Source organism: Arvicanthis niloticus, chromosome 17, assembly GCF_011762505.2.
Source record: "Arvicanthis niloticus isolate mArvNil1 chromosome 17, mArvNil1.pat.X, whole genome shotgun sequence".
NCBI lineage: Eukaryota > Metazoa > Chordata > Mammalia > Rodentia > Muridae > Arvicanthis > Arvicanthis niloticus.
The window spans coordinates 25,601,383-25,673,471 of record NC_047674.1 but is presented as its reverse complement, the minus strand read 5'-3'; positions in this window follow the sequence as shown (position 1 = coordinate 25,673,471).

Below are 72,089 nucleotides of genomic sequence, written 5' to 3'. Positions count from 1 at the left end.
AACCATATTAGAAAATGCAGAGAAAGAAAACGAAGGCAGTGGGGCTGGAGAAAAGGCTTGAGGAGACTAAGAGGGAGGAAATGAGGGAAAAGGAGGCAGGCCACAGAGAAATAGGTGGAGCAGGCATGTGCGATATCTACTGGCTCTGATCACTGTTCTGATTTGTTTTCTGGACCCGTGTTACCGTCTTTCATCTCTATACCAACCATGAGATAAAACACACTCTAGTCATATATGAGAGTAGGGACTCGGGTAAGTCAGAACACTAGAGGAAAGATTAATGAACTTGCAGAAGAATGCACAGTGGGTTTGTGCCCACAGGAACCTGCAGCAGAAATAGAAAAGGATGCTGGCTGGACCCAGAGGACCAGAACAGCCTAGATGCTGCTCAAATCCAGCTGAAATCCTGGGACCCCGTTGCTTGCCCTATAAATGTAGGACTTGGTAACACCTCCAGTCCTTCCTCTCTATGTTAAAGCAGATTTAATCTAAAGGCCTGCAGCATCAAGGCTTGCAACACACAACCGCACTTGTGGCCACCCTCACCTACAGTCATGTGCTCTGCCCTTCACGTCTTCACTATCTCCTGGAGGGCATTCAAGTTTGCATTCTTCCCACAGGCTGAATCCTGCCAGAGCCCACAAGTTAACAGACTGACCTCAAATGACAGGCTGTTTCCAGAGTCTACCGAGAATCCATTGGCAGCTCTCACATCATGAAGAGCTAGCTTGATTGTGAGCAGAACACCTGAAATAACTTAGCACCACACACTCGCCTCCCTGTGCTAATTCCACCAGACACCCATCTCCTTCCAAAAGCATGTTTCTTAACCCAGCTCCTCTGACAGACTTCCAAGAAATTGGGTTATATAAAATTAAGGGTTTAAGAAAAGGTAGTCAGTCATTCAACCTCAAGTGAGAAAACTGGCTTAAAATCTGGCCTGGGCTCTGGGCCCAGGGTTCTGTGGCTGTGGTGGGTAGTGATAATGGGTGGTCAGAATGTTCCATTTGGTCGGACAAGTTTGAATCTGGCATTCATGAGTGAACACAGCTTCCCATGCTGCAGTAGAATCTTCACTCTGTGTAAGCTGAGGAAAATGAATGACTTTTTGGGACACACCTGCTCTCTCTCCTCTCCCTTCCTCATCTTTCCCTTGGAATGAGAAATGAAAAGAACCATTCCCACCCAGAAGGGAGAGAAAGTGGTCTCCAGAGCCTGTGGGCCACCTCTGAAAGGCTGCGCTTGAGATCTCTGGCCATGCCTTCAGTCCCAGCCCACCTCCATACTGCTTTCTGTCACCTGCAGGGACACCTCTGCAGTGGTGGGGCTCCAGGTGAACATGGGGTTGGAAGAAACAGGTGCCAGAGACTTGCACCTATACCCAAAGGGTCTGTGGTGGGTAGTACTTCATTTATGTACTTTGACTAGTCCAAAGCAGAGCCCTATCCAAAAGAACCCCCAAAACTTCAAACTCCTAGAGGTTTATGACTTAAATGTAAGACATAGAAAAATGGTAGGAGGAAAGGCCTTACCAAAATTGTAAGGCTGCAGTGAGTGAACATGTGGGCATACCAGGAGCAGAGGGATAGACAACCAGAGTTCTCACCAGGCAGGGAAAGTGCTGTCACATCTGGAACCCCACCACTACAGGTGACAGAAAGTGGTATGGGGGTGATCTGGGACTGAGAGCATGGCCAGACATCTGGAGGTGGTCCATGGACTTTGAAGAACACACACTCTCTCTCCAGAGTAGGAATGATTTCTTTCGCTTCTCATTCCAAGGAAAAGATGAGGAAGGGAGAAGAGAGAGTGCGGGTGTGTCTCAAGAAGTCACTCATTTTCCTTCACCTCCCTATGATATCAATGAAGGAGAAAACAAAGGTGAGATTTGCTCAGGTGGAGTGCTTGCCCAGCATGTACATGAAGGTTTGCCTGGCCTCTGCCCCTGTGCAGACATAAGAAAAGGAAACAAAGACAGATGAAGTTCTGGGCTCTTCCATTTGGACTTGGCAGTGAGGACAAGAGCTGATGGGTAGGGAGGTTCATACCCATGGAAAAGTGAACGGTGCCAGACATTTGACAGTCTTTAGGCTGTCGGTGGCCCTTTGACCACTGTGTTCTGTCCCTCCTCTGAGTCTTCAGACAGCTCTACCTCTCTCTTCATGTCTCCGCTCACCACTTAGCTCTAGTCTCCTGAGAAAGACACGTAGCAGGCTCTGCAGAGCCCACATAAAGAAACTACAAAGTGGTTTGAATTTTAGGGAACAAGTAACCTTTCAGAAAGAAAAAAAAAAAACACTAAACAGTAACCATATTAGGTTTGCACTACAATTAAAAGATGAGAAATATTTAGTTTAATTTATAAAAAACAGGCCATTAAGCAAATACAGACTACTATCTCTATGGCCATGAGCAAGAGACTCACAGTCTGTGTGGCAAACACCTGTACTCTTGGTCATCCATACAATCTATAGACTTTTTCCATTTTCATCTTTGTATTTAATATAGTGAAAATGAGAACAAGGTAGACTGAGGTATTGAGGTGATACCTGTAGTCTCAGCTACTCAGAAGGCTGAGGCAGGAGGATTGCTTGATCCCAATCACTTAAGACCAGCCTAGGAAATTCAGAGAGTGCCCATTTAAAATAAAAATTAAAAACAGAGAGCACAACGCTAACCATCGGAATTTTGTATGCTATATTGTGAAATCATTTTTTTCATTGATTATGCTGTAGAAATTGGATAAAGGCAATGAAGAATACACCAGAAGTATTGGAGTTTAGTTACATACTTTTTTCTGAAGCAAAAACTCAAAATTGTCCTTTCTCAAGAAAACATACACACAGTAAATAAAATGTAATTTTTTTTTACAAAGAAAAACAAGGCAGAGTAGAAATTGCATATTGGTATTAAATAATACTTTATTTAACCCCTTGGTATCTTATACTATTAAAGCCAATCTATGTTTATAAAACAAATACATTATTGGCATATAAACCTTTAAGGACTTCTAGTGCAGAAAGAATACTCAAACCTCCCAGGTCCTAGAGCTGTGGGAGATTTTCTACCTACAAGAACACTATTTTTAACTGGATTCCTGGCTTTCTATGTCACACTGTTCTTGTCAAACGTTTGAGAATCTTCAACATTCCTGGCTGTTAAATTTCTAGGCCAAGAGAAAAAAAATTACTCAGGGGTACAGATCCAGTTGACTAAAAGAAAAAGCAAAAATGTGATAATTTGATGATATTGTTCCTCAAACTATGTTTCTAAATAGCAAGCACGCATTTATGCATATTAAAAATGGATGGTGACTTGTGTTCTGTCTACAGGGCTGACAAGCAGGGACCCACTCTGCCCTGGAAAGGCACAGCAAGGGCTAGAAATTTCCTCAGGACCCAGGTCCTTTCTGGTCAGGGTTTGATCAGTTTAGGGCCAGAAGGCACTGACCTGCCAGACAGAGGGTGACCTTGGGAAACATTGCCCTTTATTTCCCTAGAAAGATCTGTCTTTGTTGAGCTCCACAGCTCTACCTCCACAGCAGCAAGGCTGAAGGAGGAGCGACCCCTGGGTGATGAAGGTTAGAACAGAAGAATCAGCTGGGCCAATCACAGTGCACCTGCTAATGAGGCCAACGTGTCTGGACGCAGCAGCTCAATTTGCATTTATCACGAGAGGGAGGAATTAGCAGTGTGAGTGTCAGAGAGGGACAGATGTGCCCCAGCAGGACCTGCCACCTCAGATACCCGCTGAGTTACCAACACCAGGGAGGCTGCCAGCCCAAGGGATGCCCCTATGTCTCTGCCAGACGTGGCAAAAGAATAGAAACAGATGTCCTTCCTTGGGACCCTGGGGTCTTGGCTAATGGATGGGGGACAAATTAGCTGGTGTCCCTGGGGCGCTGAGTCCCCAGTCCTTAGAGGCTGTCTGTTCTTCTAGTCATGATGCCCCTCATGTGTCTGACTCCATACCTTCAACCCACCCACATTCCCTGTGTTCCTGACAGATGCAATGATTTTAGCAGACTCTTCACAAAGTCTGTGTGAGCTGCTTCCTGAATGTCTCCAAATTCTCCTTAGTCATCTTCCATTTCTTCCAAACTAATGAAAGGAATAAGAAAAATATGGAAGCTGAGATGAGTACCATTTGGAATAGCTCTAGTATCTCCTGGAAGGTGGGAGTCATATTACAGCTGAACCTCAGCTTCTCTGGGGGACTGTACTTTCACTGTAAAACAAGAACTTGACATGAGACTGAATTAGGATTCTTAATCTGTGATATTTTGTCTCCAGCCTCACAGTTTAAGATGGCACACACTTTCAGCAAAGAGCCAAAGAGCAAAGAGCAAATGACCAGGTTTTGTGTGTCTTCCCACATCCCTTCCATTCTCTTATATTGAGAAAGCAACTGGAACAGTACAGAAAGTGGTTTAACAAGAGTATGTGCTAATAAAACTTTATTTACAAAAAAACGAGTGGTGGGCCAGATTTGTCCCATCATCCACTTTGCTGACTCCTGATCTAGAGAAAGCAGATCTCATTAGGATGTAAGTGCTCAGCTTTTACAACATCCTGGATTGAAGACAGAGATGACAGTACACACCTGCATGCAGAGGCGGGGTTCTGACAGGCAGATGGCTGAGGTATGACCATACCACCTTCTCTCATGCTAAAACACCTCTGCAAATCCATGGCCATCTCTCTGTATCTCAGCTTGTACTGTAAGGACACTCACTGCCTTTTTTGCTTGTTGCCAGGGTTAAGTGAGATGATGGTTTACAAGGCTGGTAATAGGTGACCAGCAGAAAATGCAGCTAATCCTTCCAAATGTACTGTGATCTGTTTCTATGCCCTTAGCCTGCATCCTGAAGCTCTTCATTCTCCATATCATGCTATGGCTCCCTCTTCCTGAAGAATCACTTTCCTCTATGTTTATTCAAGCATCTCCTCTGGGGAAGGTTCTGGTCTTAAAATTCACTTTCTTCTCAGGTGATGATGTCATTAGGGGAGACCTATTTTCCTTTACTTCTTTATGATCAGTCCATGACATCTGGAAAATTAAACTGACAGGAGGTAGCTTAACAAAATAGATTTTTATCCTTGTAGCACATGGGAATTTATTGAAAACTACAACTGGAGGTGACCAGAATCCAGGGCTTGCAAGCCATTGTAATAGAGGGAGATACAGGGGAAGTTGTCCTTCTGGGAAATAAATGGCTTTTAAGAAGAAGAAATGGATCATTAGAACACATGACAGAGATGGCAGTGTGTGGTGATGTCTGCTTAGGTGTGGTACCATTCACATGACCTATGGTAAGAACTGTGAAATCCAAAGGATGGGACTTAGAACAACTGAGTTATTTGGGGATGCTTTACATTTAAGTGGATTGGAAGCTAAAAACAGCAAATGTCTTTATCTCAAAATAACATTTAATAGCATAGAAGTATAGCCTGGAACTCACTGATAGAGATTCACAATTCTGCTTTCAACTATGTCTTCTGAATCAAAGAGGCCCAACAGAACAATTAATCAGTCACCCACATGCTGCCCCAAATATTCAACCAACAGCTAACTCCCAAAGCTTACAGTCACACTAATGACAAATCTCCATTCCTGGTACCACTGCTAGTCATTACTCCTCTAACAATTCCTGTCACTGCTGCTAGCAGCCCCTCCTCTAACGTGTACCTCTCCATTCCCTAGAGATGAATGTTAGTGTTTTCCCTGTTTCTGTGAAAAGTGTCCTAGGGACTTTTTATTGGGACTACATTGATGACCACTTTCAAAATATTAATTCAAGAGGGAATTTTTGGTTTTGTTGGAGACTCAGTTGTATCATGTGATGTTTTTCTGGAAGCTGTCTTATGAGAGAATGTTTTGCTGAAGTAGACACATGAGAGTATGTTTTGCTGAGAATAGACACGTGGTGTTTTTCTGGAAGCTGCCTGGAAAAGGGGCATATGTTGTTTTGCTGGAGCGGATGCTTCAGGGGACATGTGATGTTTGGAAAGAGTATAACTCAACAGATGGTGGGTGATGCTCTGGCATTGGTTCACCTTGCTGGGTTTTATTGGGCTTCACCTTGCTGGTCTTCACGGATAAAGCTCTTGCATTGGTTTGTCTTGTCTTGCTAGTCTGTGTTGAGCTTCACCTCACTGGTCTTTGCATTGGTTCACCTTGCTGTCTTTGCTTGTCATGACTTCATAGAAAGAACCTCACTTTCTTCTTGCTTCTTGCTACGTGGGCAGACTCATGGAGATTGGCAGAGCCTCGGGGTTTCTTATAGATTGATGCATTGCTGCTGATTCCCATTTGGTATTTTGCTAATGAACTGGACTGCAGATAATGAAAATTGGAATCATCCCAAGGAACTACTTCTAAACAGGCCCACGTCTCCCTTGTCCTCTTAGCTATTTTCCTCCCCTACCTTTGGTCAGTGGGCTGTAAGGAAATAAGTGTTTAAGAACCCTTATTAAAGTATGTTTTGAAAAATAAAAGCCTACAACAATTAACTCTATTAATCTATGAATATTGAAGGTATTTCTGTCTTCTAGACTCTTCTTCAATCTACTTTCCCAGAGATTTCAAGTTTTCATGATAAGAACTTCCATCACCTTGGTTAAATTTATTTCTATATTTTAAAATATTTTTGAATGCCAGTGTTTCCATGATATACTTCTCAGTGTGTTTGTATTGATGTATAGACAAGTTACTAATTTTTATAAGGTGATCTCGTTTACTGTCACTGTGTTGAAAGTGCTCATTCCTAGTTTTTAGTAGAATTTTTGGTGTTTCTTCCTCTTTGTATAGTATAATCTGCAAAGTGGGATATAGTCCAACTCCTATTTTCCTATTTGTAGACATTTAACTTCTTCTCTTATCTAATGGCTGTAGCTAAGGCTTCAGGTACTCCATTGAAAAGGAATGTGGGCAGTGGACAGCCTTGTCTGGTACCTGGTTTTAATGAGACTGGTTTGAGCTTTTTGACACTGAGTATGATATTGGCTATAGGTTTGTCATATATAGGCTTTCTTATGTAGAGTTATGTTCTCTCCAGTTCTAATCTTCCTAGAATTTTTATCATAAAGGCATGTTGGATTTTGTCAAAAGCAAAATCTCTAGAGGCCCTGAACTTTGATGCTTCAGAAATCCTAAGGAAGGGGTGGCTGCTTCTGAGTGTGAGCAAACCAGAGACAACTGTGGAGAAGTCCTGTTGCAAATAGTTAGCATTGCACTGGCACCTGACACAGTGGAAGATGTTCCATAGATCCCAGAAAACACATTTACTAGAAAGAAAGTTCTGTGGAAGTGGGGTTTAAGAAGCTTTCAAAGGATAGTGCAGATCTTGCAACTGTCTATATTCTGAACTCTTAAACTTTCACCTGGCAGTATGTCCTATAGTCATGGAATTAGTTAATCTCTTCAGTGTGTAAAAAAGATTTCAAATAACTAGATGGTGGAGCGCCAATCCAAACAAGTATACCACACAGCTCGTGCATCTATGTCTCAGAAACATCATGGCAGAGGGGGTGGAAAGATAGTGAGTTTTAGAACACCAGGAAGTCTAGCATGAAACAGTTGCTCCTAGAAAAGGCTACATAAACAAAATCAAAACAATAGCAATATCAGTGGATACTTTAACATAAAAGATAGAAATCTTCAAAGGGTTCCAATCCTTAACAAAATATTATAGTTGAGTATTGACTGCTAGGAGAAGAGGCATTGACTTCTCTAAAGTACAATCCCCTTATTGGTTGTCCTATGCAGAATGGTCAGTCTTGAAACCATACCAAGACTCATCAAGTTCTATTTATACACATTTGTGCATAAACATACATATATGTGTATGTAAAAAAATATAATCTTAGAGAAAGGAGCTATTCATTTGAGCATGGAGTGGCCATGGAAGAGGTTTGAGAGAGGGTGAAAAGGAGAGGCTGGAGGAAGGAAAGGATGAGGAAAGGGATACAATTGTATTTCAATAAAAATCACTGTTAAAATAAAATAGATTAAATAAAACTGCTGAAATTAAAAGGATAGAAAAAAGTTGAGCCCTGCCCTACAAATGTAAAGGTAGCAGACAATAAGCAGAAGCCTGACCCCTCATGGTCTCTGACATGATTTCTACTGCTGGAACACATTCTTTATGAGTCCTGATGCTAACAAACACAAGAAATACAAATTTAGAAGACATATGTGTGTGAATATACATATATAAAAGGAACATACATCTAAATTGTATGGTAATATATATATGTATATATATATACATATATATATAATTTTATATACAGCCATATTGTATATTTGAAATTCAATGAAAAAACACAAGATCATTGAGTTTTGCTATATAATTGCTAAAAAACTAATACACCAAGCCAAGACAACATTAGAAGAAACATAAATGATAATGGTACAAGTGTGTACATGTGAGTGTGCATGAGTAAGTGTGAGTGTGTGTGTGTGTGTGTGTGTGTGTGTGTGTGTGTAAGAATGAACCTTTATGTGATGGCTTAGGCAGTGCTAGGGATCAAACACAGGGTTTCATGCATACTAGACAAACACTCTACCAATCAAGCAACATTCTCAGCCCCCAAAATGGCACAATAACTTAATGACACTTACTGGCCACCAAATTGGATGAAGCCTAACTAACATAAATACATATACCTGAGTGGAATTCTATATAAACAGTGATCATAAGCAGCTAAGAACATGACAGTTGTTTTCCATGAGGATTCCCTTTCAGAGGTTCAGGTATCAACAATCTGAAATAATCTGAAAATATTAAACAGAAATTTCCAGAAATAGTTTTAGATAAATTTAGCATATTATTGTAACTGTTCTACTTGTTATAAGTTATCATTGATCTCATACTGTGCCTAGTTTATAGATTAAACATATGTCTACATGGGAAAGAACACAGCAACAGGGACTTCAACACTGTCTGCTGCCTTTGACACCTACTAGGGTCTTGGAACTCCTTCCCAAAGGTAAGGGATACAACTATCAAATTCCTAGATACTCTGAGATGACATAGAACCTTTGAATGTCTCTATAGGAACATTTTATAAATGTCAGAAACAGAAAGAAAACACTAAGAAATCTCAACCTAGCCTCCCTTGAAGACCACAAGACAGAGCAGATGTATCTCAGTATGCCTGTCCTGAGACTGACGGAAAAGACTGCCCTAGGTGGAAAGGTAGACTTGGTCTTAAAACTTAATCTGTGAATAGTCAAGAGAAGGAAAATGACAAAATAGCTAACATTAACTCTATAGTGAGATCTTCACCCTGAGACAAATGGCATATAGAATCACTCTATAAACCTTCTGGTATATGTGAAACATGATCACATTTCCAGAATTTCAAGAACACTTTCTTTTGAATATTAAAATATTTACTGAATAATTTTATGGAATATAATTTGTTTAGATCAAATCCATCCCTATTCTTTCCCATCTATTGCTTCTTGTTCCACCACCCCCACCACCAGTTTTCCCTTCTGATTCTTGTATTCTTCTTTTTTAAACCCACTGAGTTCAGTTAGTACTGATAGTATGTTCATGAGTGCAGGGCCAGCCACTGGAGCATGGGCAGGCTAGCAGGGACCACATACTAAGAAACTGACTCCCCTACTCCCAGCAGTCACCAATTGCCAATAGCTTCTCAACCAGGTATAAGACTCTGTGAGCTCCTTCTCCATTCACCTGGTGATTTTGGCCATCCTCTGGATATGACAGTCTTTCTACTCCTCTTTTTCAATGAGGTTTTAAGAGTCCCACTTATGACTGATCATTCCAGAGTATCTTATATTCTTTATGTTGATCCTTGAGAATCCTTATATTAAGCACAATCTACTACAAAGAAAAGATTCTCAGATGTGGGTTGAAGATGAACTAGTCTATGGATATAAAGAGAGTTATTTAGTAAACAGTTTACTAGATGACCATTTATCAGAATAACAGTAGTATGTTTTCCACCAGGGCCTATGACCTACCCAGCCACAGGTTCTTGGTCAGGTAACAGTATCACACAAGAGTTCTATTTTGTGGAGCAGAAAGTGGTTGGTTACTCTCAGAACATCTGTGCCACTATTACATCTATGGGCTGGTTATTGTACCCTGTAGAGTACACAGTATTAATGACTTTTCTCCCAAAGTAGCAAGCATAGAACCCTCTAGCTAGTAGGATCAAAGATTCCAAGTAAGTGCTTGGTTTCTCCATCTTATGACTTAGGAATTTGACATCTTTGCCACTACTGTCTTATTATCAAGTCTGCAGGGTAACTAAAAGCAATGTCAATAAAATGTTTTTTTTTTTTTCCAGGCATCTATTGGGTTCCATTAACTAACAGCTGGAATGGAGGTTGTCCATACCGGGCACTGGGATTTTTCTCTGATAGCCTATGATGTCTGAAGAGGCATTGTCTGTAGACAGAATGAGTCAGCACTGCCAGCTCACAGTGGCCCACATATGCACAACAGTAGCTTCCATGCCTGCTAACCCTAAAGCCTAACTGATACCCAGAGACAAAGGATGACAGAGCACGTGACCAGAACAACCAATCAGCTGGTCCCAACTACATGGAGTGAGCAGTCATGGGCTAATGGGGCTCGGGTGGAGGATATAAAGGTTTGAGGAGTTCCTGCAATAAACAGTTTGCTTTTGCCATTTGAGTAACTCCCAAGGTCTATATCATTGACACGGCACTTTTTTACTTCCTGCCCCCAAGTATCTTGGTCAGGGTTGCAAGCAACAAGTATCCTCTTTTAGAAGGTGTCTATCTAAACTCCTTTTAGATATGTATATGTATGCATTTTGGGAACCACCTACAGTAGGTTCCCATGTGGCCTTTTTATCTATTGTTACTGTTTGTTATCCCTCCCCAAACTCCCTCCTCTACCCTGCCTTCCCATCTACCACCCCACTTAACTCTTCCTGACCCAGAACACATTCTTTTAATAGACTTTCTACTTGTATGGAAAAAAATTACATATGCCGCTTCTTCACAGATACTGTTTTCAATGGACTTGAAAACAAAAGCTTCCTCCAGACAGCATTTGTCCTCTGGTGTTACTTTGGAATGAGGATAGACAAGCAACTGAGAAACAAACATAAATGCCAGCAGAATTAAGTCCAATGTTAAGGACACATGTATGACCCTATATTAATCTATTTCTGTTGTCATATAGGGTCCATGCCCCCCTCTTGGAAGAAAAGGGAGCTTCAGGATGTTTGAGTAATAAGCCAAAGGCTTTCTGTTTGCAGATTCTCAAACTAGCCAGCAAAAGACACTGAGTCCAAATAGTCTTCCCTCTTTCTTCATTTATTTCTGGATGCCTAAGCGAAAATCACTGTACACAGCATCATATCACTTACAAGAAGCTACCATTATTTTCTGTGGGCCTGGGGAGCCCACCAGAGATGCTCTCAACACTAGACTGGATGAGAGTGAAAACATACCCCCTCCCTCAGAAGGCAAGCCTTTGGTTTTGTCCACAGCAAAGAGAAAAGAGAGGTGTGGGCTAATAACCTCAGGTCCTGCAAACTGGACAGTGTCTTCACCTTCAGACCTCTGATACTGCAGAATGCAGGCCTATCCAGCTATCCTTCTTTCAGCCCACAGACACACTCTTTATATTTGATGATCCCTGCATACATTTCCTTACTCCAGAAATCTCAAGCTCGAATCAGGCAGAACTCCATTTCACGGAACTCTTGCAGCTCCCTAGTGAAAGCAGTGCTTCTTCTCACAGCAGTAGCTTTCAGAGTGCCAAGAATTCTGCATAATAATAATTCAGTTTTGGAGCTCCCAGGGAGAGATATACCTGCAAAGACAGAACCCTACAACTCTGCAAATTCAGGCATTGCTGGGGAAACAAAGACTCTCAAACCTGGGAATTCAATCTGATGAGCACAGGGACTCACATGTGAGTAAGGCAGGGTAGGTGCTACAGGGGAAGATTTACTCATAAAGAGGTGGGTACTGGCATGTTGCACGTCCCCCCACACACACACACACACTCTGCCTCAAGCCTATCATATCAGACGCTTCCTGGTGTGCACATGTATATATTGTGCACACTGTGTCTGTGTGTATGTTGAGCACACTTAAACTCTTTGGGTATTTTAATGTTTTCCATTTAAGACAATGCGAGAGTTTGGTACCCGGGTTCCTCTGAGGATTTGTAAAGCTATGACTCCAGCTGAAGTCATAGGTAGCAGTGGTCCTAGGTAACCCTTTCAGCAATGCCCATAGATGGGCACGTGGCATCTCTTTACCAGCCATACCCATGAGAACAATGTGATGCCCTAGTTTAAGTTGACAGTGGGTTTTGAAGGGAGTTTTCTCTATGATAACTCTTGGACACAGGTGGCTCATGGAGAAACACATGTGACCTGAGGCATCCCACACAGAGGATGACAAGTTAATTTACCTTTACTTTTATTTTATCTTATGAGTATGAGTGTTTTTTCTACATGTATGTTTGTCTACCACTTTCATGGCTGGTTCTATAGGAGGCCAGAAGAGGGCTCAGATCCCCTGGAATTGGAGTCACAGATGGTTGGTAAGCCGTGTGGGTCCTGGGAATTGAAGCTAAGTCATCTAGAAGAACATCAAGTGCTCTTAAAAAATGAGCTATCCCTCCAGCCCTGAGGATACGAAATTAATCCCTTTCTGGATTTATCTAGCACTCAAGCAACACTGGAATCAGATCTGACCAATACCCTTTAATGTGAGTGCCATTTGGTCTTGTTAATGTTCTAATTTCCAAGGGACGAACCATGTTAAATGGACACAGAACATTAGGTGGAATTCTTGGGTGATGTTTAGATGAGTTAATCATAAATGGGTGAGGGGCTCATGATCACTCAACCCTATGAATCACCTCACACCATGAAAAAAAAAATGAGATTGTATGGGTAACACAGCATTTCCAATAATGCTGTTACTGAGCACTGACTTGTAAAGTGTTTTAAACACATAGAGGGAATATTGAAATACAATCTGTGTTTATTTCTGTGGCTTTTTGTGGTTTTGTTCCTTTTGTTATTGGTGGTGATGGTGGCTTTGTTTTATTTGTTTGATTGATTGATTGATTGACTGATTGATATTGATTGATTTTAAAGAGAGTCTTCAGAAGCCAGAAGAGTGTATCACATTCCCAAAGGCTGGAATTATAATTGTAAGCCACTCAAACCAAAACTCTGGTCCTTTGGAAAAGCAGTTTGAAACTCTTAACCACTGTGCAGTCTCCTCAGTCCCCTGTGTACCTTTGTTTGTTTAAAAAGATAAAGAGAACCCAAGCATAATCTCCAATAACAGTGTAAAGGAAATTTTCTGTTTAGTAGTCATTATATTTTGTGTCTCTTTCGTGTTCGCTGATTCATGACTAATAAATCAAAGAAGTAAAAATGATGACATATTTGGACTCACTTGACAATTGAGTTAAAGCACTCACCCTCAACAGTCAAAGCAGACCTAGGCTGAAGCCAAGCCGAGTCTTCCTCTGGTTCTACAGAAGCTCCTGTGGATGGTTGGGAAGGCTGGAAATACAGAACCCCAAAATCTTACTGAAGGTTTTAGTCAGTCAGTCAGATTTACAGAGAGCTATTTCAAAATATTCAATCCCAAAGTATAAGTTGGGTTGGGGAGTTTTCTGAGGTTTTAGATAGATATCTACCTGTCACTATTTTCAAGATCAGATAGAGGAGTCTCAATAACCCTTCATGCTCACCCTGCTGGGTGGGAAGCAGGAGCTTTAAGCCCTCTCAGAAATGGTAGCACAGCAGGAAAAATGAGGAATTCCCAGCCAGGACGCTGTCCCCTCAGTCAAGCCCAACTATGGGCAAGGCTGGGAACTTTCCTTTTACTTCTTTTGCAACAAATCAAGGGTACCAGATGATAAATATGGAAGGTATCATTCAGTAGACTAGAAGATGCTAGACACCTACTGTATTCGCTAAAATGTTAAATGTTGCTGGGACAACTTTATTTATCGTGCTGTGAAAAACTGTGTGCCCTGTCTCTGGCTGCCAAGTTGCCACAGCTTGAACTTCACATTTCTTCCGAGCCTGGGGCACTGAGCTGACCAGAGCTGTCATCAGCTAAGATTCCAACCAAATTCAGTTTTTGAAGTACTCAAAGTTGTGCCACCTTCTATGCCATACTTTATAATTTAAGTATACAGTATAATTTGAGGCTTACATGATTTCACTAATCATACACCTTAACTTCTTCAGTTTACAGACCAACTCTTCTTCAGCTCTGGCTTATTCACTAATAAGGTTATATTAGTCCTTAACTCATGGATATCATGGATACTAACACACAATTCCCTATAGGGTACTCTCTAAATGCTCTCCTTGAAATTCTCTTTTCCAGAATCCAATACAAAATATCAAACATTTAATTTTAAGTAGAAAAAAATGATTTCTGTTACAAAAAGAAAGAAAGAAAGAAAGAAAGAAAGAAAGAAAGAAAGAAAGAAAGAGAGGGAGAGAGGGAGAGAGGGAGAGAGAGAGGGAGAGAGATGAAGGAAGGAAGGAAGGAAGGAAGGAAGGAAGGAAGGAAGGAAGGAAGGAAGGAAGGAAGGAATCCTTGTGCCCCTTCATTAGTGAGCTTCACCTCTGTTAAATATCTCAGGACTTAAGAGTTGCTTCTTGGAGACACCAGTGATATGTCCCCTATGGTTTCAATACTTAGTCCCCAGTTGATGGCACTATTTGGGGAAGCTTAGTCAGGTTGGCCTTTCTGGAAGAGGTATGTCACAGGAGCGGGCTTCGCAAGGTGAGACTCAAGTCACTTCCAGTTCATTCTTTCTGCTTCCTGACCACTTTTAGGTGCAAGTTCTCAGCTTCTTGCTTCAACCGTCATGCCTCTGCTCTGCTCTCATCTTAGTCTTCTAGTAGCATGGCACAGATGAGCTCTTTCTTTAGTCCACTCCTGTGGTCATGGTATTTTCTCACCGAAATAGAAACATAGCTAATTTCCCCATCTAATACCTGAAGTCCCCCACAGAAGCTTACATAAGCACCGCGTTACCTCTAAACCTCATGAAAACCAGAAGGACGCCTGTTCTTTTTAGGTATTTAATATTGAAGGTGTGGTTCTTAGGTAAGCTTGTGATTCCAAAGCCCCACCTACATGCCTCCTACCGGTCTCCTTCCTCCAGCCCATGGCTTCACAAGGTGCTTCCCCACCTGATGCCCTGCTCCTTTGCCCAGTGCTTTCTCAGCTTTATCTCACTGATCCTCACAAACACCCCTTCTAAAGAAGTCCAAAGTCAGCCACAGAAGATGAAGAATTATCATAAACAATCAACATTAAAGACCTTCCTGTCAAAATAAGTAGAAAAAAAAAAAAAAAGACTTTTTTTCCTGAGCAGGACTCCTGATTTTGATTGTTTACTCATGTACTCAGTAATTTGCAAAATTCCACAATCCACAATGGGTTCCCCTGTCATTAGCGCTAATTAGTGGGATTCTACTGAACTAATAAATCAACATTACTCTCTCAGTGCCTGGAGACATGGGTGAGGACACATTCCTGCACAAGAATTTCTAAAAATTAGATGGCGGCTCACCACGGCAGCCCTGATTTCCACGCATAGGGTTTGGATACCGAGCCTGTTTGCAGCTGCTTCTAATGATGGACTGTCATTCAGAGAAACCCAGAAGGAGAGAAAGGGCAGAAAAAGGGGTTGGTTGGCACACTGAGACAGGATCCACATGCCACCCCAGCCTTGCCAGAGCCACATGAATCTCTGTATGACACCCCAAAGCTCATTGCATAGCTGAGGTTCATGTGTCACAAATTGGGCTCCTCCATGACAATACTAATAATAACCTTTAAGAGGTGGAGCCCATTAGGAGATTGTTAAGTCTTCGGACATGAAGAGCCCATGGAGAGGATTACCATAGTTCTCAGGGGACTTTAGTCACTCTCTGGCTTCTTCCCTGGTCTGTGATCTCTCCTGTATCTAATAGTCTTATTGAAGTGACCTCAGTTATTGTGTGTGATATAATGTTAAGAGACCAACTACAGCCACTATGCTGTTTGAACTAGCAGCCTCCATAACTGTAAGCAAAATGAACCTCTTGTCTTTATAAAATACCCAGCCTCAGGTATTTTGAGCTAGTAATCAAAAAGTGACTAATATTACTACTCCTGGCAAAAGTATGAAAATAAACAGCTGCAGTGAAGACTTACCTTCAAGTACCCTGAAATAACCATGACATTCTCCAAGTTCCCTAATTGTCTGGACCTACTTTCAGATGCCCTGAAATAACCATGGCATTCTACCAAGTTCCCTAACTGTCTGGACTTTCAACCATACCTTCCCACAGTTTTCCACCTGATAATTTTGCATTATCTGTTCCCTCTGATTCCTTAGTTATGAAGTCTGTGCTTTTTATTTGTGGAACACTGCACTTTTCCCTCCTAAAAATGCTCAGTGCTTTGCGTTAGCCGCCATATTTGATGTGTAGCTCAGTTTTCCAAAGGCATTTACCTGACCCAGGATTCTTTTATCGAACATCATACCTTTCTTTTAACCTTAAATCTTCATTTAATTTACAGTGGGAAAAAGAAAGGATTTCTTAACCAAATACCATGATGGAAGGTTATATGATTACTGACCCACATCTGAGCAACTGTTCTCAGAATTGTGCAAAACCTGGCTTTCTGGCTGGCCAGCAATGGCCCACAGCCAATCAGCACAAAGGCCTTCTGACCTGATAGTCACCTTACCATAAATATCATTTAGCAGTAGCCATGGAAGGCCTATTACTTTTCAACATTTTTACAAGAGGACAGATATCATAGGGAAGTTTCTAGATCAAGACAGAAGCAAGTCATTTGATGTGACAGAGATGATTAAAAGGCCAGTCACAATCTTTCCATGGAAACTCTCTGGAAATGGAGGCCTTTGCTCTGTGAAATGGGAGACAGACAGGACAGGGTGGACCAATGCTGGCTGCTGCTTGGTTCTGTGATGTTTTGATAACCCCACAAAATGACTAAGTCTCTCCAAGATGTATATTTTGTATTTTCTAGATGGTTTGTCAATCACAAGCACTCTGTGTAATACATGGCTCCCTGGTCAACCCTCATTGCTCACCGTGAGAGAAACAGTGCAGATAAATCCACTATAATATATTCCTCTACTTTTCTGCAAGGAATGCTGGGAGTTGAACAGTGCATGCTGGCACAAAGGCTGATATGGTTCAGCAGGTGGAACTGGGCAGTGAGCCCCTGAATTAATTTACACACATGATGAATACGCAGTGTTACTTATGCCCAGTGTATTTCTAAAATCAAGTCTAATTTTAGTATGGATACACCATACAAAGGCTGCTCTGATGCTCACTAGTAGATATGTTGGCATCTTTGCTTCTCTGTAATCTGAGATAGAACTGTCTGAAGTACAGTATGGTTGGGGGGATTTTAAAAGACTTCAAGGTTACAGTTCACAAGTATCAGAAAGTCTGGCTGCTCATTCAAGCCTTTTGAAAATTTATGCTGCACTACTCTGGGATGAGTTGGTTATCATTCCTTCCGACAGACTTTTGCATATCCTGCTTCTCCTATCAAATTACAAGGTAAGCATTGAAGTGGCTAGTTATAGGGAATATTGGGGTACACATTCCCAAAACCATGTGGGATAAACAACGGGATAAAACTGGTCACATTTGATTTTGAATGAAGCACACACAGTACAATGGCTATACTAAATGACACATTTTTAATGGATTTCTTTTTTAAATGCCCTGAAATATCCATGATGTGTATTCATAAAGACAGAAAGGTATTTTTCTCCACCTGTTTAATATGGAAGAGACCAGATTGTCTATGGACGGAAATCTTTGAGGAGATATCTTCTTAGGGGATGCTACTATGTTGTTCCCACCAGCAAATATTACTTTGTGTGCACCTGAGCTTGGGGCCCTGGATCCATTGGGCAGCTAGGCTAGAGGATGGCTCTAGGTGGTTGTGTCTACTCACTATGGTTTTTAACACATTGTTAACCTTTCTTTAATTGAAAATAGATTTTTTTCATATAATAATATATCCTGATCATGGTGGGTTTTCCTTGAAGTTTCTTCCCTCCTCCTCTCTCATTCAGATCCGCTCCCTTTTGGTCTCTCCCTAGAAAACAAATGTGTTTCTAAGGGATAATAATAAAATATAATAAGATAAAACAAAAACTGCCACATGGGAGTTGGACAAGACAGAAGGCAACGAGCCCAAGAGAAGACATGAGAATCAGAGAGTCATTCATTCACATTCTCAGGAGCTCCGTGAAAGCACTAAACTGGAAGCCATAATATATACATAAAGGACCTGTAGGATGTGTGTGTGTGTGTGTGCATGTGTGTGTGTATAATCTATATTATACATACATATATATATATAGAGATATATAGATATAGATATAGATATATCCTATACACATACATACATATATCTTATACACACATATGTATATGTATATGTGTACATAATTACCCTGGGACCATGAGCTATCTAGTCTCTGGTTCTTGGTCACCAAGCAGTGTTATATATGCTCTATCTCTTAGAGTGGGCCTTACATTAAATCAAATATTGGTCGGTTATTCCCGCAAGTTTTATGCCACCATTGCCTTATCATATTTTGCAGGAAGGAGATTATTGCAAATTAAGGATTTGTGACTGGGTTGATGCTTACATTTCTCTTGTGGTAGCGTGCAGAATACCTTTTTATACTGAAAACACTAGAACATAGGTGTGAAGGTCCTAAGTAGGCACCAGCTCAACTTCTCTAACAACATACTGATGTTCTTTATACTGCGTATTTGAGTGAACTGCATATTTAGACAACCATAAGAGATTCCTGTAGTGCAGTTTCGAAACCTTTTGTGTTTGCCTTAAAGATTTAAGTTTGTATTTTGTTCTTATTTACAGAAATAGCAGCCTGTTTGTCAGACTTCTCTAGGTAATGAGAAATCTAACAAATGCAAACTCACAAGCATTCCACCATCCCTGTGCTTCATTTGGCCTCTTCTTATGTCAGAAGCTAACAATCCCAGCACCAAAGAACAGTTCTCAGAAAGAGGATGAGCAGAACTCATTCTGGAGGCTAGGTATTTAGCTCTATGGGCAGAATACTTCTCTAGCATGCAGGAAGCCCTGGGTTTAATCCCTGGCCCTACAAGCTGGCCATGGCAATTTATGGTTGCAATCCTAGCATTCAAATTCAGAAAGTGAAGACAGAATCAGAGGTTCAAGGTCATCCTCAGCAGTATAGAAGTCTGAGATCAGTCTGGGATGTAGAACTTGTCAGAAGAAGAAGAAGGAGGAGGAGGGGGAGGAGGAGGAGGAGGAGGGGGAGGAGGAGGAGGAGGAGGAGGAAGGAGAAAGAAGGAGAAAGAAGGAGGAGGAGAAGGAGAAGGAAAGGAGGAGGAGGAGGAGGAAAAAGAAGAAAGGGAAAGAAGAAAGAAGGAGGAAAAAGAGGAGGAGAAGAAAAGGAAAAGAAAGAAAGAGGGAAGAGAAGGAAGTGAAGAAGGAAGGAAGGGAAAAGAAGGAAGGAAAAAATTAATTCACCTAAGAAATTAGAAACAGTAATTCCCTAGCCTGAACAGTCCCAGGTAACAGGTGTAAATTCAAAAATGAGTGCTAACCTCACCTGTTTTTTAAACAACAAAACAAAGTTAGCTAGTTTTGGGATTCAGGGCCTATTAGTAAGTTGTTTCACAACAGGTCTGTCCTGGGAAAGACCTTGGGGTGCTGAAGTGTTTAACTATAAGATGCCCTGCTCCCATGATTTAAAATTGGGTTCTTTATGGGTTGCTTCACAAAAACCAAATCTATACACCCTAGAGTCAGCCTTCAAATCTTCTCCACAAGGGAGCTAAGAGGAAAGCAGGCAAACCACAAACTGTATGCAAGTGTGAGCAAGAACCATGTTTCTTCTGCAAGGTGCGGATTTTGAATTTTCTAGAGGGTTTGTCAACCACTACAATTCTGTGTAGTATATGGCTCCCTGGGTGCAGTTAAACCCTGATGGCTCACCGTGGGAGACAGTGCAAATAAATCCTCTATGACACATTCCCCTACTTCTCTGCGGGCAGCACTGTTAGTCTTCCAGTTAGGCATCACGTGCCTCCTGAGAACGATGCTGTTGTTCACCGAGTCAAAGCAGGGCAGAAAACCCAGCCAGGTTCAATTCTGCCCTGATAAGATGCTCGGCAATACTTAGAGGCACTTAATTTTGTAAAGGTGGGTGGAGGAGGGGCAGAGATAGGTTGCGTAGCACTCAGCCAGACCTCATTGAACCCCAAGTTAGGGATTCTAAGCTGGGAAAAAACTGAACTACAAGAAGGGGACAGTTTCCAGAGTCTGTTAACACAATTCTTGTGGGCCGGTGACCTAAATAGCTAGTCGCCTGGACATTAAAATCTACCATCCCACATTAGAGGGGTCTCTCAGGTGACTGATGGCTCCTCCAGGAAGGGCGCAGCTGGGTAGAAATTTGCCTGGAGCAAAAATCTCTTTTGTCTCCCCACAATTTATCATCATCATCATTACTTTTTGACTTTGGTTAGCAGATGTTTCCTCAGTGCTCTGGCGTCCTCTTTAATTTGCACATTTATTAATTTGGCTGGCTGAGAGTGGAGATCCATACCTGCATTGTTGTTTCTGTAGATAAGGTTGCTGGGCTTTCCTTATGGAATTCCTTGTGGAATGGTCCTGACCTGTCACCCACCACCACACAGCAAGTTTGACCTGTGCCATCGCCGGTGAGGTGGACACTGATCGGCAGGGCAAAGTTTGGTTTCTCTGCTACCTTCACCTTTCCAATAAATGAAGCCTCGAATCCATTTCCTCCCACACTCTACGGGGGTTGTTTGGATTCTAGCATGTACCCTCATGACACCCTATTTACGGCTGTAACAAAGAAGTAACCAATTAATCAGGCACCCATGGTAACAATACTGACCTGCCAGCATTTAAACGCTTTAATTAAAATCAAAGCACTACACAAGCATGGAGAGGGGCCCAATGGGTCTGAGACAGTTGGGAAACCTCTCCCATCACCAGCCCTGAAGTAAACACACAGCACCAAGCCCCTTCACAGGACCTTTAAAGAGAATAAAAGAGTCTCCAGAGAGAGTGTGTACCAAGCTGCTGCCAATCACCTGCAGACAGAGAACAACCCCACCAGAGATGATTGGTATCCCTTTTGAGAAATTTTATGAGAAAAATTACCCATAGGACCTATCTTGTAAAAAGATTTTCTCTCTCCCATCTTCCCTCTCTCTGTTCTTGTCCCTCTCTCTTTTCCTCTCTCCCCTTTTCTCTCTCTCCCTTTCTCCCCTCCTCTCTCCTCCCACTCCCTCTCTTCCTATCCCCTCTCCCTCTCTTCCCATTCCCCTTTCCCTCCCCCACCCCTCCCTATCTCTGTCTTCACCTCTCCTTTTCTTCTCTCCTCTCCTTTCTTCTCTAGACCTTGAGACAGCATTCAGCCTCTTGATATTTATACCTGCAGCCCACTTGTTTGCCGTTCTTATACACAGGAATACTAATCGCTGGCACTATGACTGTCAGTGAACCTGGACAAGTCCTCTCTCATGAGGAGGGCCACTGGAAAGACCTCTGTATCCTCATATCCTGTGCCTGCTGTCTGGCATCTAGCTTAAGCAGGATTTTCTCCACCCCCCCCCCCCCCACCCCCCACCCCCACCCCCACCCCCCTGCTTCTAGCCACAATTCCAAAACATGTCCTTTAGGCAAAGTCTTTTTTTTTTTTTTTTTACAAACTTAGCCCTACGCCTAAATATTCCACCAGGGCAGCTGTCTGACAGGGTTAGGTTGCTCTTGCAATTGTCACCCATGAGTCTGGCTCATTTTCTGTGCCGTGTGCCCCTTCCCATCCAAATCCTTAATGTCTTTATTCTGTCTCTCCCTCAAGCTTTCCTCAAATCTGTGCTCTTTGTGAATGCACTAGAAAGTGCCTCCTGCTTATCTCGATTTCCACATGCAGCTCTCAAGTACTGAGGCACCCACGGAGGATTGCCTGGTCCTTGCAAGCACTCTTCCCCTGGCTGGGCCTTGCCTCACTGTTTATCCATCTTCCCCAGGGCTTGCATCTGCTGGCTTCCTGCTCTGTTCCTGGCCCTTGGCCCCTCTTTTTCATATCCTGCCCCTTTCAAGTTTGTGTTCCATCTCCTTTGAAGGCTACTGATACTTCCCTTAACAATTTTCATGTTGGAAATATGAAACGTAATATTTTTCTTCATTTCCCTCCTCCTCACTGCTTCCATTCTGTGTTTATTTTAAAAACTTTATCTGTGTATATATTCTCTCTCTCTCTCTCTCTCTCTCTCTCTCTCTCTCTCTCTCTCCACACACACACACACACACACACACACACACACATTCTTGCCACAAACTTAAAATCAGAAAGCAGAGAGACTGACATCTCTTACTTTGTAATTTCTGCTCATTATACTATAGGGAGTGGAAGATCTCAGAGGCAGACAGAACACAGAGACATTGAGCATTGAGCAGTAGCCAAATATAATTTCATTGTTATCATATATATGTATGTATGTATATATTTATATATATATATATATATATATATATATATATATATATATATTTACTCCTTGATACTGAGAAATAACTTCCTAGCCAAACCTCTGATTTTTCTTTTAATTTTCTCCTTGAGTTTCTCTTAATTCATCTTTGGCTTCTCTGCTCTTTAGAATATTACTACATTGTGTAGATAGCTATCAAGATTTACTTTGTGATTCTGTTCCCTCCCATCATAGAGGCTTGGAAAAACCCAGCTCTACAGACACAGCGAAGGGCTTCAGGCCATCTGCTGGCAGGATTCTTTCTTGTTTGAGAGATGACAGTTTTGATCAGTTGACTGTGTAAGGTTCAACACATTGTACAGAGCAATTAACTTCACCCAGAGCCCACTAACTTAAGTGCTAATTTCATCCAAGAGAAGCACTTGTCCATAAATATCCAAACATCTGGGAAGCCTACCTAGCCATGGTGACAGATTAGCCTGTGTTACAGACACTCTCAAGCTGTGTTCTGTGGAGCACTAACCAGACTTATGAATTTTTCTTCAATTTTTGCTCTTATTTCTAAAGGGAAAAGAATAGATGTTAGCAAGAGAGTCCCTGTTTGTTTAATATCCCACGATTCCAGTTACCTGAAATCAACTGTAGCTTTAAAATATTGGATAAGAAGTTCTAGAAATAAGCAAATCCAAAATCTTAAAGTTTAACAGTTGTCCTAATTAACTTGATGATGGCCAAAACATACAAGACTAAATGACCCAAAGGAGGAATCGGGCATATTACCTGGAAAGACACATGAATCTTGTGGCAGTCATAACAGGGCATATAGGAAAATCATTGCAAGCTATGTAGCTAAAGCATTCATTGGAGTTAGCTGTCTATGTAGCTGGAAATAGCTGTATATGAGGGGTTTATATGTGTGTATATGGGATTTAACTGCTGCATCTGTTGAATATTTCACAGCCAATATCTCCTTATAAGACACTGCCATTATCAAAATTACTTAAAAATATGCTACTAGCAGAAAAGGATATATTAATTTAGAAATCAAATTCCTCTCCATCCTTACATTTGTCTGCAAAAATAAAAAGATTCACATACCCCCCAAGTCTCTTCAGTCTTTAGACAAGCCATGTCTGAATTGTATTCTTTCTGTCTGTGACCCTAACCTTCATTCATAACTGGTCTATTTGAGACATAGCAATTCTGAACCATCATTCCAAGACACAGATTATTAAGGCAATTGCTTACTGTTTTATGTAAAATTACAATAGATACGACAAGATACATTAATAAAGTTCTTAGATTTATGAGGGTGTGGAAAATATTGGTTTGATTAACTCACTTCTATAAAGCACCCAGAGTTTAAAATGACTACATTGAGTCCAGGCCAAAATACTTTCCCAAGTAGATTTTGGTTGATAAAAAGGGACTGAAAGATTATGCAGTAGAAAACAAAACCCAGTTCAGCAACTATGAGACTCACATGCCATAAATCATGTCACTTAGAAAACCTAAATCTTACTGCCTCGAGCTCACTAGGAATCTCCCAAGCACCACCAATGTACGTACGACCAGTGCTCTGACACTGCCAAGATGCATAAATACATGTTTTGTCCCCTGAGATTCCCATCTTCATGGAAAGACTGCATCCCCCTGAGGTTGTCCATGTTCATGGACAGGCTACATACTGTGTCCAGACTCTGAAAAACCTATAAGGGGACTCTATACCACGTATCTGTGGCTTTAAAAAAAAAAGCAAAATATTGATTTTGTGGAAAAATATTTCTGTCCACCTACCTTAAGTAGGAATGACCATAACTACCCCTCTGCATTCACAGGTGAGCACTTCTGAGTTACCTCCCTTCATGGAAATCCATTGATGTTTAAGTCCCTTCCATAAAACAGCAAGGCTTTTGCATGTACCTAATCCATAGACTTTAATGTATTTTAAACCTTTGCTAAACGACGTATGATACCTAATACAAATGTAAGTGCTATGTAAGTAATTAAGTAGTTATGCTGCATTACTGAGGGAATAATGGCAAAAGTGAGGCCTGTACCTGCTCAATATAAAAGTATCCACTGTAAATCTAATACAGTGCATCTAGCAGCAGCCTGAATTGTTGATGGTGTTGGGTTTTTTTTTTTTCCACCTAAGTTTAAATACTTACACAATGAAATCTTAACACCCAGGATGACTTTGGAAGGACATTGGGTAATGAGGGTGTGGCTTTGGGGATTAGTGTCCTTAATAAAAAGGTCAGAAGTTGATAACTAGCCTCCTCCACAAGGCAGGGATACTGCAAACACATAATTATCAGTCGTATTTTGCACCATTAGGACAATATGACTGATTAAATGTTAATGAGTCATATTGGAAAGGGATCATTTATTTTAGCTCACATTTGCAAAGGTTTCAGTCTTTGGCTCTGTTTATTCTAGTTCTGTGGCGGGAAGGACATCACGATGTCAAGAGCATATGGAAGAAGCCATTCACCCCATAGCACACAGGAAACAGAGTAATAAAATGCAGGAAGGTACCAGGGCAAGATGGAGTCTCCAAGAAAATAACTGTAGACCTGATTCTTCTGAGTCTTTCCACCTCCTCTTTCCCATCAGTTCCGAGTAAAGCTGTTAAATTATTAATCCATCGGGAGATTCATCCTAGATCAAGTCAAAAACCTCAGAATCTTACACTTCCCTGAAAGCCATAGGCTGGTCCCAAATACATGAATCTGTGGGTATATGTCACATCCAACTGTTGATCAGTTAGAAAGCAAATTCTCTTACCAATGCTCAGCCTGTGTTCTGTGAGAAAGCAACGTCTGTTACTGGAACCATCTAGTGACCAAGGTCATGAGAAAGCCAAGTATATTAGATTCTTTTATTTTCTTACCTGTGAGCAGCATTCCACTGGTATAGCATTTGACTTTGTATCCTTCCTGTTCTTATATATAAAATATAGACAACATTGTCTTCCTGTCTTTGGGGGTTGTGGAAAAAGTCATACATGACAGTATGTCCTGGTTGACCTAAGTGGTAATTTTTCAGAGGTCTGCTTTCATGCCAAAGGTTTCCCAGTGGATACCTCCCAGTGAACCATGAATTTAGAGGTTGGTCCTCTCCTTGGTACTAACTCGTGTCAGAGAGTGAAACTCTGTCAAGAAGCAGAGCCTAATGGTAAGTCTTAGGTCATTGACCTTGAAGTTAATAATAGAAAGCTAGCCTCTGCCTATTGCTCTTTTCCACTCCCAGGATGCCAGGAGGTAAGCAGCTCAATCCACCTCACATTGCCCCACAATGTGTAACCTCAGTACAGGTCCATAAGCAGCAGGACCTGTGAAGCCCAAGCTGTAATCTCTGAAACCGTGAGCCCAAGTTAAAACTTCCTCATTCTTAACTTGCTTGGCTTACACATTCTGTTACATTCATGGAATGTTAACATACCCTACAAGGTTATAGCTCAGCCTAAAGGAGTGAGCTATGTGTCTCAGTTTCCTCTTTCATTAAACTGGGACAAGGATACAGAGTTGTATGGAGACTTAGAGAGTTAACATTAATTTTAACACTGTAAATCTTACTCTGCTATTTAAAACATTTATTAAGTCACATCTAGTAATAACATCTATAATGCGAGAACCAGAGACACTGAGGCAGGAGAATTGCAAATTAAGAGTAACCTGATCTATAGACAGTCTGCCTTAAAGAAAAACAGAACACAAGGCAAGATTTTTAACTAGTCCATGACAGTGGACTTGGGCAAAGCAGTGTAGCGGGAAGACAAGATGTAGAAGGGAGAGAAAGGGGGGAAGATGAAAAGGAGGGAAAGATGAGAAAGAAAAGATGGAGAAAAGAAAGAAGGAGAAAGGATAGAGGGAGAAAGAATTGGGGGAAGAAAGGGAGGGGAAAGAGGTGGAGAAAGAGGAGACCAAGGGGACCCTCCCTGGCCTCTCAGGTCCAGGACTCAGCTATGCCCAAGATTATTGGGTTCTGAATAGATGGCTTGACTGGCTGGAAAATGATTAACTTTCCCTTTAATAATCAACATATTTTACCCAAGGGTGGCTTCAAAACATCTTACCTCCGTGTAAGGCTGATCATTTTTCTAATAACTACCTGTGTGCCTTTTTTCAATCACACCTAGAGAAGACACAAGCTTCTAAGATAATAGGAATGGCTCGATTCTCTTCTCATTAATATAATGATTCTATAACACAGTGACAGATAAAAGAACATTCTCTTATTCCACTCAAGGCTGGTTTTACATAAAAATGGACCATAACTCAGAGTCTGTAATGTCTATGGAAAGGTTAGACTCGTTACCATCCAAATAGGCTGAGCTAATAAAAATTATATTTGTTACAATCCAAATAGATTAACCGGCCTTAAGGGCTTAACAATGTATTACACTTTTCAATTTTCTTATAATTAAATTAACATAAAATCGTCTTCACAAATAAATGACTGTTTCAGAAAGAGTTAAGCTCTGCTTAGCAAAAATAGTCACTCTGTTTACATGCTCGGCTTCTCAGGTAGACCTGCCAAGTGGAAAAAAGCTCTCTTTCTGTAGAGAAGACTCCTAGCCCTAAAAATTAGCATGCTTCTCCTGACCTTCATGCTGGGCTTATGGGCCCTGGCTCCTGACACAGGCATCCCAGCAGTCTGGATGAAAAGCAACCCCATACCCCTCCCTACTCTCCTCTGGCACTCCTGGCCACCATACATCAGAAAGAGCCTCAATTGACAAATCTGTAAAGTAGGAAGCTAATGTAGAAAAGACAGCCTTGGAGCACTGCTTCCTGGATATGTTTCTGCTGTCCCTTCCCCAACTTATGCTTTCCTGTTTCTCTAAACCCTTTGCTCTGGGTATTTGTCTTAGTTAGGGTTTTAGTGATGTGAACAGATACCATGACCAAGGCAACTCTTATAAGGACAACATTTAATTGGGGCTGGCTTGCAGGTTCAGAAGTTCAGTCCATTATCATCAAAGCAGGAACATGGCAGCATCCAGGCAGGCATGGTGCAGGAGGTGCTGAGAGTTCTACATCTTCATCTGAAGGCTGCTAGTGGAAGACTCACTTCCAGGCAGCTAGGATGAGGGTCTTAAAGCCCATGCCCACAGTGACACACCTACTCCAACAAGGCCACACCTTCTAATAGTGCTACTCCTTGGGCCACGCATATGCAAACCATAGTAGTATTAATTTACCTTCTAGCTATAGATCCTAATGGAGTATTGTTTGTTTATTAAAATGTATTAGTCAAAACTTCAATGCCTCTCACTGTCTCTGTCTGGCTGTCTCTGATGAGATCACAATGATGACTTGGGGTTTAGCTGAGGTCTCACACCAAAGAGTGGATGCCCTTGAACTGGTTGAATCCCTTCAGTGTTACCATACTCATGAAGTTAATTAATTTACCATCAGCTTTTTTTCCCCTCCTGGATATGTCTTAAAGAATGGAAAAAAAAAAAAAAAAGAGGAACCAGTGTACATAGCCACTTGATTTTAAAATAATCTGAAGCTTAGGTTTTCTAGTTCTAAAAACCAGGAGAGATAATTCATAAAGCAGGAGCTTACAGGAATGTTCCACTGGCTGATGAAGGGGGGAGGGATGATGATAGATAAACACTTTTTGAAGATTTGTCTTAGTTTTAATTATATGTATGTGGAGGTATGGTGTGTGAATGCAGAGTGGAGGTCAGGGACATCGGATACCCTTTAAGTAAAGTTATAGGCAGTCTTAGTAGCTATTTGATGTGGATTCTGGGAACCAAATTTGGGTCCTCTGAAAGAGCATCAAATGCCCCTAAACACTGCACCACCTTTCTAGTCCCCAAGAAACTTTTTTTTTTTTTTTTTTTTTTTTTTTTTTTTTTTTTTTTTTTTTTTTTTTTTTTGGTTTTTCGAGACAGGGTTTCTCTGTGTAGCCCTGGCTGTCCTGGAACTCACTCTGTAGACCAGGCTGGCCTCGAACTCAGAAATCCACCTGCCTCTGCCTCCCAAGTGCTGGGACTAAAGGCGTGCACCACCGCCTGGCAAACTTTTTTTTTCCCATGAGACTCAGGCAGAGACAAACGGGACGGAGCAGGATTCGAACGGGTGGATAGAGAGAGACAACAGAGGGCCCCACGCCCTCCCACGAAACATTTTTAACCCCTCGCCTTATTCTAGATCACCCTGAGGATCATGGGAAACTACCCAGTTTAATATTACAGAGCTAATGTGTGTTACAGCAAGCTCTGCAGACTCAAAAACCAAGAGAAACACTGAGGAAGGTCAGACCACGTGTGCGTGTTGGGGGAAAATCCTGGGTTGAAACATTATCTATCGAATGCTTCAGCCAAGGAGCCATCCATGAGCACACGGTAGGCAAAAGGTTCATAGTTAGTTTGTATATCAATGTGAATTTCTCCATGTGTCAGGAAACGTCCATCTTGAGTGCCATCTTTGAGCAGGATGTTCTCAACAGCTCCAAGAGTAAAATGTCTCCTAATTTATGCTCATAGTGATAAACTTCAAACACACAGTAGGCAGCATAAACAGCGCCTATACATCATACATCATACATTCAGAGAAATAGTCATACATCACTATGACTATTTCTCTGAATAAATAATCTTAGAGTGTGTCTTGGTCCTGCCGGAGCTCACTGTCATCTGCACTGGCTTGCACAGTCTTGCAAACACTGCCTTTAGCCACCTTTGGAGCAGTTTAGCCCTCAATAGTCTTTCCACAAAAGGATAACTGAGAAAAACAGCCAAGTTCAAATAAGTCCATTTTGCCACATGTCAGTGGCTTCTATTGAAGCTTTGATGGGAGATGTCAAAAGGAATGGTGCAATAAGGACGTTCAGTTACCTATGGGGCTCATTTATGATGGTGCCTTTGCCTATCCTCACCCCTCCCCAGCATCAAGAGGAGCAGGACACAGCCCTACACTTAAGATGAAGGTGCTTTAGTTCAAAGAGTGTACAGGACACAAGCAGATGAAGAACACCACAGTTTGCATCTTAGATTTCTGCCTTTAATATTCTCCCTTCTCTCTCTCCCCTGCTGTAAACCTTCTTTATCCCAAGAAGAACCACTCCTACTGTGTGTGTATGTACTATCTGTCTAGTGTCCCACTGAGTTTAATGTGAACTGCTTGCACAAGCATGGGAGGAGGTATTTATTGGATATTTGGCAACTTTCTGGTGGCTAGGCCACAAAAGATGTTGATGTTGATGATGATGATGATGATAGTAATAAATAAAGTGGATTCCTTCCTCCAGTAACCATTAACTGCCAATAGCGCTTCAGAAGAAGTGGGGCCTCATGGTCATGTGTTTGTGATGCTCTATACTGATTTTTAAAGAGAGCTAGGTATACATTGCTATCAGGAAGAACATTAAGAAATACCAGGAAATATTTAATTATTTCCTCATTGAGCTTATCCATGGACACTGGAATTTTCCCAAAATGCCCAAGGAACTATACATAAAATCAAATGGAATGAAGAGTCAGTCTCTGTAACTGAGAGCTGCAGTGGCAGAAGCTACGTGAGGCAGGTGAAGAGCTGCATGCCTGTCACCCTCACCCCGATATAAGTGTCCAGTTAACCAATCAGGCAGCTGGGAGGACGTGACATTGCAAATGAGAGAGGCAAGAAAGAGCAGCAAGAGTTTTGAGCTATTTCTAATCGAAACCAGCCCCAAAAGCAAACACCTTTAACAAAATGTGTGCCCACTACATAGCAGCCCAAGAAGGGGGTGCAGCCACAGATCATCCTCAGGCTCACAGATTAAGCTGTGCTCCACCGCCAGCTTCATTCTGAGCCCTGAATTCGTCTTCATGTGCTCTGAGATCTGCCACTGCATTGTGGTGAGCTTGACCCTGAGATGAGTCCGCACAGGATATAATGCACATAGGCACATCTCATAGCACACAAACACACACACATAAACTTCACAGGGCACACACACAATACCCACATACCTCATATGGCACATACAACAAAACCGTATATTCCACACATAATACACAACCCCACATATACACCTCAAATCATACACACACACACACTGAGAATACACAAAAGTATACATACCTCTCACACAGCACATGCATAAACTCAGACAAACTGCCCACATGGAACACACACACAACCAAACATCTCACATGACACACACAAACACTTCCCAGGATACACACGCACATGCACACACACCTCACATGATAAATACACACACATACATCACATGATACACAGGCCTGATATAACACACATACAATCTTCCACATCTCATATGACAGATACTCATACCCTACACACATATAACCTTTCCTGTACTTCAAATTACTCACAAAATACAACTTTACACATCTTTCTTACATGACACACACAAACCCAACACACACATTTCACACATGTACACACACAAACCCAACACATACATTTCACACATGTACACACACACACAAACCCAACACACACACACACACACACACCCACACATATACAGCTGTGCTGGGCAATGTATTTCAAAGCAGCTGGCAAAGAAGGTCCCCCAACACAGAGACCGATGTGCCAGTCATTCTGACTTGATCAATACATCGTGTGTTGAAATAATGTATTGTGTGTCATGAATTGTGTCCATTCAAAATCTAAAAAGGTATAAAGATTACTAGGAAATACAACCTTGGGATGGACAAAATTGTAGTCCCCAAGGAAAGCAGAAGCCACCTTCTTCAAACCTGTGCCCTTAGCACATTGGGTCGTGGGGACTGAGCAGACCCATGACACTCCCTCGGTGCTGCTTCACAGAGAACTTACCAATGGTCTCTCCCTCTCCAGGAATTGTTCCAAACTTGTCTTTGTGTGCTTTTCCTGTGTGGTCCTTTCACCGAGACAGGGCTGCCCCATATGTGCCTGACCCGGAGTGTGTCAGTCCAGCCCACTGATCAAAAGCTAAGCGGTTCAGGCTTCGTTGGCGCTTGATTTTTTACTGTTCTCCTTGTTCGGAGCCTATTATAACTTACGCACTAACCCTCAGTTCTTCAGGACACCAAGCTCCTTGAGGAACTGGGCACTAAGGTCTTAGTGTCCGCAGAACTAGTACCAGTATTTCCACCCTGTCCTGTTTCAAAACCACAATGCTCCTCTAGGGACATTCCCAAACCCACTGGAAACCAGCAAATGGGCCACATGCAGAGAAAAAGGCATCTCAGGCGCCATGGGAAGGAATCCTAGACCTACATGTTAAGAAAGGCTTGGAACCTTCTATTTCAGATCCAAAGCAAGATGAAATTCCTCCCCCACGCACCTGTGACATTTGTTCTGTGAAGACTTGGTAAAAATCGATTGTCAGAGTTAAAAAGGACCCTTGAGACGCTCTAGCTGGGGATTATTAAGTGGGGGTGCACATCAAAATCACCTGAGGAGGTTTTTCAACATGGACAAGAGACTCTGATTCACAAATTCAAGTTGAATTATAAAGGCATTAAAAAGCTGCCAGTCGGTGCTGCTTTTTTGCATTTGCTATTTGAGTCGGGCAAGGGGGGGATTTTTTTTTTTTTTTTTTTTACAAATTTTCAAAGTGAAGGAGTATCAATCACTCATGCATGACTGTTGGCCTTTGCACCCTGACCTTGGCACGTGAACTTCTCTGCACCCTCACAATGTTCGATTAAGCCAAGGAGCAAGAAAGTGTCAGATGGTGGGTGATCACAGGAACACAGAGGAGCCATGGGGCTGGCTTCTTTGATCCCCTCCCTCTCTTTTCATTCCGCCCTGGACATTTCCTCACCTGCAGCTTCAAGTGTGCATTCATGTCCTGTTCTGCTTCATCTGCCTTTCTCATCTAGGACATCTCTCCTCTTCTCTACTCTCTTTGGTCCTCCTTCTCTCTTGCCTTCCCATTCCCCTGCTCAAATCTTCCTGCAAAAATAAAAAATAAATAAATAAATAAAAATGACTTTGACAGATGTACAACACTTGGTGTTTAGTGACATGAGACAAGGATCCAATCCAGAAAACACACAAAGGCAGATTCTGTGAGTCTCCATTCCATGCACAAGAATAGCTTGGGGATTCTCAAACTTCTGCCAGAGAGAATGGGGGCAAGGGAGGGGGAGAGGGAGAGTGAGAAGGAGAGAGAATGAATTCAGAGGAGGGGGAGTTGGACTGCTTCTAGAAATGTAGATTTCCAGGCCTCGGATTGACAGGACTGCATTCAGTAAGTACAAGATGGCACCCAGTTACTTACAGACACAGAAGACAAAACAATAAGCACCAGGTGTTCCACAGAATGTTCCAGTGAAGAAGACCAATGTATCCATAAAATCCACATTTGTATCCGTCCTTCCAATCCAGTAGGTCACACTCAGCTGCCAGCTCTACATCTTGTGTTCCTTGTCTTTGGCTAAATGAAGGTCACTATCATGACCACATGATGAAATAGGAACACTGTAGATCATACAAGGAAACCTGTCTGCCACCAGGCAGATACAAAACTATGGATTCCACATGCATTCTGAAAAGCCAAAGCAGGGCTTCTGATGAGCATGGTTTGAAAGAAAGTAAAACTCTGTGGAAATGAGTTTCTGCCTTCCCACCAAAAGTTTCTGTGGAATGCTGCACTAGAGATTTGGGGAACTTTGACAAACAATTCTAATCCAAAACACTACATCACCTGAAATGTGGAGAAATCTGAACATTATTATTGAGAGACCTGATACAACATCACAGGTAGGAACTGTGACATCATTAAAAAAAAAAAGCCACCAAAAGTATTATAGGAATTATCATTATTCTGTATGTATAAATATATTTAAAATTGGCTCATACCTACCAAATATCTCATTATGCATATGCAAATAGTTGAGTATTATCAGAAATGGTGAGAGACAGATTCAAGAAAAGACTCTTAAATGCAAGATGAAAAGCAAAAGGGCACCGGCTCCCAGTGTTCTCCTCTGCCCTCCTCACGTGGATGCATTAGGTATGTGTGCCCCCCCACACACAAGTGTGCATTCACAACACACATGCACAAATGCACTCACACACGAAGCATATTCTGTACTCTCTGGGCAAGAAAGGTGTCCTTATATCCCTGAGCCCCTAGTTCCTCTTCCAAAGAGTAATGGGCACTGGGTCCTCAGTGCTGTGTGAACAAGCCCTACACTTGATTTCCTAGAGAAACACGTGGTTTCTTTTTTTTAAAGAAAGCCATAAAATGTGGATGCAGTACTAGATGCATAAAGTTGGTGTTAGTTGTAAAGCGGCATATTCCTGGACAAATCATGCCAAGCCAGCACAGTTCTCATGGAGAGGTCTTTATTGACAGAGAAGAAGAAGCGAAGAAGAGAGAGCGAGCTATGTGTTGGGTCCAACTCTTTTATCCAGACCATGATATAGGTAATGCAGGTGAAGCAGGCAAGGCATTGGGGGGGAGGGGGGAGGTTGCCATGACAACAGCTGTAGGAGGGTACTGTTGCCTAGGGATGACATCATCGCTGGATTCAGAAGCTGGCCATAAACAGCTTCTGACTGTCCATGGACAATTCTGATGCTGATAGTTGGTTTTAGTCTCATCTCCTCACCAACTACAGCAGTTAGTTACAGGTGAGAACTGGATTCCTCCAGTAGAACTGATAGAGAAGCCTCTAGCCACCATATGCCTCAGGAGCATTATACAGACACCTGAGATTTCTGAAATGTGCAACTTTAATGTTCAGATCGTGGTCTACTAAGTAGTGTGGAGCCTACAGTAGTTATGGGGCTATATATAAAAAGAATAAGTACATACTTAGTTTTTTCATTTTATTACATTCTTTTAAATCACAAGCCTTTGGTAATTAGGGATTATTGCAATTTTCGACTTTTATCAGTTTTTTGTCCATCATCCCTGAATCTATGTTATTTCCATTAGCCATTTATTGAAATCTGAGGCATTGTATTAGTTTCCTAGGGTCAACACAGCAAATTATCACTGTAACTAAAGTAAATCATGGGTGCATTTCGGATTAGAATATGTGTGAGTGTATTTGTGCATGTGTGTTGTGAATGCACACTTGTGTGTGTGGGCACACATACCTAATGCACCCACTCAGGGAGGCCAGAGGGGAACACTGGGAGCCGGTGCCCTTTTGCTTTTCATCTTGCATTTAAGAGTCTTTTCTTGAATCTGTCTCTCACCATTTCTGATAATACTCAACTATTTGCATATGCATGATGAGATATTTGGTAGGTAGAGCAAATTCAGTAGCATCTTACTCTCTGGTGGGTGTAGAGTCTGGAATCAAATCAGTGGCAAGGTCTTACTCCGTCTGGGACCTGAGGCAGAGCCCTGTTTTCTTCAGCTCCTTGTTGTTTCCAACAAAGCTTAGTGTTCCTTAGTCATCAAGTATATCACCCTAGTCTCTGTCCCCATTTTCAAACAGCAGTCTCCTGCTTAGCCATGTCTAAATTTCTCTATTCTTATAAGAATATTAGCCCTGTTGTATCAGGGACTACCCTCATCTTCATTTGATTACATCTGCAATGTCCCTTTCCACTTCCAAAGATTGCATCCATAGATTCTGAATGGCCCCCGTGCAAGTAGTTGCTTGTCCTGAGAACTGAGAATTAAAATTTGCATCTTATTCCGTATCACTGTCCGTTTTCCCTAGACGGAGGATCCATGCCTGTCTCTGGACCAATCTTTCTGCCCCCCCCCCAACCCCACAAAAGCTTCTCATGTCTTGGAGCTGTGACCCTCAAGGAAGAGGAAAAGAGACATGTTCAGATCTCTGCTTTCTGCTCTCTAACAACTGCCTCAAAATTTGAGAGCTAAAAGGTTTCTCAGCTCCTGCTGCTATAGCAAAATACCACAGGCTGCAGAGCTTAAATGTCAAAGATGCATTTTCCTACAGTTCAGAGAGGGTATCCATATGATCCATTTCTGGCCTTTCTGCCTAGCTTACACGTAGCTTCTTCATTGGATGAACCCTCATCAGTCTTTTCTTTCTGTGCCCAGTCACTCTTCTCTGCCTCCTACAGGCACCAGTCCTAGTGTATTCGAGTTCTGCTCTCTCTGCCATATTATTTCCCCTGAGTTTTCTCCCAACAGTCACACATAGAGAATGCTTGAAACATAACAATATGTTGGGGACAGTGCCGACCTTAGCAGAAGGGTACTTGTAAGTTAGTGCATAATGGGACAATTCTGCAAGGTGAGGAGACTTGATAAAGGTCGCTTATCTTGGAAAGGGCTGTGTTCAGCATGCTTCTCTACTCTTCTAGACGCTTGGGTTAACAGTCTTTCACTTTTCACCTCCCCCCGCCCCCGGAACACAGGCAGTAAACAAGCATTTAAAGATCAAATTGGGTGTTTTTACACTTTCATAATTTGTTACACTTACTTAGTTGCTGCTGTTGCTGGTAGTGATGGTGGTGGTGTTTGTAAGTGTAAGTGTGTGTGTGTGTGTGTGTGTGTGTGTGTGTGTGTGTGTGTGTTCCAGCATTGCAATGACCCTGTGTGTGTTCCTGAGATAGAAATACAGAAGAAATGTAGAGTCTATTTTAAATTCTTCTGCAGCCTAAAAATATGCATTATAAAGAATAGACATGCATGAAGCACAATGATATTCATATTTAAAAGAAAGATCTTCTTTAGCCTTTGGTATTTATACTATATTAACTCACTTAATATTTGTAATACTTTAATAGATGGGCCTCTTTATTAGTGTCATTTTAGAGATAAAGTGAAACACAGAGATTTGTATTCATTTACTCAAGGTTAATTAATACAGAAATGAACGGGGAGACGCCGCATCTCCACACTGCTCTGAGCTTCCTGCTGAAGCACTGCCCACCCATACCATGTACTCTTCCATTTGAAGCTGCAAATCTATTAAATACAGACTTTCCTACAGACCTGCCAGGTTGATTGCCTCTCTTCCAGCACATATCAATTACAAATAGCTTCTTGGTTAGGCGTGGGCTTTGTGCCCACTTCCCCTTCTTGGTACCTGGATGTTGTCTGGCTTAAACTTGTGCAGTTCTTGTGCAAGCTGCCAGAGTCCCTGAGTTGATATGTGCATAGCCCCACTGTATCTAGAAGAGAAAACTTCCCATCATGCATTGGTTCTGCCCATCTCCTTTTTCATGAGGATCCCTGGGACTTAGGTGAGGGAGTTGATAAAAGCAGGCATCCTATTTAGGGCTGAGTTCACAAGGGGGAATTCATGTCCGATACTATAAACCTGGAAAAAAAAAAAAAGAAAGAAACCTCATGGCTGGGGATGTTATATACCCAGATGGGACCCACTGATGTTTTGCTAAATGGTCATGCTGTCAAACTGCCTTCTAGCTATTTTGTCTATACCAAAGAAACTGAGGGCAAATCTCTTCTTGATTCTAACTACGAAAATGTTTCCCAACTGACCTAGGGAGTCAGACATTTAACTACAAAACACCTGAACGAGACTCAGTTTCTCACAGTTGTGCAGGGTGGTTTACACAGAACAAAGCCTTGGTTCTTCCCAGGAGAATGAAGTCACCTGCCTGAAACGGAGCCCCTATAGGTGGGAGAAGCAGACTGCCTTGAAAGAAGAAGATTTTATTAAAATTCAAAGAAAATTCAAGCTGGGATGATTTAGAAAGCATTCTGCATGTATTGAACAAATACTGCTAAAGACATTTCAACAAACCTTGCATTTAAAAAGTAATAAATAGCTATTGTGCTTACTTCTCAAACTTGTCAGACTGTCTTCATTTTATTTTCCTGAACAAACTGAATTTCTGTACCGCTCATCCCCAGCCAGTTAATAAATACATCACCCTAAAAAGTGCTGTGGTATTAAATTTATAGCAGATAAAATATGGATGAAGTTGCCGGGCCTCAGGTACGTCAAGTGTGATTTAATATCTCACACACTTCTTATGAAGACTAAAAGATTACCCGGCTGCCTCCACTGCCAGAGAGCGACCTTTGCCCCCGAGTAACAGCCACTCAGCAAATAGCACCAAATGAAGACAGAGAATAACATATAGATTTGCCATAAGAAAAAATTGATCGCAATCCATATATCAAATCTGCTGATCAGAGCCCTGAAGAAACAGTACTTGGTTATTTATATGCAGCCTGGTCAGATCCTTCTTAAAGGTGCTTAGATTGTTTTGCTAATTCTTTACCTTATCACCATTATCGTTATTTGTCCTTTTTATTTTTTTTTTCACTTTCATTGCTGTGGACGGAGCTTAGGCCCTTGCACATGTTATCTGAGAGCTCCCCACCGCCACAGCCACATAGCCACACAGCCAGCTCCCACTGAGTGCCCTTTTTATCATTGTAAGAAATCCCCTCAGAGAAAAGATTCTTTGACTTCATGTCTCAGTGGCCATCTTTCCTGTCTGTAGAGTCCTGTCCTCCTGGAGCGTCCTGGAGACCCTCAGCATCTTATAGGTAGATGAAGACATTCCCTGGGGAAATTTCTTCACCATCTGACTTAATTTATATCTTTTATATTTTTAAGTTCTGTCTAAAATGTTTTTTTTTTTAAATCTCTAAGGAAAACATTTGTTGGTACAGAAAATAAATTCTTCTCATTAACATTTTGCTATTCAAAATAGCGGGTGACTAAGAAGCTGTACTTCAAAGGTAGGAGAGGGGTGAGTTTTAAAACAAGAGCAAAAAATGGAGCCAATTGCCACTGAGCTGTTTATATTTCAAATATATAATCGAGGAGTTGGTGAGTATCATGTACAAATCCTCAAAGTGCAGACCGCCGAGGGCTTTCCTCTGAAGATTGTTCTGCAATTAAAGCAGCTTTTCCTTTCACAGTGGAGGCAGGAGAAGTGACCCAGCGTCCCAGGGGCTCCTGGTACACCTCCTGTGTTTCCCAAGCAGAGTGCTTTCACTAATTTTCCAAAGAGAGAAAATAAAAACCTCCCCAGCATCAGGCCTTAGCAAATAAAAATCTTTAGTCACCTTCCCCCCCCAATCGTGGCTGCTTCCTGGGATGGGGTCTGTGGCTTGTTTGTTTGTTTTGCATGGGGCACTTTTGTGCTCTTTCTTAATTGGTTTTCCTGGGCCAGAGAAGGTTGGGGACAAGGCTGTTTACTTGCAATTTTCTTAGTGCTCAACAGTGAGGCTTTGACACTAGCAGAGAGGGCTACACAACAGTTCTAATTCCGAAAATCTATGAATTGAGGGCAAATATTCCCACACAGGGAAGAGACAAGCCTACAGGGAGTGTTTGAGCAAATCTGCAATGAGAAGCCTCTAACCACAGGACTGCACAGGGTTGTTCTCTTTCCCACTGGCCAGGATGTGTTATAAGGAGCTGCTGTCTCTACTGGGTCCTGAGTAAGAGCTGTCCTCATTACAATCGACCAAGGCAAGGCTGCAAGACTGAGCAACTGGAGGAACATGGAGAGAGCCCTGGAGGTCAGCTGCGGAGGGGTGGGAATAAGAGAGGCAGGGAAGGAGAGGGAGAGGGGGATGGGAAGGAAGGAAGGAATGAAAAAAGGGAGGAGGGAGGAAGGAAAGGAAGAGGGAAAGGAGGGGAGGAGAAGGGAGGGAGGGAGGGAGAGGAAGGAAGAAGGGAAAGAAAAGAGAGAGAAAAAGAGATAAAGAGAGACACATAGACACACACAGAGAAAAAGGATCTTTTCTCTTTTGAAATACGAATATGCATATGGTGATCATAGGAGAATGGGAACCACTCAGCAAAATGTTCAAGAGTTCTTAGGGATGATGAATGTTTGAAGATACAGAAGCTCTGAACCTCATGAAGTAACAGTTACTCATGCAGTGTTTCCCAAACTGGCTTGTCCAGAAGCAAAAGGCTTTTCCTACCAATTAAAAAGATCATGAAGTCTCAACTTGGAAATGTAGTTTACAGAGGCTGATTTCTTCTTGTCCACTATTCAGTCTTATTGTATTTATTGGAGGTGGTGTCCACACATATGACCATGTTTTTGTGGAAGTCAGAGCTCAGCCTTGGATACCCTTCCTCAGGAGCCATTCACATTGGTGTGTGTGTGTGTGTTTGTTTGTTTGAGACAGAGTCTCTCACTGGAACCTGAGGGTTGGGTAATTGCCTCAAGGTTAGACTGTATCTGCTTCTCCAACACGGGGATTGAATGTATAACCCACAGATTTTTTTTTTTTCAGATTCTGGGCCCTGAACTCAGGTCTTCATGCTGTAAGCACTTTACTAACTGAACCATCTCCACAGCCCACTATTGTATTAATTCCCATGCCACACCTAATTTGTAGATCATTCTGTCTCCTGCTTTCCAGTATGAAATATCCCTTGTGAAAAATACCAGCAAATCAACCCATTGAGATGGACTAGGCATAAAAGTCACCTCCTTGCAAGCCTGGTCACCCGTGTTGCATCCCTTGAGCCTACAGTGGAAGGACTAACTCTAAGTTCTTTCCTGAATTCCACACTCAAAATGTGGTACACACACACACACACACACACACACCTATTATTACTACTACTATTATTATTACAATTTTTAATTATAAATACTAGCAAATCATGCTCTAAGAGGCCCATCTTGCCCTGCCAGGAAGAGCCTCACCTGAGACCACCGTGAAGAGTATCTTCAAAGGACAGCCTTTTATTTCCCTTTAGAATATGCTGGAAAGGTCAACCTAGGAACAGCAGGGGAATTCTACACTGCATTTGCAGAACTGGCTTTGGAGGATAAATGTAACTAACTGGGCATGATTGCACAGTACCTCATTAGCATCTCAAAACCACTAGTAAGTGGGCATTTATTTTCTATTTTTTAAAAGCTAACAATACCATTAATTATCCCTTTTATGAATCCTGGTAATGGCTGTTTACTTGCCATAAATTAATATGACACCACCAGGCACCTAGCACCCTGCAAGCGCCTTGAAAACTCCACAAAGCACATCTCTGCCACTCGCTCACAAGATTATTAATGTCACACAAAATCTTGCGGCTCCAGGTGCTTTGGGTTCACCAGGCTCACCTTTCTCTGCATTTCCCTCCTGGTTAAAGCCCTTCCTGAGAATGTGTCCCTGTGATGTCAAGGAGCTGAGAGAGAATGTTACAGTCTCCTTTCTAATCGAGGGACTCTCTAGTTTCACAGTGTCCAATTAAGTTGCAAAGCGTGGTTTATGGGTGAAGTCGATTTAATTCACTTCGGGTTTGTTTTTTTTTCTTTTCCAAAAGTCAAGGTCACCTCCTGCTGTACATTTTAAAATAAAGTTTATATTTCAGAATAGTTTGAAGTTCTCTCTGGTGTAATATGTGTGTGAGTGAGAGTGTGTGTACCTGTGTATCTCTGTGTACTTCCTTCTCTTTTTTTTGATTAATTCTGTTGACAACTTTGTACATCTGCTTAGTCTCTTCCAAGGTTGTCTCTTTTCTCCTCATCCTTATTAACCCCACTTTCTATCCATCCCTTTCCCAAGTTCATGGCTTTTAGTTTGTGTTATGATCCCGTTAGTTGAACCAGGAACATCTGTGTAACCACTGAATTGGCAGTGTCCATTGGACCCTGGTGGAGTCATTGCTGGGTGAATAACTGAAAGCAATGATTCTCAGAATCCCTGAGACTATCAGTGCAGGCAGCTACAGCTGCTGTTACGTTTCTGATTACAGCGACATTTTCTAGCCCTGTCTTTTGGCTCTTACATTCTTTCTAGTCCGTCTATGAAGTATGGTATTATCTTAGATAAGGTTTCTATTGCTGTACCAAACGAGCAGGACCAAAAAGCAAGTTATGAAGGAAAGGGTTAATTCAGCTTACTCTTACAGATCACAGTCCATCACTGGAGGCAACCAGGACAAGAACTCAAGCACGGATGAAATATGGAGGCAGGAGCGTATGTAGAAGCCATGGAAGGGTGCTGCTGACTAGCTTGTTTCACATGGTTTGCTCAGCATGCTTTCTTATAGAATCCAGGGCCATCAGACCAGGAATGGCAGCACATACAATGGGCTAGGACCGCCCCCATTGATTAGTAATTGAGAAAATGCCTTACAGCTGGATCTCATGGAGGCATTTCCTCAACTGAGGCTCCTTTCTCTGATGACAATAGCTTGTGTCTAGTTGACATACGAACTAGCCAGTACAAGTATAAATGTCATAGTTGGGGCTGAAAACTCATCCGTCACTTATTCTCACACATTATTCAGCCACGAGGTTCTACATTCTCTGTCATTTGCTGGAAGGAGAGGCTTTCTGATTAAGGGATCAAGAAGTTTCGATCTATGGGTGTAAAAAAATAAATATTTAGAAGATAGCTTGACAGTATATCAACTTAGCTAAACAACAGTATTCAATCCCCCTATGGCCTATGATTACCAGAATTACAGAACCAGGAGTGGAGTCCCTCCTTGAAGCTCTATAAGTAATAGTTGTATACCCCACAACTATTGTACCACTATTGCACTGGTGGACACACCTTGCCTGGCGGGTTGGTCTCATTATTTATAGGCTGCATAGTCAGAGAAGATTACTGATGCCTTTGCTCCCCGAGACGCCTGCATAGCACTCTCAGGAACTATGTGAAAGGTAGTCAGTAAAGAAGAAGCTTCTAGATCAGTTACAGTTTGTTCATTTTATATCATACATCTTGGGCATGCACCATCTTACACAACAGGGTCTTATCATCTCATTACAGTGGGCAAAGAGAAAGGACTGAAAGAGCCTGCATTCTATGGAAGACCTTTGGGACTCTTTGAGCAACAACTTTTAAAGTTATCCTAAAGAAGTGTACCACACCTGGAACACATTTTGTTTTTTAATACATGGGCTTCTGGAAGCAGCTTATTCCTTGCAAGGCATCTCCCTTCAAAGTCTTTTTAAAAGTAAGTTATATCTTTATATTTGATTACAAAATAGTTGGTTTCCATATGGCTTTTGAATATAGTACCTAAACTTGTTTTCTCAGTTCAACGGACATCACACACTATTTGGAAATTGAACCACTGAGCTGTAGGGATGAGAAATTTCAGCGTTGAAACAATAACGAGGAAGAAAAATGGCATCTGGAATTGCATCAATGTTGAGAGTGTTCAGGAAATAACCCCCTCAGACCCGCTGCAACATTTGTTACTGATGTTTTCAACAGAAAGCATGGGACAGAGCAGACTGTTTTTGCTGAGTTGCCCTTGGAGGAGGGTGGGAGCTGGAGATCCACCCCACATGCCTCGGACTGGACACAGCTGCCCCTGTGTTCTGAAGTCCCTTTCCTAAAACTTTTCTAAAACTCTCCTTCAGCAACTGTCTGAACACCCCTCTCCCATCTGCCCTAGTGAATTTCAAAAATTCAATTCTGACCCTATCTTCCCTGTGTGTGAGTCTAAAGCTCAAGGCCGTAAGCCTGCTCTACCATAGATGAATCATAAACCCTAGGGCCACTACCCCTTGAGTCTACATAACCTCTTTCCAGATTCATTAATGTTCTAAAACAACTCACAGTAAACAATTAAATCGCCAGTAGTGGCTGTTGAAGAAAATACAATGCAGGAAGAAACAAGTGGCAGACAGACGTAGGTCAGGGGCCTGGGGAAGGGTTTCCCTAGCCTCCCTGTAGGAACCCCCAGTCCTCCACTTATTTACCAACAGACATTTCCTCTGCCTGTTCACTGCAGTGAAAACGCAGACATGGTTGACTGTCCTTGTCACTGGTGATTGAGCTCTGTCTTCACTCCCCTTCACCTCTCTGAGGTTTAAGAGTGAAGCTGGAAGCTTCATGCTCTAATCCAGCCTTTGCCTTTTTAGTCTCTATCCCCAAGCTACACAGGAAGTAGAGGATTACCACAGGAGTTGTTTCATTAACACACAAGACACACTTATCACCTAGGAGAATGCAGAAGTTTTAAAAGCTCTGTTCAACTAAGCAGGGACAAAACCCTCATGAACAGCATATAGATAGATAGATAGATAGATAGATAGATAGATAGATAGATAGATAGATAGATAGAGATAGAGATAGAGATAGAGATAGAGATAGAGATAGAGATAGAGATAGAGATATTAGCCCAGAAGTGGAATGATATTGTCTGAAGTGGAATCTTCTGGTTTCTTTGGAAAGTCAGTTATGTCAAATGATGTTTTGCTGGGGCACACATGTGAAAGAATGTTTTCCTGAAGCAGACACAGGTGAAAGAATGGATTGCTATAGCAAATGCTTGATGTTTAAAAGGAATATAAATATGACCCCACAGACTGGGAATGTGAGCACTGGTTTGCTTTGCTCTGCCTCACTATTCTTTGCTGATGGCACCCATGTATTCGCTTGTCTTACATTGGGTTGCTGAACTCTGCTTGTGGTGATGCCACAGAGAGAAACTTGCCAAAGAACTCCTGACGTTCCTGCAGCTTCTTGCCTCTTCAGTGAGCCTTGTGGTTTCTTCTGGATTGAACTCCCCTTGCTGGTTTGTGTGTGTGGTGACTGCCAAGTGGACTGGACTATGGCTGCTGATTCATTTTGGGTGTTTTCTACTGGACTGAACTGCTGATATCCTGACAACAAAAATTGGATTTACCCCCCAAAGAACTATTTCTAAACAGGTCTACTTCCCCATGCTTTTTAATAACTTTTCTTTTCCACTACCACTGATGGTTGGTGAGCTAGAGGGAAGGTTGAATGTCTATTAAGGTTTGGAAAATGTTATGCCTACAGTTGTCAGTCCTAATAAGACACCTGAGGGAAAAATAATTTATTTGGACTTGTGAATTTGAAGCTTCTAGACCATGGCAGTTGACTCTGTTGATTCTCAGCACCTGTTGAGGTAGAGCATTTGGGCAATATGGCATAGGCATATGAAGAAGGTCACTCACTGCAAGGTAAATAAGAAACAGAGCAGGGTCAGATATAGATTTCAAAAGTCCCAAGTGATGAGTCTTCAAGGTAGGTTCTACCACCAAATGTCTCCATCACTGGGAACCAAACCTTTAACACATGAACTCGTATAAAAGATATTTCAAAAAGATATCCAAACATAAAATTAATAGTTTTCTCTATTAATGAATATATTTGTGTGTAAAATGTATTAGAAATGCATACATATAAACAACCTAGAAATAACTAAAATATATACATATATACTATATACATATGTACTATATATACACATATATATACATATATAAAACAAATATACATATAGTATTTGTTTTATACCACATTATTCTTAAACAAAAGATGTTAATTTTTATTTCCAGGATTCTAAATGTCAACATAGCCTCCGTAACACTTCTTTCTGGTGTGGGGCAATTCTTTCTTTAGAGGTAAGCACTAACCCAGGCAAGACATTCCAAAACCAGTCCGTGTGGGTAGGAAACTGTGGCAAGTTAGCACAAGAAAAACTCAATTCACCATCATCCAGTAAAGTCTTCATACTGCAAAGAGGTCATTCATGGGTTGCACTCTTCAGTCAGAAAACACTGACATGTAAAAAGGAAATTACAGAATCTGGTAACTTGGTGAATAGCAACTCTATAAAGAAAGAAAAAATTACAACTTGCCTTGGATCTCTAACTTCGGCATCTGTATGACTGATGTTACTTTTAACAAAAAAAAAAAAAAAATAGAGACAGGCAAATGATTAGAGAAAGACCTGTTTGGGCTGCGGGTAGGACAAGGCCCTATTTTGTAAACATAGCATTGTGTGACATGAAAATATAGGTCTCAAGACCAAACGATATAAAGAGGTCTGGAGAAAGAGAAATTTCATAACTGAATTCAGGAGAGACAGGAATGCTGAGGAGGCTGGGTGCCAGAGGGAGCAAAGCCACCGGAGGAGGAGAAGAATGCATTCATAAGCTAAAGTAAAGGTAGACGCAGCCCAAGTGACAGTGGTGGTGTTGGCTCATATGCGCAGAAATTGAGCAATTACTAGAGGCACTTTAAATTCATTATCTCATTAAGCCTCTCAGACTAAGAGGTGGGCATTACTACATTCATTTTGAAAATGAGTGTGCGGAGAATTTGAATGGCCATGGTCAGGTCCCACAGTCACACAGTAAACTAGCAAAGCATCCATGAGCCAAGCACTTCTAACGTTAAGTTGGAACTGTGATATCTCGTGTTTGAAAGACTAGGCATAATCAACAGAGACACAAAGTTACCTGGGCCGTGATCTTCTCGGAGCTCCACAGGAACCTTACTCAAAGGCTAGCTGCCTGGAGTAAAGGAGGAGCAGCTCACCCTGAGGCAAAGACTGGGGCGGGGCATGTGTATAAAAAGCATAGCCAAAGAACGGGAAAATAAAACAGACAAGGGAATCAGTCCATAAACTGTGCATCATCCAGTCTCATACCACTATGGACAAGTGAAACTTGATCCAGGAGGAAAATTCTAGAAAATAAATTGTCATGAAATTACCCCAAATGGCAGAGTGAAGAGCTGGTGCACCCTACTCCAATCAGTTGCTGCTTCCAGGTCCTTTCAATGGATGTTAATTAATTTAGTGGATTTCTCAGCAAAGACTCCCACCATGATGTAGAGAAATCCACAGGCAGCATTGCAAAGAGAAGCAGGCCAGCAACAACAAGCCATAGCTGTAAGCCGAAGTCAAGGAACAGGAGTGGCTCCTGAAAGGGTCTGCTGTGCAGGTACTGCCACAACCCATCTTAACTGTGAACTACACAGAGGACTTCACAACATAAATAGCAAACCTTACTGGACAGAACAGCTAAAATCTTACTGGATTTGAATTCCCATGAGGGGGCAGAGGGTAAAATATTACATAAACTTTGCGTCTAGAAAGACAGAATGTTACATATATGGCTATATTTCTTAGTCCTCTTGTTATATATAAGCAAAGCCCTAAAGATACTGTATGTAAGTCATAAGGAATATAAGATTTTAAATGTGGAGAGAGAATACAGCACAGTGAGGGAATTGAGGACCAAATGTAAGACACAGAGGTTAACTCCCTGGATCTGCTTTTCCCTCAAACATCCCAGATGTGGGCTTGAAGAAATATCACATGGAAAAAAAGCCAATGAGTTCAAACAAAAAAGACCCCCCAAAAATGACCAAGAAAGGTAAAGACCCTCAAATCAGAAAATCTTCAACCACCAAGAAGAAACATCATCCTAAAAACCACACATACAAGCAAAAGCTGACTGAGGAACCTAGGTTTCTAGCCACATGAAGCTACACCTGCCATGGTGATATCAAAGGAGAATAGTAAGGAGCTGAGGTTTCAAACTCTGCCAGACGGTAAGAAAGTAATTCTTCCTGAGGTGTTCTTGGTTACACTACAAATACCCACCCCTGTTCGCAGTAGTGAGGCATCTCTCCCTTGTTCCTTGAGTGATACTAAAAAAATGACCTCATAGGAATTCAATAGTATAATCACCCATCAGTAAATATGTCACCTTGGTATGCCCCCAACACAGTAGAGAGAACACAGGGGGCTCAGCTTTCACCTCTACGCAGAGGCAGGAGGAAGCAACCCTTGGGAGTCCATAAAGCTCAAGTACAGACTGTATTTCTGTCTCTCCTGGGGGAAGGTAACACACAGCAACTTTGCATTACTGAAGCAGCATGAGATAACACTGGCTGAAGCAGAATAGGTAAATGCCTCCTGAAAAGGCATGAACTGAGGAAGCAGACAGACTTCAGATAAGCGAAAAGGTCTGTTGATGCCAAACCAAGACCATAGAGAGGTAAGAATCACCATTTTGAGGCATTCCAGAACTATAAAACACTACAAAAAAAATGCCTAAAACAGTAACCTACTTTCCAAAGTGTCTAAGTCAGTGTTCTGTTGCTGTGAAGAATCGTGCCCAAGACAACTCTCCTTTAACTTTTAGTTGCAGCTTGCTTACAGTTTCAGAGGCTTAGTTCATTAACGTCATGGTGGAGAGCAGGTGTGGTCATGGTGTTTCTTCACAGCAATAGAACACTGACTGAGACACAGGATAAACCCAAATAGTTCCATATCAGGAGAAGCCGTAATTAAATTTCTAAAAATTAAAGACATTAAAATTTTAAAATGGGCTGGAAGGGGATGAAAGTATGCTAACCTTAAAAGGAAAACACTGGGGGAACAACAGACTTTTTGGTGAGCTGAAAGGTTTCATAAACCTGAATCTACACCTAGAAAAAAATGTCTTAGCTACTTTTCTATTGCTATGTTCCAATAGTATAACCAAGGCAAATTTATTTTGGCCTTACAGTTTTAGAGGTTTAGAATATTTGATGGCAGATTAGAGAAACCTGGACAGCTGTTGAGAACTTCTATCTTGAACCTCAAGAAGGCAGAGAGAACTTGAAATGGTACAGACTTTTAAGACCACACAAATCTGCTTTACTGTAACATACATTCTCCAGCAAGGCCATACCTCTTAATCCTTCCCCATGGAGCTACCAACAAGTCTACCAGGACCGAGTATTCCAATATCAGAGACTTACGGGAGGATATCTCATAAAGGCTACCAAAAGTATCCTTCAGAAATAAAAAAGAAATCAAAGCTTTGCTTTCGGGAACAGTGACATCTCATTATTTTATTCCAAGGTTTAAAGTGTGTGTGTGTGTGTGTGTGTGTGTGTGTGTGTGTGTGTGTGTGTGTATTTCTATCAGAAGACTCTATTAGGCTGTGACACTACACGTTTACAATATCACAGCTAATCTCAGATCATCTTGAGTGAAGAAAACAAACATAGGAGAGTTTCATTAGCCAAACTCTCAATGAAAGGTGGCTAAAGAAAGGTCCTTAAAATGAAGGGAAAAGATAAAATAAAGACCCTTGGATTTTTAGGGAAGAAAATATAGTAAGACAAAGATATGAGAAATTAGTACATTTTCTTTCTCTTTGCATTTCTTAGATAACTTTCAAAGGCAGAAGTACTGTTTGATTTTGCTTTTATCTGGATGTGGATGAATTGTTCAAATGTGGGATGATAGATTAAAATACGACTTTCATAGTTTCTCCAACACGAGCTACTGAGTCCTGAAGCACATATAAGGCTAAAGCACACACTACCAAAGCTACAGCGACACTCTAAATACACTTAAATGGCAGTCTAAAACTACCCCGAGTAACCTGTAAGAAGACGGGAAAATAAAATAAAAATAAATTTAAAAAACAAGAAAAAAAATAACACTGGCATAAGCTCTAATATACCTAAGAAATATTCTGTAAATGGTAACTGTCTAAGAACATCAACGGAAGAGCAGAGCAGATCAAACAGCAGGATTCAATGTGACAGCTTCCTATTGAGGATGTAACATATTATCTCAAATTCAGAGACTTAAAACATCAGGAATCTTATTGGTCTAGAGACCAGGTCCATAATCAGTTTTGCTGGGCTAAAATGAAAGTAGTTCAGCAGAGAAGTGTTCCCAAAGGAGGCTGTTGGAGGGAATCTATGTCTTGCTTTACTAGGTTTTAAAAATGCATTCTTTGAATTATCTCACTGGGTATGTGTGTATGCATATTCTTACGTGTGTGCTCAGATGTGCATGCAAATGTATACTTAGGTGTTGAGGTCTGAGACTACTGTCCAGAATCTATTGCTTCCCATTTTATTCATTGACATGATGTCTCTTTATTGAACCCAGAACTTGTCAACATGGCTTGTTCTGGGAACACCGTGTCTTAGCTTTCTGAGCACTGAAATTACAGGTGAGCTGCCACGTGCCATGCCCATCCAGCTTTTACCTGCTTGCAGGGGATTCAAATTCATTCCCTCATGCTTTCATGGTTAGTAAACTGGTGTGTGCTGTCTTAGCTCACTGAGAAGGTGTCTTTGGAAGCAAGTTGCCCTTACTTCAGACCCAAATGCTTATGTCGGACATTCTCCAAAACCCCCTGTCCTTGGTCAGGCTGGCCTCTGGCTCTGAAACTGGGAAAGGGAGAAAGTGCAAGCAGCTAAGTGTATTAAAAATATCATGCCCTTGAGAACTAGAAGGTGAACCTTCTCCTAGAGAACAGATGTTATTCTTGTTTATCCTATGAGGTAAAAATGTCTGCAGTGGGAACAGGAAGCTGGACGCTCATCCACAGAGAAGCTCAGCTGGAAACTCTAGTTGAGATGGGTGCTTGGAAGCCCCAATTATGAGTAATGATGTCACTCTGATTGCTCTCATTAGGTGGCTGTAGTTGTCTCTGTTGGATGTTGTCGACCTGTGATTGGATGATAGTTTGCCTCCCGTCTCTATCCCCAATTTGCTATTGACTCTTGCTTTTGTTTGCTGAATTCTCAATAACTCATGTGTTCAAAGCCTCAAAACACTACCAAAGATCATTCTTCAGATGATACAGACAACATAGCACACCAAAAGTGCTTTAGCTCTCTCCTCAGCATGCATTCCTTGAATGTGAATCACAGCCTATCTCTACTCTTTACCTGCAGACAGACCATTATCTTCAATTTCCTCTCTTACATAACTCTCTTACATAACCTACTCTTTTCTATCAAAACTCTCTATCTTTCTTGTATAAAGACTCGCGATTATATTTTGAGTTTACCTGGCTGATGGACGATCATCTGTCACCACAAGCTCTCTAGTCATATTGGCAAAGCCTCTTTCGTCGTCGTGAGTAGGAACATTCAAAGAACCTGCAATTTGTATATAGACACCTTAGAACTCACTAGTCAGCCTAATATGCCCTACTGTATCCATCCATGCAGAAATAATTTCAAATATGGCGATATAGAGAGATTGAAAGTAAAAGTATGCAAAAATAGTTATGTTATGCAAACACAATGGGTAGAGGAATATCAGCTGAGCTATAATTCATAGCAAGGGAAGTGACAAGGAACACAGAAGAACACAGTTACACAATGATAAAACATCAACCTACCAGAGGGGAGAGCAATCCTTACACTGCTCAGTAGCAGACAGGATGTCACTCACAAGTGCCCATGACATGGAAAATATATCAAGATGTAGCCTGTCCTGGGTGACAGAAAACCAGCCAACAAATGTTGAAGGATTGACTTCATATACAATGTGTCCTTCAGACACAAGGGATGTAGATGGTGTCTAGAAGATGACTTGGAATATACAAATCTCCAAAGCCCTGGAAACTACATCGTACGCCTTAAAAATCCATGGAGCAAAGAGAATGTTTTAAGGAAAAAAATTTAAATACTAGCTCAACTTAATGAAATATTTAAAATAAAATATAGCAAAATTTAGAGGGTGAAGCAAAAGCAGCTGTAAAATAAAAATGTCGCCGCTATTCAGCCACTGAGGCTCTCATCTTGAGAAAGTATAGAAAATAAAAGATTAAAAGAAACCCAAACAAGCAGAAAGAAGCTAGCTCCCAAGCAGCATTTTCAGATTATAATCTGCCTAACAAGAGTTGACCGTCCCAGAGAACATGATGAACCATCAGAACCCTACCCCTTGTTATTCAGTCATGCTTGAGATGAAAAAGAAAAAAAGACACCTGCGTGTGGGAAGAACACAGTCAAAACCTGGCCTTTGGTTTACCTTTCTCACCAGCTGCAGGAGAAGCTGGGAGACATCTTTGCTTACTTCATCATGCCCTCTTTAGCTTTCAGATGTTTAAAAGTTCACGGAGCTTCTGTTGCAGAAACAAAAGGAAGCTGATTATTCTTCTAAGTGATATAGCGGCAAACTGCAAGGGGGGGGGGGTTGTATGTAAAATAAAATACAGAGACAAATCGATTTTCCCGTAATTCCATTTTAATTTCTGATTTGAATACTAGTGGAAAATTGGTCTACAATGTAAAAATACAACACTTTCTTTGAAACTTGCCCTCAGTTCTGAGGAAGGCCCTGTCTTTGTAAGCATGTGTTCTATCCACCTCTCCAGAACAGGGAGTAAAGGTGTCAGTCCAAAGTTTGATGCACTCACTAAATGTAACAGATATTACTATGTACCGCTTGGTAAATTTTTATTTGTTCTGAAGGCCTTAAATGTTCTCTCTTCAAGTACTCAACAACCACCCAACAGCATCCTGTATCAGGCAATACTTAAAGTACAAAACAGCCAAAGTGGTCCACAAATGGCATAAGCTACTCCAGTTGGGCACAAACTTTACAACTGGAAAAAGTGACAGAATCTTCAAGTTTGAAGGCAAAATAAAGCTGTATGTCAAACCAGGGTTTTAAAACCCAAAACTGTCTGTGTACTACAAAAGTCCCCCAGGGTCATCACTCATGACCATATGCTGCTAGTGGCACGTCTACCAGAGAACTACATAAAGGGATCCAAAGTCACTGTCACGATGTACCAATTCTACTCATCAGTTATATCAGAGGCACTGGTACATTACAGTAATCTCTCCGTAGTTCTTCTTTATCACACCAGATCAGCAAATTTGCTTTAAACTAATATAAAATAAAGATCTTATCATTTTTATTAAGTGTGAGAAAACCCTGGCTTTTCTTTGCCTGAGCAGTTGATCTTCTTCATCCTTCGTGTCAGTTAGTGATGGGGGAGATACCTGTGGCCTGTACCATGCCCCATTTCCTAGTAATGAAGACATAAACTTCATTGCATCTGCTATGGAAAGTCTGGTATGATACGGAGGGTGTTGGCACATGCCTCTCATGGCCGCTATCAGTTCAAGCTTGGAGATAGGTCTCTACCTTCCTATTGTGTTTCCTTCTAAGCCAACCAGTGTATTAGTGGATTTGGGGGTTTTTGTTCTATTCTGTTCTGTTTTGTCTTGCCACTGCTAGTTCTAACCATAATGATTTGTCCCATTACTATCAAAATCTATTTAAAAACAGAAATATCACTTTCATTACAAAGAATTGCTGGGACGTTTCACACTTCAGTGACTGGGGTACTTGTCTAGGTGGCTACCATCCCCATCGTCCAAGCCTCATGCTCTAGCTATGACAATTTCCACTTCCCAGAGGAAGCTCAAGTCATTAGAAGGTTCAACTAATCCTGCAGCAGAGCTTCTCTGTAGACCTTAGCATCCATTTGGTGGATAGACTGTTTTACTGCACTGCCCAGGATCGCATGCTTGCCTGGGCCAGGGTGGTAGGTATGTGTTTAAAATCCCAACATTTAGGAGGCAGATCTCTGTGAGTTTGAGGACAGTCTGGTTTATATAGTGAGGTCTAGGCTAACCAGGACTACACAATGAGATCCTTCCTGTCTCAAAAAAGGAAAAAAAAAAAAAAAAAAAAAGGAGAGGAGAGGAGAGGAGAGGAGAGGAGAGGAGAGGAGAGGAGAGGAGAGGAGAGGAGAGGAGAGGAGAGGAGAGGAAAGGAAAAGAAAGGAAAAAAAGAGAGGGGGGAGGGAAGGAAGGGAAGTGAAGGAAGCATGAGGAGAGGGAGAAAAAAACAGGGCTAGAGAAATGGTTCAAGGTTTAAGAGCGCATCCTGCTCTAGTGTAAGACCTGAGTTTGATTCCCAGCACCCACATTGGGTAACCCACAGCTCAGTGAGATCTGACACCCTCATCTGGCTCTCCAGGCACTGCACTCATGAACAAGTTCACACTTGAATACAAGCATAAATTAAAAATAAAGATTATGCTTCTCTGGTACTGGGATACCATACGGGGATTTCCAAATTGCCCATCCTCCTCAGTTCCTTCGTCTTTCCTCTCCATCCTCACATCTCCTGGACATTCCCAGAAGCACTAACCTTACCCATCTGCCCTGGTGCTCATCATGGCTGCCATCAACTGCCCTCACCATGGCAAAACACTTAGTCACCATGGACCTCTCACTTTCCCATGCTGATATCTAAGCACTTGGAAGTATACTGGTCTTACCGTCAAGATGTATGCAGAATTTTTTCCAGATGTGGTATTGTGTGTTGTAATCCCAACACTCAAGAGACTGAGGAAGCAGGCCAATGGGTTTGAGACCAGACTGAGTATGTCCTCAAGTCCAACGGAAAAAAAAAAAAAAAAAACAAACAAACAACAACAAAAAAAAAAAACAGACCTGAATTCCTAAAACAGACTTCCATCCTAGTCTGACCCACCATGTTCTTCCACAGCACCTACTGGCCACACAAAAGATATCCAGATACTGCAACCACAACCACATCTACTTGAAGAAGACTCTGAGGCAGAATTCAAGCCAAACCATTGCATAGCTCCCCCTTTCACTCAAAGTGAAAAGCAAAGCTGGGTCCCTACCTACACTTACAATAGGGTCACGTCTCCCTAAATCCATTGCAAGCTGAAAACACTGTAAGTCAAAACACTCTAAACCCAGGCTACAGAACATTCTCGTTTGGCCTGGTCTACTTTAAATGTTCTCAGGAGACATGTATTAGCCTATAGAGTTGAGTAAAATCATCTAATGCCTGCCTTATTTTAAAACAGACATGAATAATTAAAAACTGTACTAAAAGTGAACATTCCAGAATTCTGCAATCCTGACTGGATGGGATGCATTTTCACAATGCGGTAAAGTCAAAATACATGAAGTTTAGCCCCGTCCATTGAGGACCATCTGCACATAACAATGGCTACCAGCAATCCTGTAAACATGCCCAGCCACAGGTATCTCCCCAGACGACCCCTTGGACCGTGTCTACCACCCTCTCTCCATCACTCATTCTGCACTAGTTCTGAAAGCCTCCCTGCTCAGCTCCAGGGCATCACTTGCCCCAGAGCATTTGCTCTGGCAGATCTCTGTGTGGGGTATCCCCCTTCCCCTGGTCTCTCCATGATTAATCTGTGCTCATATGTCATTGTCCTAATGATGCCTATGTGACCATGTGACTTCAGACAACTGCTCTGCTTCCATAACCTCATGTCACCCCACACTCCTGCCCTTTCTTATTTGGTCTCCTCATACCCTGCTTTGCTTCTGCACCCACCACAGCATCCATCATTATCCAATGTATTATTTAATTGTCTTGTCTTGTCTTGCTCTTCCAAGAGCAAGCCAGAATCGGCAGGTTGTTTTCGCCACTACACCCTGTGAGCACTTGGAAGAGTATTCCATACACAGTAAACATAAATAAATGATTGTTGCGTGAATGATTACACTGAGCGTGTTCACCACCCAGATAAGCTATTTGAGAATATCATGTTTTTAATTCTGTGTTTTTCTAACAAAACAATGCAAACAAATTTGGAAACTCTGAAAATGAATTACATATTAATGGGAAGAAACAAAACTCACCAGTGCATCCCCAAATCAATAAATATGGCTGTTTTAAGTATACTTTCTATAAATATTTACATTATAAGTGGTATTATGTTTATTGAATTTTTGCTGAATATACAAAGTCATTTCTATGCCACTGAAAATATATCTAAACATCTTCCCCACCCCAAAAAGTAGCATGATACTCTATTATGCAAAACACTACCTCTTGACTGATTTTTTTCACTTGTGTTATTTCTACAGAGTTGCTACCACAATCAGCATGATTTTTCACATATATCTTAATTTCTCCAGACTCACTCACTGAGGTGATGGAAGAGGTTCTGGAGCAAAAGGCCCCAAAATACTAACAAGGGGATGAGATTACTTATGATCTTAAAATCTTATTATTAGTTGTGAGTTTGAAGAAACTGAAGAAAGAATTGAAGGTAAGATTCTGGAGATGTATTTGCACATCCATGTTCCTCGAAGCATGTACTACAATTGCCAAGAAGCAGAACAACACAAAGACTCCATTATAAAGACTCAGTTATTTAAAATAAAAAAAAAAAAAGGAGTGAGTAAAGTAAATGGAGTATCATTCAACTGTGAAGAAGAAAATCCTCTCCTTGTGGACAGACCCTGCTAATATTATGCTAAGAGATATCCTAGCATGGTAGCACACACCTGTGATCCCAATACTTAGAAAGCAGAAAGGCACATAATTCAATTCCTCATTAGCTAGGCAGGGAACTCGAGGCCAGCCAGGGTTTTTTGAAATTCCGTCTCAACAAAATGAAAGACAGGATATGATGGCAGTGGCCATGGGCTTGGGGGAAAGGGTGAAGCGCTGTTGCTGGTGGGTTTGAAGTAGAAGTTTTGCACAATGAAAAAAATACTATAAAGCCTGATCTACATGAATATAAACTACTCAACTCTACTGAAACACCCCTCCCCCCAGAACAGAAATTAAAATGGTAACTGATACACTATGTGATTGTTACCACAAATAAAATAAATTTATCTTAAAAGTTCTTTAGATTTAAACTGTAATCTTGCAATTTCTGCGGCTGGACTCCTTTTCTACCTGCTATTTACATGTCTTCTGTCTTTTCATCTTCTTTGCCAATTTTCTATTGATGCTTTTATCTTTTTATTGATTAGAATGAGCTCTTTATATATGTCTTTTGCAAAAAAAATTGTTTCTGCCTTCAATAACTAAATTAATTAATCTTTTCCTTAGTGTCATGGTTAATCTTGGCTGTCAACTTGACTGTATCTGGAATCAGCAAAAACTAAAACTGCTGGCCATTCCTGTGAAGGATTTCCTCAATCAGATTATTTGAAGAAGGAAGAACCGCCCTAAATCTGAGCTACATTTTATAATGACAGCCCACATTAAAGAACATGGAAAATAGGAAGCTGTTTTAATCTGCTTGCCCCTCCCCACTCTTGCTGGCAAGTTCATCTGTATACACTCATGCTAAGGTATACCTGTCCTAGTAGCAAAGCCAACTTCTTCAGAATTCTGATACAGAGACTGGAGAGCAGCACCTCAAAACCCAAGGAATCCTCCAGAACTCCAACACCAGATTGAGACTTTTGAGACATCCAGAATCATGGGATAAATCACTATGGGATTCTTGGTCTTTCCATCATGAGATACATTGTTGGGCTATGGGGACCATAACCTGTGAGTTGAATAAATCGTATATGTGTGATTTATTTTGATTATAAATATACTGAACATATTAAATTATATATATATAATTTATATGTCAGTCTAATAAATTGTGTGTTTGTGTGTGTGTATGTGTGTGTGTGTGTGTATTCTACAGTTCTGTTCCTTTAGAAAAACCTGACTAATACACTTAGTATTCATCGATGGTGATAGTGTAGATTAGTACAGCCATTATCAGTATGGATGTTTATTTAAAACTTAAAAAACAGAACTACCATATGACCCAGCTGTACCATTCCTGTACACACCAAAGTTCTCCACATCCTACCACTGAGATACATGTACATCTCTGTTTACCACTGCCCCATTCATAATGGCAAAGAAGTGAAACCAGCCTAGACAGATGCAAGGATAATGTAGGTGTGGCGCACGCGTGCGTGCGCATACACACACACACACACAGAGCAGGATTTCATTCAACTGTAAAGTGATCTGATTCATATTTTAAGCTCTTCCTCTGCTATTCAATGTTCACTGTAAGTTTTCCCAATGTTACTGTTTTTGTCTAGAATTTATCCATTAATTTAAGCTAAGCTGAGTTGCCGATATTATTTTTTTTTCCTCAAAAGATATTTAATTGTCGGGGACCCTCTACTAATCCTTTTCTGCTTGACTTGGGATGCCATCTTTGTCATCCATCACAGTGGTATGTGTAAACACCACACTAATGCCTGCAGCATTCGATACTGTTGTATGTAACCTAATCACTCATTCTAATTTCAGCACTGCATTTACTGCCTGGAATTGCAATTATTTCTTTACTCTTTCTCCCCTTTCATGTATTCAAATACAAGGCTTCTACTTTTCTTCTCTCTCTGGATCCATCATGGTGCTTGGTTCACAGTTGCTTATAAAGGCATTTGTGAATAAAAAATGATTGTCTTAAAAGTCAATCTTGTCACATGGCTGGGGAGATGGCTCAGTGGATAAGATGCCTTGTTGGGTAAGTATGGGGACCTGGGTTCAGATCCTCAGCACCTAGTAAAAGCCAGACACAGCAGCACTGACCTGTAACCCCAACACTAGGATGCAAAAAGGCAGGGAACAAGGGCATGGGTGCTGAGTCTGGAAAGAAGCAAACAGCTCACTAACTGAGGAACCAATCAATGTGCTCCAATTTCACTGAGAGCTCCTATCATAAAAAAGTAAGGTAGGAGAAGATGCCAGGCAAAAAAATGTCTACATATACATACTGTCCTAGTCAGGGTTTCTATTTCTGCAAAAACATCATGTTGGGGAGGAAAGAATTTATTCTGCTTACACTTCCACATTGCAGTTCATCACCAAAGAAAGTCAGGACTGCAACTCAAGCAGGTCAGGAAGCAGGAGCTGATGCAGAGGCCATGGAGGGATGCTATTTACTGGCTTGCTTCCCCTGGCTTGCTCAGCTTGCTTTCTTATAGAACCCAGGACCACCAGCCCAGAAATGGTACCACCCACAATGGGCCCTCCCACCCTTGGTCACTAATTGAGAAAATGCCTTACAGCGGGATCTCATGGAGGCATTTCCTCAAGGGAAGCTACTTTCTCTGTATTAACTCCAGCTTGAGCCAAGTTGACACACCACACGCACAAACATACATACACCACATACACAAGTTGACACATACACCACATGCACAAAAATCAGTCAATCTGAATATAAATCAATCATTCAATTAATTAATAGACAAGTAGACTCTGTAAAGTGGAAGACATGACCAACACTTACCAGCCTTTGTGGCCTTGATTTTAGAAGTGGTTTTAGAAACGCGTCCATAGTAAAATAGGTTAGGAGGGAAACTAAAAGAGGTGAATGGTCTTCTTCCACAAAGCCAAAAAGGTATGATATTATAATTTTATGAAAGACATCCAGTTCTAAAGTAAAACCACTAGTATAAACAAACCAAGTACCTAACTTGGCACAGCTGTATAGGCAATACTCAGGGTTCAGGCTTTGACCTGGGTACAATCCATTTAATTACTTCATTAGCTCTGATTCCCCAGTGGCTGGATTATCAGTTGAGGAAGAGAAGTATTCACTACAAAGTGTTTGCAGATTCACATGCAAGTCTGCATGACTTAAGCTTTGAGGAGACAAACCAAGGGCTGTTAGAAAGAGCAAAGTACATAGAAGCCTTGGTGGCCAATAGGTCACTGAAGGCTTTTTGAATGGTGTGTAACTAACTTCCAGTCAGCCAGACATTGGTCCTCATACTCTAACTTTTCAGATACTGACACTTCACACTGCTCCTTCCAGGACAAATTCACTAAGTACTCAAAGTGCCTATGATGCCAATTATAAACATCCATAGAACTCAGAAATGTACACCACCAGTTAACTACTGTTTCTTACTGCTTGGAGTGAGCAGGCTAAGTTAGATGGGATCCCCTTGAGGTTCGTTCTGGCAAACTGAAAAGGGACCATCTGAGAGCCTCTCCTGCCAATCTGACATCTCATCTTGCCACACCAGTATGGGCTCGCCACAGCATGGGGGTATCAGAACCTTGCACTCTATAGAAATGAGCATCCTTACAGACAGGCAGAAGCTCTATGAGTCCTTAGAACTTGGCCTGGTATGTTCTAACATGTTTTCTGCTCCCTTTAAGTTGTCAACCAGAACAATAAAGATTTGGAAGGCAATTTGAGCCAAATGCCTTAGAATGTGAGACCATTTTTGCTGGGTCTCCTAAAAATGGGAACAAAGAACTACAGGCAATTGAGGAAAATGGAGATCTGGAGAAACAGTCTTCCCCCATGGAAGAGCACACCGACTGACTGTCCAATACCAAATGGCCAGCTCTGAAAGCATGCACACAAGTAACATTACACAGACTGAGTGGGTTGGGGTTTTATAGGGAGAGAGAGAGAGAGAGAGAGAGAGAGAGAGAGAGAGAGAGAGAGAATGAATGTATGTCTGTGTAACAGCAATAAGTGAGTAAAAAACACTAAGGATTGGAAAGATAGCAAGGTGGGGTATGTGATATGTGAGGGAAGAAGAGAAAGGGGAAAATAATGTAATTATATTAATCTACAAAAAAGCACTTTCTCAAAATGAAGATTTAAACAAGCACACACCCCACAAAAACCCATCCTGTAAACACTGATCCTATACCTATGTGAACTTATTCTTATCAATGAAAGCCATTTTTCTTGTTTTATCTTTTTGAATTTAGTCAAGAGACAAATTAAAAGGTTTAGTCTGGTGTCAGTAGTTTCTACAATCCCAGTTTTGCATCTTATCTTGGACATGGTTTTCTATTTCCTGGTTACAAACAGAGCTTATGAGACACTTTCCACTTCCCAGTTTCAGGAGTCTATGTAGGACTCTGCCCATCCTTTAGTCTTGCATGTGAGACTATGAATACTTTGTGGTGAATGCTTTTCCTCCTCAACTGAACCCAGGCACTCAAATGACAGACAACACCCTCTGTCCCTTTAATTGCAAACTACAGCTGGATTATTATTGTCTGGATAGGAACAGTTCTGAATTCACACATAAAAGATAAAGTTATTACAACATTTTGAAGAAAATCTTTGAAGCTAATTATCTAAAGATTAGAGAAAGGATATCTTTTAATTAATTTCAAACCCTGGATGGAGTACTGAGCAGCAACATGAAAGGATATTTCTAATAGGGAACCATAGTTCTGTAGGCGCCGCCCTCCCCTCGAGGGTTACCATTTAATTTCCAACATTGATTTGAAATAAATGCTGCCGTGATCTCCAAGGGAAAACTGTTGCGGTTACAAACCTAAAAGAGACACAGTGTAATAAGCAAACACGCACTCCACTCTTTGTTCAACTATGACCTGCAGGCTGCGTTTTAATGTCAAACACTCTCACACACTGTCCTGTCTGAGAACTGGGGGTTGAGGGTGAACTTTTGAGGGGAAAGAGCTTAGGCTTCTCCTCACAGGGCTCTCCTCTTTCCGTCCATCTACTTCCTCCAAGTAAATTAATGCTTTCATGTGTGTAAGTAATTAACCACAAACATTTTCTATTTTTTTTTACATTGACTAACAAAGTTTTAAATTATCCAGTTTAAATCACAGGCATACTATTTACATGGAGTGTCATAGTAAACTGAAAATTACCTACATGGTAAATAAGATTTATAGTTTTCTAAACTTTGTATAAATCTTAATTTCTCAAATATTTTAAGCATTAAAAGAATCTCAAGATGCATACAGGATGTCCAGAGCAAAGCTGGTGTTGAAGATACATAGATAAGTGAGAATGCCCTCTGTACAACCGGTCTTCCTAGGACTCCTCCAATTTTAGAAAGTAAAATTGCTTTTCCCACCTAGACAGCCAGGAGGCTCAAATGTTCTTTATTATATTCCTCTTTCTTTCAATGTTGGTCTTTAAATTACTTCCCAAGTAAACACTATTCTCTCCATCAAGAACTGCAAATGGAGTATGTACTATATGTTCTTCCAGATGTGATACTTAAGTTCAAAACAATAATAATAAAACACAAGTCCTTCCTCTCATGGGCACCTCATACTTAACACTATCTCTACAGATCACTGTGCTTTGTGGGTCAATGAGAGCCTGTGGAGACTACAACAGTATGTGCCTTATAAAGGCCACACATTTTTCAGCTGACCCCGCACCCCTATTAATCTCTGACAGCATCACCCTTTAGAGTCCAAAGTAATTACCGATAGACAGATAAAAATCCCAAGAGGTGCAGTCATGCACAGATTGACTCTCAAGCAAATGTTCTAATTAATATCTACTTCAATATCATATCACCTATGAAAATTCAAGATATTACTCTTGCTTTCTTATGCTATTAACTAGCTCCTAGGTGAATGAACCTCTTTCATTAATTTATTTGCTCATTCACTGAGCATTTATATTTGAACAGCAATATTTTGGTCTCTTATTTATTTGTACCCCTCTCTCCTACTCCCTTTTCATCTTTGGAGTCTCTAGTTCCTAGCCTTGTCTAATAGTTTGATCAGGGTAATTCAGATTATAGAGTATTTTGACTAAAAATAAACTATGACTCCAAGTGTGTTGTCTGTAGACCATGTGCATAGCAGCAAGCCTCCTGCAATAGTGGCCCTTACTCATCAGACCAGGGCTGCTGGCATCTGAGCCCTGCAGAGGGAAGGTAGAAGACAGATGTAGAGGCCCAGGCAAACCCTGAGTCTAATGCTGAGATCCAACATTGAGACCAATGGCATTCTGTCAGCAGTGCAGAGCCTCTAGAAGGATTGAGGAGAATTTTTAGAGCAGAGTCTATTTCCATCTCCCTAGTAGTACAGACATGTCAAGGGGCCACAACAAATTGGAAACTGATACATTATGGTCTTAGGGTTACCCAGGCGAGAGTGAGTAGTTGGTGGGTGGTATTTGTATGAAGAAAAGGGGAAAATAATAGATATTTAAAAATTAGAACCCACAGGCAGATTTGGCTAAGAAGTGATCTAAGTTAATGGTCTTCTCACTAGAGATGTAGTTGACATAAATCTAAGGAACAATGCCCACTGCACAATTATGTCTTTGTGTTCACCGTCATCTAAAGAGCCATTAAAAATACAAATACATCCCTCTTCTCAAAGCCACCCTAAGATTCATAAACCAGACTACCTAGAGTTTGAGTCTCAGAGCTTCTCATGGGATTCTAACTATAAGGTCGAAATCGGTGAGGTAATTTAATATGCCTAACTGGAATTCAGGAAACACATTTTAAATTTTGCATAAAAATGATTACTACTCAGGTGGAAGTTATGGGGAAGAGATGAGAAGTCCCCCAAGAAGGAAGAAAAGAAAGCAGGTAAAAGACAACAAGATAATCAACTAAGCATCGGAAGTAAAGTGAAAGTAGAGACAGATGAGGAGAATAAGCAGTCCTTGAGAGCTTCAAAGAGTTGGAAAGTGTCATCAGGATATCCAGTCAGGGAATGAAGCCACTTGAAGATGTAGTGGTGAGAAGAAAGAAATGTGGCCCAGACCTCTGAGGAACTTGCTGATCTGAGATTTTCAGAACCTAGGGGATTCAGTGCAAATGAAAGGCAGAGAAAGAAAGAATAGAAAGGCAGACAAAGGAAGAAGTAGGCACAAGGGCAATGACGGTCACTTTGAAAAGGAAGTTGGCCCAATTTTCCAAAAGCCTCAATTTCTGCTAGTAAAACAGAAGAAGAAAATTCTTGACAGTGTGACTGTTTGTGAAGGTGGCCATCAAGAGAGTGGAGATCAGATGCCCAGCAAAGTAAGCTCACATCACTTGCTACAGTAGCAGTCTGCAGCTCCAGAGGAACAGAAAAGTCAAGGAGGTTCATCAAGAGATGCCTGTGATGCAGAGCGGGAAGAGGAAGGAAGAAAACGGAGGTCGAGATACGGAGGAGGGCAAGGTAATGAACCATGAAGTCTGGCTGAATTGGACAGGAAATGAAGCCCTGGGAGACCATGGGTGGCCATGGGTGGAAATATAGGGCAAAGTTCAAAGACCAAGTAAAAGGCAGTGAAGAGGGATGGAAGGGGGGCGGCGGAAGCACAGAGGAGAGGGGACCAGCAAGTGCCAATGAAGGCTTAGCATGTCAGAGGCAGAGCCAGTTCTGATGGCAGTAGGAGTGTTCTGGTAGCTACAGAGAAATTGAAGATCAAGATGCATTGAGCCTGCATTGATGAGAGACATTAAATGCCATGACTACTGAAGTCGCAAGATCATAGGAGAGGCAAGAATGAAAAGAAGGCTGTGTGAGTGGTGTTGAAATCCTCCTCGGTGGGTGGGGAAAAAAGATGCATAGACAGAGGGATGAAAAAGCATGAGCTGATGAGACGTCTTTGAAAGCTATTTCACAAGAGTCTAAAATTAAGAACCTGGAAGCCACAAGGAATTGGAAAACACAGCTGTGCTTTTACCGCCTCCTCCAGCTCCCAGGGGCTTCCCAACACTCTGATCTGTCCATGTCTTTCTACATTTTAGAACTCGTCGTGGCTGTTATCACCCTCTCAGACATGCCCAAGACTTCTTCCCATCTCCAACGTGGCTACCCAGCTAGATGCATGACTCATCCATCCCCAGTTGCCAGTGCTCTTGGGGCACAGGCTAATTTCTTGCTTGTGATCTTCTCCTCGATTGTTCTAGCACACGCTTCCTTATCCCAGGCACGGCTTCTAGAAAAGCTCATCGTAATTCTACTTCTTGGCTATCTGCTTCCATGTGTCCATGCTGTATTGGCCCTCTGTTCAACTCAGAGGTCTTTTCAAGTCCTATACTGATCCATAATTTCCACGCACTGCTGCTTCTGGGAAGCCTGACTATGTCTGCTTGCTTGTTTTCCGCTTCCGTATCTCTATTCCAGCACACTGTTCCCAAACGTGAAAGAACTCAATAAGCATGGGCAGATGTGACATTTGTCCAGCTGAGCTACTTGGCTGATTCCTGTCCTAGGCAAGCTGTGATTTGCTGACCATCGTAACCCCCCAGTGTTGCCTCTAACTCATGCACAATTTCCAAGAATGGCTTCTTCGACCATCTACTTCTCAAATTGATTTATATAAATAACAGTTTATTAGAGGCCCTTAACCTATCCTTATATGAAGGACATAAAATTACACCCTTCCAGAAGCAGAGGAAATATCTCTTTTTAAGGCCTTTTTTGCAATCCCCAGCAGTTTCTCAGCAAACAATTTTTTTTTCCCTTAAAGCTTCTGTGTTGACCCAGCTATGCCTGTGGCAAGATGCTGTGTAACACTCTTGTGACTAACAGCTTGGTCCTTGAAGATTGTGACCATTGGACTCTACTGCCAGTATACCCCACCATGGATAAACAGAAGCAAATGTCTTGACAAAAATCTGGAAGGAGGATATGATCAGTCCCCAACTCTCTTACATCTGCATTTTCTCCCTATCTGCTCCACACCAGGGAAGCCATATCTTATGCTTTAATTTGCTTATGAATGTTCTTTGATATACAGTGATTAGATTCCCAAAAAAAAGTCATCTTAAATTGAAGATACTCTAATTAGGAAATGAATTCACTGTACCTAACATACTAGGCATCTCAGCCTGATAACACTGCAGAGCATTGTCTGCCCCCTATCATGGCTGAAGGGGCAGAATGTGAATCATGGCTACCTACCATTACCCAGCACTGCCAAGGGGGAACTCCCAGAAAAGACTTCACGGTTGAATTTGGTTTCTAGTGAATGAATATTGTTTTTGCATCACCCTAAAGTCAAAATCGCCTTACCTGTGACTCCTTGTTAAATTGAGGGCCTTTTCTAATTGTACCTACACTGGTCCTTTGCCATATGAGAAAAACAAAACAAACAAAAAAAACAGAACTACAATTTTCTAAAACCTCCAATGTATTCACAGTGTGGATTTATAAATTACACATCATGATTATTAACCACGTTAACAAACTCCCAAGTGACAAGATCCCTATTGCTGTATTTTGTAAAGCATGGCGGAGACATCCTTCAGGGTTGCCCCCATGTTTCATTGCCTTTATTTAAGGAAAATGGTCAGTATGGTAAAGCAAGGACAGTGACCACACTTACCTCACATCTCCAAGTTGAATGCTATAGCCTTCATCTTTCCGGGAATGGCCATTTGCACTGGCTCGCTGGAGACAGGTCCAGCTAGCATATTGTGAGAAGAAAATAAGAAATTGTCTTTGCTCCATTGACTTCTGAACTAAAAGTTGGATCCAGACATGACAGAGGAGAGACATCTGGAGCAATCAGCTTGGTGCATTTTATAATTGTGAACCAGGTTTCCTGGGCTCCTTTCAGTTTGAGATATTAATACTCTTTCTCACCATGGATTTTGGCCATGGAGATTTAAACTGAGGTCAACCACTGCCTTTTTGATCAGAAGTTTGTGATGGAAGACACCTGAGAATGACTTCACCCACACCTTCAGCCATTCTTAAAGAAAAAACATGGATCCCAAGGAATTTGGTCAATGTCCTCCAGTATTCCAGATCCTACAGTTTTGCCCAGCTACTTATGGTCCTCTGAGCAGTTTCCAGGCAGACAGATCACACACAGCTAAGTAGTCAACACTAGCCAGCTCTAAAGTACAGTGTTACTGTTAATATTTAAATCGGCGTCACCCAATCTGGCTTGTTCTTCATCAGTTGCCATCTTCCTGACTAGACAAGTCCTGTGGCCATGAGCAGTGGCTCAGGCCTGTGGCCGAGAATATGCCTCCACTGCTCGGCTCAGGACGCAGGCTCAGACCGCTGGCTCAGAACACTGGCCCTGCCACCCATGAGACACCAGTGTGGGAGATGGCTCTGCCAATCTTCCACACGGTCTCCACAAGGTTGGGCTGAGCCCAGACCATCCTGCCATCCACACGGTACCCGGTAGAAATGAGACTCTAATGTTTAAAGATTATCCAATAGCTTTATATATTTGGTAATGCTCAAATATCAAGATGCTCACACAATTGGGGGTGTTTCCCAATTAACTAACTTAGATATAAGTTGTTACCCAGGACTGCTCTCGACCCATGCGTGGTCATCCATGGCGCCTACATCTCTCTCCCTTTGCTCCTCCTCTTCCTTCTCTACTTCCTCTCCTTACTCCTCCCACCTTAGCTCCTCCCAACTAGCAGGGAAATTTTCCCACTACAGCACAGGGATAGACATAGCCTAACAGTTCCATTTGGGCCTCAGAAATTACAACTCAGCCTAAGACCATTGCAACTGCAATGTGCAACTGTAAAGATCATAAAGTAAGCTGTCTTCCCTGGCCAAGGTGAGCACCAACTCCCTTACAGCTGCACTTGCTGATATTATGATTGTACCCATGTTGATCCTGGAGATAGTCTGGCATGTCATCTTTGTGGTCTCCGCCACCAAATGGTCCACATCTCAAAAGACGTTTCCTAAAATCACATTGTCCAGCATCCTTTCTGGCACAGAGTGTTAATTAATGACTCCAAAATCATCTCTTTCTGTATTAAATTCTAACTGTGGTGGGGAAAGAGTATTTTTTTTAAATGAAGGAAGTAATGACTATTCTCCCACCTGCCTCCCCATAAGTTAAAGAAAGACACTAAGAAAACATAATACAGTCACAAACACACATGTAACTAAAACTATCACTCCATCGAATGCCTAAACATTACATTTTTCTTGAATAATTTTTTAAATGTCACAAAAATGTACCCACGCGCATAAAATATTTTTTTCTGGAAGCCTATTACCATTTCTAACAATGAACTACTCTTCATGAGGGATCAATAAAACTAGTTACCAAAATCATTTTTTGGCATGCTCCAGAAGAGGAAGAGGGAAGACAGAAGATGCTGAGGGATCTGTTAGGGAAAACACAACTTGTCTGGTGTCCAAGAACTCCAGGGCTGATGCGAGGAGCTCCAAGCTTCCCACCAAACACGTGGCCCCATGTGAAATACGCCAAAACAACACAGTTTGGGCTCATTGTGTCCTAATTAATACTATAATGAGTTTCTTTAGATAGCCAAATCCTTAATCAGCCCTATCAAAACGACGTCTGCCCAGAAAAAGGCTCGTGTTAATTCTGCTTAATGCCTGACAGTGGTTAAGCACCATTAATACTCCATAATTTCATTGTATGTTATTGTAATCATATCAGCATATATCTCAGTGGCTGTGAGAGGCTCAATAGGCAGGCCTTGAATTATCGGTCACGTGACTCTGTCTCACTAAGAGACTATCTTCCATCACAGCCAGACCTCCTTTGCCCTCCCCGCAGTCAGTAGCCTAAGCAGGTATTAATAAAGGTCTCCTTTTTTAAATTGCACAGCTCTAAATGGTCTTTAAGGGACCCAGCAGTAATCTCAAGATCCCTATATTTTAGCAGGAAGGCAGGACAGAGGAATTAATAAGAGCCCTTTCTGTGTAAACTGCTCCCTGCTCTAAGGCTATATCGTGATGTCAGGGCGCTAAGAGAATTTTAAATGCACAGGATGGATTGTTTGTGTTGCAAAAGCGAAACAGGGGGCAAAGGCTAAGAGACTTGAGAAAATTGAAAGACTGCCAGGGATGCTGGGATGCAAATAGCAACAGAACCGGGATAAATGCTCCTGCTCACATATGCAGGAGTACTGCAGAAAGGGGGGGGAAAGGTTATTAATTTTCACCAGGCTGTATCTTACAGCTGGTGGCTCAGCATCAGTTTTTGGTGTAATGAAAATGGTCTGAGCAGAAGATAAATGGTTCATAAAGTGGACCATTTAGATGCAATCGAGGCTCAATCTGCCCAGTGACTAATCACGTCCCCCCAGTGAAGCTGAATTCCACTAACAGACTTTTTTTTTCTTTTCCTTTTTTTTTTTTTTTTTTTTTTTTTTTTTGCTTCTGTACCAGTGAATTGTAGCCGGGTCTAAGTTCAAGGCAGGCAGAGAATTATCTTGATTTATTAGCACACTCCCTGGCCATGCCACTCGTGCGGCTGTGCCTTTGTGGGCTTCTGCCCTGTTGCTGTCGGAACGTAATTTTTACTGTTCCCCTGTGACTAGTACACAGCATCATTTTCAGCCGCTAGAAAAATGGGCTGCTTCTGCACCTGTAATTTTTCTTCTTTTGCCGCTGAAGGTATATAATATATCTCTAAAGTGCGTAATAAGTTTCTGAAAAACGTGTTTTTAAAAGAAATTGATTCCTGTGGTTTATAAGCCCTTGCAAGGCCACATAAGGAAATGCACCAGATTGCAAAGGTATGCACGTTTGACTTGGCAGCCATGTTCCCTTTCCACTGAGGAAATTTTGACTTCTGGTCCACAGTGTAATTTCAGACATTTTTCTATACAGTACTTGCTTCTCATAATGAACTCTGATCAAATAAAAATGTTGTTTATATTGAGACTTTACAAGTCCTGATTACATATAAAATAGAGGAGAATCCCTCATAATGACATTTAATTGTGAGAAAGAAAAGATTCCAGTAGAGGAGCATTCAGCTGTGCTTGCTCCGAATTTCTCTGCATAATGCCGTTTATAGATCGTTCAATTATGACATTATTATGAGCCACATAAGTGTAACTCACTGACTCCCCGTATTTTTAGACCTATGGAAGATAAACTTGGGGACAATTTTCATTCTTCTGACTGAGAGTTATTCATAAACACACACACACACACACACACACACACACACACACACACACACTGTTTTTAGGAGGATCGACTGCCCCAATTGGCTAATGAATTCTGATGCTTCACCCATAATCTTAAGGGAAGTCACATTTCTGAGGAAACTTGGAGCTTATCTAGGCTAAATCTCCTCCTCTTTGCAACTTCAGAGATTCCAAATGAATGTTATTAATAAGCCACTAAATGGCAGGGGGGTGAAGCTCTGAGCCAGTTTACTCTTCCAATCCTCCAAGATTATTTTTCTGATTTTAGCAAAACCTGACAGATATGATGGGTAAACTCTCAGGCAATGAGGGGGAAGAAGTGTTACGGCAAACCTCAATAATCATACATCTTCCATAAATGAAGCCCACACTCTCAGATACCTGCCTCTAGAATATCAAGCCTTCAATAACACCAGTCTTCCAACGGCAGTGGAAGTTTAGATCCATCACCTTTCAAGCAGACATTCAAGCCCTTCATCTATTTACCAAGGTGTGTGATCGTGTGTGTGTGTGTGTGTGTGTGTGTTAACCCACCCTTTCTAGGGAACTTTAGCCAGTGGAACTGGGAACTGTCTTTCATGGCACAATCGATGAAGCTGTACGAGGCTGGCCACACCCACAGTTTTGGCAGCAAGAGAAGGGTGGCGGAGCTTGACAGTCATCATTTGCAGCCAAATGTATTAGCAGAACATGTCTGTAATGACAGGAGCAGAACAGCCAATGCTTTCTGCCTCTCGTGTGACAAACATTCATTGCACACTTAGTGTATGTCAAATGCTATGATAGGTTTGTAGAACGCAGATGAAGAAGCAGATTCCCTTCCCTTGAAAACACTCAATTGTGAATGACTAATGACTACATGTATGGATGGATATACATCTGGGGTCTGGATGATGCTCACTGAATTATAAAGAATAAGCCTAAGGGTAAGGTTATCTTGTCACCTTGGATTGGTGTGGCCTTAGTGGAGTTACTTGATTCATGCACTTTCCTTAATACTTTAAAATAAGGATCAAAATTTTTACCCCTCAAGATGGTATTAGAAATTAACCAGGTAGCATTTGTGCAATTACTGTGAGGAATTATTATTACTGCTTCTGTTATTGTTGTTGTTGTTGTTGATGATGATGGCTAGAAACTGTCTTATAGTTGAAGACACCATATCCTGCCCAACAGAACCCCTCTTGATCGAGCAAACCCTGTGACTAAGCGTTGGCCTGGGTCATCACTAAGCACGGAGAATGCTTTCCTCATTTGCACAAAAGCATCAACTGGGCCAGCAACAGTGTGTGCAAATGTGCAAAGTATGTCAAAACTGTTCTTGGAAGCACTCCATCCCTGAGCATTACCATAAGCTTTGAGTGCCTGAGCTCTGGTGGCTTCTGCTGTGCTCTGCATTGGCCTTTGACATCATGCCATCATAACTTGGGTTAAATGGCATGAGTATTTTGTATTTCTCATATAAGCATAACCTTAATTATTTTTTGTTTTAGTTCACAGGGGTAGAAATGTACATGGCATTAGAAATTTTTTTCCATTAAGGTGAATGTAGCTTGTTCAGTGAGTGCTGTAGGTTACCTCACTGAGAGTAAAGTAACTCAGTGTGACCTCAACTTGGGAGTCAATCTGCTATGCATCAATATCCCTGGTGTGTTCCACTGATGTAAAGTAGAAAACAACCTAAACTGTACACAACTCTAGTCCTGTCTGCCCTATTATCCTCACATGGAGGAACCCTAATGTTGCATTTGTTTACCTATTTTTCTCCCTATGTCGCAAATTACAAGACCTTTGGCCAGTCGTGAAACTGCCTTTTCCTTTGCTAAATGGAGGTTCTGACTCCCTACATCATTCAAGAAACCAAGGGGGAAAATATCTGACAAAGCTATGATGATCCTTTGATACTTAAAAGTCCCCAAGAATGCTTACATCTAATGACTCCTTCATCCCAGTCTCTGAGAGACGGCGGAAGCAGATATCGTCATTTACTAGGATGTGGAGCAATCATAAAGCCCAAAGGCAATCTGCCCATCTGCCCTCCCCGGTAGACAGAAGAGAAGCAAATACTGCCTGTCTGGCCTGGTACTACATATGTGAGACAAGAGCTTAACCTGGAGTGTGCAGAGACTAGAGGGAGTTGACATGGTGGAAGAGAGAGGTAGAATGGGAGTCTTCCTGTTCTTTTCACAGCAGGACCATCAACACTCTGCAGCAAGTCCAACAAAGAGCAGCTTTTCCTAGGAGTTGAGGAGTTAGGAAATAGATCATCATCAAAAATGGATCTCAGTGACCTAGCATCTACTCAGTCTTCAGGACCCGAAAGTCAACATGATCATAAACTTGGGTGTTTTCCTAAGGAAATGGTAGGGAAATTTTCACCTATTTCTCGGCTCCTAAATGCAGGAGACTTTGAGGAGTGCTTCACAGGTACAAGGTTGTGTTCCTCTGCGAAAGCTTCCACCCAATGCAGCGTAGTGCATGCATGAGTGTGTGTGTGTGTGCAGATGTGAATTGTTAGCAGAACACTTTTGGACAAATCCTGATTTTTGTATAGCTTGAAACGAATGACATTAATAAAGGATAACTTTGTTACCTCAGAACGTCTCCCATTTTTAAGGGTGTTCAAAATCAGCCAACAGAAGTATGGCTCACAACTGACACTTTTGTTGGAAGACAAGAACTTATTGTCTCTACCATGTAAATCATAGAACACTTCGCGGCTTCCTCTGTATGCTGCATTACAAACAAAATTAACACTTCTCTCTGAAACTTACTGAGTTGTCTCTAAAACACTTGGATTAATCTAGTATCTTCTTGTCTCCTTGTTAAGATAATCAAAACAACTGGTAAAATATTTACCAATAAGACTTGAATCCAGATACACTAAAATCTACACTGAGAAAATTGACAAACCAGTTGAAATTAAGCAGAAGTTATACACTAAAGGAGTTTCCATGCATGGATATTATTAAAGGTTAGATCATTGGCAGATTAGATTGATAAACAAAAACAGGGAGAATGAATCAACGGTGACAGAGACCACCATATTAACCCTTGCCCATTCTGTGCATTCAGTGAACCTTTTTATAAATATGGTGTTTGCTCTCCATGTAGAGCTTCATGTGTAAGGAGGGAAGGAGAGAAAGGAGGGGAAGCATATGTTATTCATGCTGGTACATAAGTATATTAATTGACGAATTACTTATTGATTAGACAACTGAGGATTTCTGAAGCCATGGACACACCAAATAGTTGGCTTCCCTCATCCTGCACTTAGGAAAACTGTTCTCTATAATGGAAATTATATTAACAATAATAATATTAAATTATATTAAATTATATTAACAATAATAAAAATAATTAGCATCATTCTAAAATCTGACACCACCATCATGTCTTTACATAGCATCACGGTCACATTCTTACTACGGTCAAATTTCTTAAAACTAATCTGTGTGTGATCTTGTTTTTTCCAGCTTGGCAAATGACATGGTTTAGCCAAAGTTTATTGGTGCCATCCCAGAATAAAAACATGACAGTAAGATATGATAATAACAATTGAATAACCAAAAAAACAAAAAAATTTACTTCATGAAATAATCTTTTACACACATGATCATAGGCTAGCTGACTATTTTCAAGCAGGGAGGGGCATGGAGCTCC